Source organism: Hibiscus syriacus, unplaced genomic scaffold, assembly GCF_006381635.1.
Source record: "Hibiscus syriacus cultivar Baekdansim isolate YM2019G1 unplaced genomic scaffold, ASM638163v2 tig00001330_pilon, whole genome shotgun sequence".
Taxonomy (NCBI): domain Eukaryota; kingdom Viridiplantae; phylum Streptophyta; class Magnoliopsida; order Malvales; family Malvaceae; genus Hibiscus; species Hibiscus syriacus.
Window position 1 is genome coordinate 1 of NW_024061865.1, and position 59056 is coordinate 59056.

At 34.1% G+C, this 59056-nt stretch overlaps 7 protein-coding genes, 1 long non-coding RNA gene and 1 pseudogene across 11 annotated transcripts; 4 read left to right on the top strand and 5 right to left on the bottom strand.

Annotated features, from left to right (window-relative positions):
- The first annotated feature begins 4509 nt into the window (after window positions 1-4509).
- LOC120125043 lies at window positions 4510-6110 on the top strand (annotated as a pseudogene).
- Window positions 6111-8856: 2746 nt separating this feature from the next.
- On the bottom strand, window positions 8857-10988 carry LOC120125053 (probable serine/threonine-protein kinase At1g09600). The gene is made up of 6 exons (XM_039143559.1): window positions 10719-10988; window positions 10314-10598; window positions 9672-10217; window positions 9409-9562; window positions 9159-9355; window positions 8857-8991 (listed from the first exon to the last, which is right to left on the bottom strand). The coding sequence occupies exons 1-6, from the start codon at window positions 10986-10988 to the stop codon at window positions 8857-8859; spliced, it is 1587 nt and encodes a 528-aa protein (XP_038999490.1).
- Window positions 10989-12749: 1761 nt separating this feature from the next.
- LOC120125063 (ethylene-responsive transcription factor ERF020-like) lies at window positions 12750-13223 on the bottom strand. The gene has a single exon (XM_039143566.1). It carries the CDS (start codon window positions 13221-13223, stop codon window positions 12750-12752), a length of 474 nt encoding a protein of 157 aa, XP_038999497.1.
- Window positions 13224-15303: 2080 nt separating this feature from the next.
- LOC120125039 lies at window positions 15304-16004 on the top strand. Its single transcript, XR_005516326.1, has 3 exons — window positions 15304-15345; window positions 15752-15835; window positions 15941-16004. It is a non-coding gene; the product is annotated as an uncharacterized LOC120125039 (long non-coding RNA).
- A 4031-nt stretch (window positions 16005-20035) lies between these two features.
- On the bottom strand, window positions 20036-23682 carry LOC120125083. The gene is made up of 3 exons (XM_039143578.1): window positions 23342-23682; window positions 20774-21011; window positions 20036-20673 (listed from the first exon to the last, which is right to left on the bottom strand). The coding sequence occupies exons 1-3, from the start codon at window positions 23588-23590 to the stop codon at window positions 20264-20266; spliced, it is 897 nt and encodes a 298-aa protein (XP_038999509.1). The 5' UTR covers window positions 23591-23682; the 3' UTR covers window positions 20036-20263.
- Window positions 23683-30377: 6695 nt separating this feature from the next.
- LOC120125095 (protein ABHD11-like) lies at window positions 30378-37607 on the bottom strand. 2 transcript variants are annotated; one of them, XM_039143587.1, is made up of 13 exons: window positions 37364-37607; window positions 37095-37226; window positions 36800-36826; window positions 36099-36195; window positions 35668-35711; window positions 34974-35072; window positions 34211-34268; window positions 34047-34099; window positions 33382-33483; window positions 32674-32739; window positions 31757-31878; window positions 31337-31508; window positions 30378-30554 (listed from the first exon to the last, which is right to left on the bottom strand). In XM_039143587.1, exons 1-13 carry the CDS (start codon window positions 37478-37480, stop codon window positions 30486-30488), a joined length of 1158 nt encoding a protein of 385 aa, XP_038999518.1. In that variant the 5' UTR covers window positions 37481-37607; the 3' UTR covers window positions 30378-30485. The 2 variants fall into 2 exon arrangements, with proteins under 2 accessions (XP_038999518.1, XP_038999513.1); XM_039143582.1 differs by having other exon boundaries at window positions 37095-37229.
- An 11390-nt stretch (window positions 37608-48997) lies between these two features.
- LOC120125072 (uncharacterized protein DDB_G0271670-like) lies at window positions 48998-51847 on the top strand. The gene is made up of 7 exons (XM_039143572.1): window positions 48998-49156; window positions 49262-49498; window positions 49606-49630; window positions 49749-50714; window positions 50929-50987; window positions 51366-51414; window positions 51744-51847. Exons 1-7 carry the CDS (start codon window positions 48998-49000, stop codon window positions 51845-51847), a joined length of 1599 nt encoding a protein of 532 aa, XP_038999503.1.
- An 857-nt stretch (window positions 51848-52704) lies between these two features.
- LOC120125019 (cytochrome c-like) lies at window positions 52705-54390 on the top strand. 3 transcript variants are annotated; one of them, XM_039143543.1, is made up of 3 exons: window positions 52707-52900; window positions 53011-53144; window positions 54154-54390. In XM_039143543.1, exons 1-3 carry the CDS (start codon window positions 52789-52791, stop codon window positions 54244-54246), a joined length of 339 nt encoding a protein of 112 aa, XP_038999474.1. In that variant the 5' UTR covers window positions 52707-52788; the 3' UTR covers window positions 54247-54390. The 3 variants fall into 3 exon arrangements, with proteins under 3 accessions (XP_038999469.1, XP_038999474.1, XP_038999479.1); XM_039143548.1 differs by having other exon boundaries at window positions 52709-52900; window positions 53011-53188; window positions 54114-54235; XM_039143538.1 differs by lacking the exon at window positions 54154-54390 and having other exon boundaries at window positions 52705-52900; window positions 53011-53372.
- A 540-nt stretch (window positions 54391-54930) lies between these two features.
- On the bottom strand, window positions 54931-59056 carry LOC120125104 (non-lysosomal glucosylceramidase-like). The gene is made up of 10 exons (XM_039143600.1): window positions 58940-59056; window positions 58779-58817; window positions 58372-58516; window positions 58026-58201; window positions 57861-57928; window positions 57508-57580; window positions 57368-57429; window positions 56354-57281; window positions 55407-55697; window positions 54931-55241 (listed from the first exon to the last, which is right to left on the bottom strand). The coding sequence occupies exons 1-10, from the start codon at window positions 58942-58944 to the stop codon at window positions 54953-54955; spliced, it is 2076 nt and encodes a 691-aa protein (XP_038999531.1). The 5' UTR covers window positions 58945-59056; the 3' UTR covers window positions 54931-54952.

The following is a 59056-nucleotide window of genomic DNA, read 5'->3' on the forward strand; positions in this document are numbered from 1 at the left end:
AGAAATCCTCGATGAGGATGATTCGAACAATTTTTGATGGTATACTTCGATTTTTTTTCTGATTGGATACACCCTTTGTGTCAAAAGCTTTGCTCGGACAGTTGTAGTTAAATTGTTGAGGAGATGCATTGGTTTACAATACCTTACATACCCGTCTTTATGATTTGGAAACCATCTCAAGTTTTGACTGATGGACATAGCGTCATTTCCGTAACCGCTCCAACTATTTGAAAGTTCTTGCAGACTGTCTGGACGATATTTGGTAACTATTTAACCATTAAACTGTGGTCAGAGGATTTCTCTACGTCAGTCTTACCCTAGCAAAATCGCTAGGATCTGATTGCCAGGGTTGCCGGTCACGTTATACAAAAGAAGCTTGATCACTGGAATTGGTGAATTCATAGGACATGTATTCGAACTGACTATCAGATTGAGAATAAAAGACGAGGTCACTTCGCACGTATCGCTAGGATCCAATACGTTGAGTACGAATCTTTACCTATCATTTTTTCTGTGTGATCGTGTAAGCTTGCAATTAGGTTTTCCTATTGTCGATCAGCTAGGGAAATACTTGGGGGTGCTTGTTTTGCACCAACATACCGTGCCCCGGATTATGAGCTTGTCCTTGATAATCTACGGGGGAGAATTAATGGGTGTACGACCAAGACTCTATCACTAGATGGTTGAATCACTCTTGCCAAATCGGTGCTCATGGTGATTCTGTCCTACTTCATGCAATATGCAATCTGAAATTCAGCCTATTCAGATATGTTCCGAAATTGATAAAATTGATAGAAGATTCATTTGTCAGCCGATGCTCGTGGAGGCCTTGGTGTAAATGCTCTTTGACGGATGATGCTTGCGGTTCCACAAGAAACTATCTTACATGTGTTACGGGACTGTACTGATCTTTCGAGGAAGTTGTTGCCCTTACAATTGGTTGAGACTTTGTTTTCTCAAGATCTGGTGGAATGGAAGCGTAGTAATATTTCAGCAAACTCTTGTTGGCACTCGCTTACTCCCTTGATATTCGTTATTCTCTTCCATACTATGGCAGAGAAGGAATGACCAATAACTCATGCAAACACAGAAGCCCTCCATCGCTTAAGCGTGAACCGGGCGATTCATTTTATGGACCATGGTCTTTCGCGCGAGCTGATTAATCAGCTTCCCAATCGTTCTGCTAGAAGGACGAATCCCCCAACAGGTTGGTACTGCCTTAATGTTGATGGAGTTGTACATCTGAATACTGCTACAACAACAATAGGGGGCTTTACCGAGACAGTGAAGGTGAATGAATATTTGGCTTTTGTAAGAATATTGGAGTGACAAATATCTTGAGTGTAGAATTAACTGAACATTCAGCGAACCGTTCATGAACCGTGCGACGGGAAGTTCGTTTATGTGCGTTTATTTATTAAATGAACGAACATGAATAAGATTTTGTGTTCGTTTAATTAAATGAACGAACACGAACTTAGGTCTCATTCGTTCATTTACGTTCGTGAACGTTCGTTTATGTTCGTTCATTTATGTTTAATCCAATCTTCTTAAATCAATTTTGGTGACCAATTTGTAAGTATCTTAAAAATATTAATTAATCTGATATTCTAATGACCAACTCTATAATTAACCCAATTTTATTTGGAGATTAAATCCAATATGTTAACCCGTGAGGCACCTCGCACTTATATTCATTTTCCCCTTTTTTTCCCAGACCCTAGTGCTCACTGGAGAGTGGAGACGATCAGTGAAAGCTTCAAAACAAGTTATATTATAGTGCAATCTGAAGTTTTACAGGTCTCTTTTCATATCTTTCTCTGTTTTATTTGGCTTAATAGTTTATATATAAAGTTATTGTGAGTATCTTCATATCTAAACTCAAGAAAATATCAACTTCTTTCTAGAAATAATGGGAAAATAAAGGTAATAATCGGAAGTATATGAGCATCAGTAAAGAGAAAAATATATAGAATTTGCCAAAAAAGACAAAACAAAGGTTTCTATACAATTTCTGAAAAAGAGTGTAATAACAGAAGTAATGAGTTTTCCAGGAATAACTCATTAATAAGTATAAAACACTTTGACAATGAACTTTTGTTTTCATAGTTCTTGTGTGACCTTTAGTTGTGGAGTAGACTTTAAGTACGTTAAAATTTTGAATGGTGGTTTAGCAATAATATCAGTTAGATATGTAACATTGAAGGGATTTCGGATCTATGTTATTGTCTTGTAGTACAATTTGTACTGTTCAAAATCTTCATGTTGTTAAATTTTCTACCCTGCCAATGGAAAGGACTATTATTAACAAATCTTACTAAAGTCTGACATTGATGTCACAAAATTTTTAGCCAACGAATTTATTAGAATAACGTAGTGGAAAATGATTGTTTATATGTAATCATGGACCACTAAGATAAATGTTATAGTGTTAAATTAAAGTCGTGTGAATCATTTAATATCTTTAAAAGATCGATAGAAATATATGATATCTTCAAACATTTCATCACTGCTATTCAGCTCTTACGCTATTTATCACTGTAGATTTGATTGATTTGCATTGTCGACTATTTTTCATGAAAGAACAATGGAAGGTAGGGTCTCCAACGTTTATGTTCGTTTATGTTTGTGTTCATTTATGTTCGTGTTCTTTTATGTTCGTTTATTTATTAAATGAACAATATGAACAAGTTATATTCCTTAATGAACGAACATGAACAAGCTATATTCCTTAATGAACGAACATGAACACAAAAAAAATTGTTCGTTTATGTTCGTGTTCTTTTATTTATTAAATGAACGAACATGAACATACCTCCGTTTGTGTGCATTCGGTTCGTTTACAGGCTTAATGAAAGCCTCTCCTTGGCCTAAGATTTAGTATGCCGACTTCTGAAGATTCAATCAGATAATTCAACGTTAGTCAAGATAATTGATGATCCAAATGCCGATAACAATTCTCACTCTCTAGTACAAGCAATTGTCAAGATAATTGAATATTTTAATTTATAATTATCTTAATCAAATTAAAAGTAGTACATTTTTTTAAATTAGCTAAACTAAAATTATAATTGCTTTACAACTGAATCCATTAGAATAATTAGTTTATAGTTTTTGGGGTTTAGAATAGAACTGATACCATTATATCAAAAAGGAAATTCCCTTTGAGACTGACCAACTCACTCATGTTTATACATTTGTTCTCCGTCCCGGTGCTACATATAGCATTCTTATTGATAATATTGAGAAACAAAACGGTAGCTTGTACAATGATTGGAATCTTCTCCCACCCAGAGAATCAAGGATCCCAATGCCAACAAGGTAATTAGTCACAATTCATGTCCTTTTAGTTTTGTTCTGTTCTGTTAGTTGAATATTGGATACAAATAGGTACTTCGCTTGATGGCAGCCTGAAGATTGGGTGACAAGCAAGGATGGACGCATGATTTTATGTTAAGAGGGCGAACTTATAAAATTTTAAGTAGATAATAACTAATAATTTTTTTTTGAGAGGGGCAAAAACATGTTTTCAATAAAAATACAAAGAAAATATCTGAAATATATATGTTCATCCTGAGCCAGAGTTAAATAACCTTGATTTTTATTATACTACATGTATAGCCAAGGTAACCTCTAGTGTTTGATCTACCCTAGGGTTATGATGACATTCCAAAAGAGATTGTTGATCCTCATGCTAAGAAGGTAGTCATATAATTCCCCTGTAATGTCTCTATTATAAAATGGTACGCCTTGATTGTAATAAAGGTTAATGGTTAGAATTATTGACAGCAGCCTGAAAATTGCGATGATGAAGAAGATGGTGAACGGACACCACCAACAATGCCCAACCCAGAGTACAAGGGCCCATTGAAGCCTAAGGTTTGTGACATCCTTGTCTAATGTCTATTTCGCAGCATTTAATATGACTTTGTGCTACAATTCTTTTTCTCACTGCAGAAAATCAAGAACACAACTACAAGGCACGTGGGAGGTACCAATGATCAACAACCCAGGTTTATTTCTGTTTCTTGTATAGTGGTTATTTTTTTTCTTATGAACACCAAATTTTTTAAGTGATTTATTACTGTGTTTTACTCTGTAAACTATAAGCAAAGATTTAATTTTAAAGATATTAATTTTTATTTAAATATTCGAATTACGAATAAATTTAGAATATATTAATCAATGTGTTGAGTATAAAAGAAATTTAATCATTAACTATATATTAAAAACAATGTTAACAATGAATTAAAATATTAAATCTTTGTATATACACAGCTAGTTTGAGTAGAGGCATCGAAGAAATCAAAAATTAGGATCGTTGATGGGAATATTATATTAGGAAGATTTCCATTAAAAACCCGAGCCCAGATTCCAAACTTTGATGGAGTTTGAACTTGTTATCGTCCGTGAAAAACGGGGATCGGTTATCCCTTCGGCGACTGATTATGATGAGTATAAATATACATGGCCACCAAATGTCACATGCATATCCACTAACAGTTTGAAGAACATCATAGCAAGATGAAGGTTGCAGCCATGGGCGCCATTGATTTTTTGATGCCATACTTTCTCCACTTGGTAGTTCTATACGTCCGTCGTCATCATTATTTGCTTTACAAATACAAATCCAGCGCCACCCTCAATCTTCCTCCCGGTAGAAAGGGTCTTCCATACATCGGTGAGACTTTGGATTATGTGTTGGCGTCCAGATGGGGGACTCCCGAGAAGTTCATAACCGATAGAACTACCAAATATTCACCCGATGTGTTCCGCACATCTTTGCTCGGAGAAGACATGGCCATCTTTTGCGGCGCTGCCGGTAACAAGTTCCTTTTTTCCGGCCAAAATAAATATGTCACTTCATGGTGGCCCGATTCCATCAAGAAAGCTCTCATGGATCCGGCCAGTGTCGACAATTCTTCCAAGGAAGAATCCACCAAACTTCGAGCCTATTTGCCTCCTTTTCTCAAGCCCGAGTCTTTGCACACTATATACCAGTGATGGATACAATGGCTAAAGAGCACCTGAATCAACACTGGTTCCCCTATAATGAAGTCCAAGTTTTTTCAAGAAGTACACGTTTGCACTTGCCTGTCGTCTTTTCATGAGCGTCACGGATCCAGATGAGATCGAAAACTTCGCAAAGCCTTTTGCTCTGGCAACTGCGGGTCTCATATCGGTGCCCATTGATCTTCCGGGTACAACATTCAACCGAGCGGTGAAAGCCGGGAGGCAGATTCGGCAGCAGCTTAGCCCTCATTACGAAGAAGAAAAGGAGATATCAGAGAAACGAAAAAAACAGAGGCATCAGACTTGGTGGATAGCATGTTGATGGATGGAATGACGGAGGTTGAGATCGGCAACAAGATTGTTGGCTTCTTCATTGCCAGCCATGACACAACAAGCACTGCCATCACCTTCATTGTCAGCTATCTTTCGGATCATCCTGACGTATATAACAGGGTCCTTGAAGGTACCTACTTTTGATTTGGATTAATCATTAAGCAATGCAATCCTTGACACTACTTGTTGGGCAAGTGCAGAGCAAATGGAAGTGTTAAGAGGGAAAGAGGGAGGGGATGAGGCGTTGAGATGGGAAGATACAGATGAAGTATACGTGGTGCGTGGCATGCGAAGTAATGAGGCTGGCTCCACCTGCTAATGGTTCTTTTAGAGAGGCCATTACCGACTTCACTTATGCTGGTTGTACCATTCCCAAGGGATGGAAGGTAATTAACGCCCAATACGTGTCTGATGTATGGACTACTAAATAAAGATTATTATATACACGGTGTTATTAATGGTTTGGAAGTGGTTCAGGCGTTTTGGACGGTACATACAACGAACAAGAATCCGAAATACTTTCCGTATCCAGAAAGATTCGATCCATCGAGGTTTGAAGGGAATGGTCCAGCGCCCTACACATTTGTACCATTCGGGGGAGGGCCTAGAATGTGCCCAGGAAAAGAGTATGCTCGACTCGAAATCCTCACTTTCATTCACAACTCGTCACCTCTTACAAATGGCTCAAAAGCAATCCTAACGAGAAGATTTCTTACATTCCTTCACCCATTCCTGAGGAGGCCTTCCCGTCACGATCGAAATGATGCTAAATTAATTGTTCATCCTTCTAACTATTACCTAAATAAATGTGTAGACACATGCTGGAGTTTGAAGATCTGATTCCCACAATAATCATGTGATACTATTTGTTAAATTAGTGTATACGGCTTTATAAGCTTTGTTGTTTTGTGACACTATCAATAGAAATATGTATTTCTTTATAAAATTACACCTATCGAATTATTATTATTGAGGTGTCCTGAGTCATTTTCTACTGTAATATTGTTTTCCAAGAAAAAAAAAAGTGAATGAACTTTATTTCATCTTCTTTCAATTTATTTTCTGTAATGCATTCAACATAAATTTTTAATACCAAGTTCAGCTTCCGGTAAACATAGTTTTCATGGTGGAAATGGGATTCTCTAACTATCCATGGACGGATGCAAAAATTTATACGAGAGTATGAACTTAAGAAGTTATATTAAAAATTTAGAAAGTGCGAAATTAGATAATCAATAAAAAATACAAAGAAAAAATCTAAAACATAAAAATATTTAAAATTTTTAGGAATGTGGTTGCACCCTCCAACACCCATAGGTTAATCTCTGTCACTACCACTAAAATATAAACATAAATTTCTAGTTCGTCGTCATGAAGGTGCTACCAAAAGCTCTACCGATTCAAAATCTTTTTCTTGCCAATACATCTGTATCTCCAGATTATAAGATTGTCGTTCGATTAACTATTTTTGAACATTAACTCTAAAGTTTCGTCCACAGTCAATCGACACTTCACTTTCCCTTACCCATCAACCTACAATGACGGCTTCCTTTCCTCTTACAAGCAGTGGCGGATCCAAGTTCTATCGGATAGGCACACTCTTTAAATTTAATTTTTCTTATATTAATTTCTTATTTTATTGATTGTGTCTACTCAAAAATTTTAGTTAAACTCATCCAATTCAAAAATTTTATACCAATAACATATGTATGCGCACCTTCAAAAATATTTATAAATCCATCACTACTAACAATTACACCCTCAACCATCACACCATCGTATCTCATGCCTTCTCCACATCAAACCCAACCTATAACCCACTATTTCCTATCTCAAACTTTTAGTTTCCAAGCCCAACAACTTATACTAGAGCCTCAAGTTCACTGTCTTTAAGTACTTCAATATAAATATACTACATTTGTCCTATTATAATTATCGTTTATCGACTTTTCTGTGGTTAATTTTTTTTAATTTTAACTCTTTATTATTTAAAATTTATTATTGACAGAATTATGAAAAGATATATTTTTAAAAACCTTCATTCAAATAGTTTTGAAATATATTCTTTATAAAAAATTAATATTTAAAATAATTATGGTTAAAGTTTAGAAATATTAACTTTTGAAAAATAAATAAGGGATAGTTTTAATGGGACAAAGGGAGTATCTCTTTATCTTGTAGATTCATATTTTTTATTCTTATCATTTTAGATTGTAATCATATAAACTTTAAATTTAATTATATTTTATTTATAAATGTATATATTCTCAAAGTCTTAATATATTAAATTGGTAAATTATTGTGATTGATTTATGGTTTTTCCACTAAATAAGTTAATTTTTTATGCCTTTATTTTAAAAATATTTTTAAAATTTTTCTTATGTATTTAAAAAGGAAAAGTTTTTGAAGACAAATAATCTCTTCACTTTTTGAATAGGGTATTACAAGGTAGAACCTAATCAAGATCTTTCTTAGCTATAGACGACGCGCACATACCTACAAACACAACTACTTAAATCCAAAATATCTAAAAATAATAAAATTCTCTTTAACAACTTAATTCATTTGATGAATTCTACAAATAAACTCTTTTCATCCCTTTATTTATGAGAGTATGACATTGAGAATAGGGTCAGCTAATTTTTAAAGACTAATTCTAAATCCACTTAAAAAACATCCTAGTGCTCATAAAAAGAATAATGAATTAATAAGCAACAATTCAAATTAATCTAACCTTGTAGGTAGAAATGTAAAATCCAAGTGGATCAGCTAACTTTTAGCCACGTGCTCCAACATCTTCTCATTGGTCTGTTACTTTGACAAAATTGTACTTTACAAAATATTAGCACCACAAATATTATAAAGATCACAAGATTCAGAAGTTTTGTATACACCGATAACAAAAATTATATTATACAACTAACACATGTAAAATCTCTCTTTCTTTCTCACTTTATAAATAGTATTTATTAATAAATAAATAAATATTATATTAAATCACATAAAATCTTTATGTCACTTTTAAAATGAATTGTTTCCTTTTTTGTACTATGCAGTGCATGGACTTGTAGGTTGCATGATCAAAGTTTCAGAGTATAATATCATTTCACTTTTGGAGGACCTGTGTTGGACAACTCATGTTTACATTGAAGATTACAGGAAAGTGTTGAGCAGGAGTTATCATCATTTCCTGCCTACACCACCATGAAAGGCGCCTATCAGACGATTTATATCTGTTATAGCCTCTATTATGTTTCTAAATTGTTAGGCTTATAAAGAAGGTTTTCTCACAATTGTACTGCAGTATACTGCAAAGTTTTGTTGTGGCTATGTACAAGTAGTTTTTTTCACCACCCTAATTCTATATAGCATTACAATCTCAGTGTATTTTGTTTTGACTATCTACAAGTAGGTTTACCAGGGTTCGGACTTGCATTTTTCCAGTGAAAACAGTCTGACCGATCTTCTTGCATTTTCTGGAAATCATTGTCCATTATGATGCAGCTGTACTCACTTCTCATTACGCGCTTTTCGTACGGCCTGCTGGATACGCCTCTCATGTTCTTTCAGCATATCCTCGATGTTTCCTCCAGCAGTCATCACTGGTCCTGAGTATTGGATCTTCTTGCCCCTTGGTGCATAACCCTGCCAACCATGACAACTTATATAATCTGATAATCAGCAATTTCATGGTCTCAGCTATTGTAAAAACATGCAAGATTATCGTAGGAAATGATGGTAAGTCACTTGAATGTGCCAAAAATATGAAGACGATAATAGTTAGAATTAAGCAGAAACAGTTGGTTATTTACCGATGCATAACCTTTGCTCGATGCTCTGTCACCTTGCTTAAGGGAACCGGTGGCTGTCTGAAGCATTTGCCTTGATAACTCGCCGCTGTTTCCTGTAGAATCTTCCTCACCATTCGACTGTCCCTCGCCAAGGAATTCTGGTGTAGTCACTGCCTTAAAATCTCTTGAACCTCTTCTAACAGATGCAGGTCCTCGCCCTTTTATAGTCTCTGTTCTTTCTGGAAGTTACATGAGAGAACATAACATGAACACGCAAGTCTAGTTTTCATGGAGGTGACAACGAATGGGACTGAAAAAAAGTACCTTCTTGCTTCATGATCACGATGTTTGATATCTAGTTCTTTGCTGGGAGGATACTTTGCCAAGCTTGATGGATCACAAGGTAAAGGCTCTGTCTTAAAGAACTGAAAAGGAAAAACAAAGTAAATGTAAGTGAATTCACATGTGAAGAAGTGGAGAACAATAGTAAACAAGCATGATAAGTTTTATATATGTAGAAGGGTATGCAAATACCTGTGATTTAAGTGCTGAAGCAACGGTCCCTCGATTTTTTGGTTCCATCGAAAGGAGTTTTTCGACAAGAGACAAGGCAGAAGGAGGGAAGTTTCTGAAAGTCTCCGCGATCCGGCATTTGTAAGGTTTCTGCGGCTTGAAACTTGTTGCATGTGGAAGCTTTGTTTTCTGCCAGTACTCCTCTGAGGGTGAACCACACAGCTTAAATATCTTATGCATTTGTTCCACCTCTGTTCTTCCAGGCATGATCGGCTTCCCAGCAAATAACTCGGCAACTATGCAACCGAGACTCCACAAATCTACACCAACTCCGTAATCGGTGGCACCGAGCAAAAGCTCAGGTGCCCTGTACCAAAGAGTTACGACACGGTTCGTTAACTGCTGTTTCAAATTGGCCTCAACGATTGTAGCCAAACCGAAATCTGCAATCTTAAGAACTCCGTTGTCGTCGATCAGAAGATTCGAGCCCTTGATGTCTCTGTGCAGGACGCCATGGCTATGGCAGTGTTCGACGCCACGAAACAGTTGTTGAGTGTAACATTTAATCTACAGCAACAATCACTTTCTTATAAGACCGACAGCAGATATACATAACACTCGAGGTTAAATATAAAAACAATTGAACACTAAACTTTATTATACCTGTGGTTCAGTGAAGTTCATGCCAGGAGTTGCTGCAAGCCCTGCAAGGTCATGCTCCATGTACTCGAAAACAAGATACAAGTTGCGCGAAGTCTTCGAAGCCACAATCCCTTCGAGCTTCATAACATTCGGATGATCAAGCTTCCGTAAAATAATGATTTCCCTGGCCATGAAACGAACACTCTCTGGGTCCATATTAACGAACCGAACCTTCTTCATGGCAACTATTTTACCTGTTTCTAGATCATGAGCCTTATATACACTGCTATAAGTTCCTTCACCAATCTGCACATGGGACTTGTTATGCCAACAGGGACAACTAAAATCATGTAAAGCTAACATACAAGTAATGTTAAAAGCCTTCGAAATAATGTTACTCGACTTCGGGTGCAAACGTTAAATTACCTTTCCTAACTTCTCGAAAGATTCGGACCGCCGAGGCTTCCATCCCTTAACAGCCTCTCCGGCAACCGAAGCTAGCCATGATGGCCATTCAGGTGCATCTAGTTGACCGCCGTTTCCAAGCTTTTCATCTCCGTCGAAATTATCGTCGTCTTGTGAGGGTAAAGGAGCAACGAATTGCATTGACGATGCCTTATCTTTGCATTTGATCTTCTTCCGGAGTTTGTCCTTAATTTTGACATCTTTGGCTCCTTTTGAGTAAATGCAGCCCATAATATTGTTTTTCGTACAGGATACCTTGTTCTTGAATAGGTGTTTAAATACATGCATTCCCCAAATATGTATAAAAGCCAACCTAGTTTTCACCATTCAAGGGAAAGCCTGAACTCAACACTCTTTCCGGAGAATCGATCTGTATATCTATAATTATTTTTTCAGTTTTTCAATGTGAAAAATGATTATCTACAGTGAAGCAATCAAAATCTGAGGAACTGCAGAATGATCAGAATGAAAAAAACAGTATTTTATTTATTTATTTATTTTACAAATTTCTAGTGTTAGAAGAGCAATATTGAGAAAATGGGTGGTGGAGAAAAACTAGTACGAAATCCAAAAAATGAAAACCCAGATAAGAAAATCTAGGGAATGAACACAAATATTAAAGTTATATGTTTCCAGAACAACAAAATCCTATGTTTTTTGTTTATCCTGGAACATGAAAGTAGAGAAAAAAAGGAAATAGACGACAATACTGTAAAATAATGAAAGTGAAAGTAAAAAAGAAAACAAGAAAGAAAGTGGGTGGGAAACGAAATCGTGAGAGTAGCTCCTAACATTGCGACAAGCCAAAGATTTTTGAGAAGCTGAATGTTTCTGTTTCATTTTCGTTTCTAACTACTTTTTCTGTTTCAGATGACTTTAAGTTGGTGAGATTTTAATCATCTTATTCCAAAGATATAAATAAAAACTATACATCCATTTCATCCGATGATCATATATTATACAAAAATCAAATTTTATCATAGTCATTATAGGAATCAACATAAAATATTGTACGTTAAAAATATACTTATAAAACTATTTTAATAAATGATTAGTGAGATGGTGTAAAAGAATTCTGTCAATTTATTTGTTTTGAGTCCTGCTATCAACCAAAAAATATTATTATAATAATATTAATTATTATATATATATATATTAATAATTTATTGATTTAGTTGATTTGTGGTACACGTACTATATGAGTGAAAGAAAATATTTTATATGAATAATAATTATAAAATTTATTCAATGATCATATATAAAATTTTAAAAAATATGTGTATAAATGTTTGTTAACACAAATAATAAAGTATTAGTTGTTCCAATTTAAATAATTTCTCATAAATATATTTTGAATATAATCTTTTTGAGGATATAAATTATATTTATAATTATGATATGATAAAATAGAGATTGCTAGTATTAAATTATATTTTAATGATAATGACACCAAAGAGATGAATAACATTTTAATTGATGATAATATAATTAATATTATTACATTACATTTATTTAGTATATTATGATATAATATTATTTTTTAGTAGTAAAGCTTAAGAGTATCTTTCAAAAATTATTGTATTAATTAATAAGCAATACGTCGGCCGAAATGCCAAGTCCATTAAAATTTGTCAAATTTACTGAATGTCAACTCTTAAATTGGATTTGAATTCAAAAGTTTTTTTCTTCTTCTTCTTCTTCTTCTTTTACAAATAGTTCCAAAGGATTCATACTGCATATGGCAGTCGTAAAATTAGAACTAATTCAATTACATGACGTATAGAGTTGGTAGATTGCAAAAGTTGAGGCGTAAGGAGACAACTTCTAAATTAAGAAAATAAGCTGTTGCTTGCTCATTGATAAATTATTAAGGGATTTAGTGCCTTCATAGCAATACACGAAATTGCAGTACAATTCCCTAATCAGAGTTTGTATATACAAATTTATCTGCATGTAAGCTAATGGCAGATGGATAAAGATGTAATCGTCGTATTAAACATCGAGATAATCATCAACAGAAATGCTCAAAGCCTCACCTCCTTCTTCCCATGATTCAGTCACAATGCCCATGGTTACACTCCCACCGTTTCCGTTTCCGTTACCGTTGTAGGTCTCATTGCCGACGGGACTGATCTCCATCCCCCGGACGGCATCTACCGCCATGCCGGCATCCGATGCCGCTCTCTGGATAGACTTGGGGGACATGTTGGCATTGACATTGGGAGACAACATGGTTGGAAAGTTGAGACAATTCAAGGAAGACGGCCGTCGCAGACAATAGAAAGCAACGTCGTGGGCGATCGCAGCACCTTCCGGTGTCGAATATGAGCCTAACCAAAGACGTTCTTGACTGCCCGGGACTCGGATTTCGGACACCCATTTCCCCCATCTCCGACGACGGACTCCTTTGTACTTCCTTTCGCCGTTGCCGTCGCTGAAGCTCTCGTCTACTTTAAAACCACTCATGTCTTTAGGACAAATTAATATTAAGGATTGAAGTTGAAAGCAGGTAATAAAATGAGATACACAATAGTGAATCGAAAGAACGGCTTATATAGGTTGAGAAAATAAAATTTAAAAAAGTCAAAACGCAACTTTTTAAATATATTTAATGCAATCACATATGAAAAAATATATATATATTTGGACTGATGCATGAAGATTTAAGGGAAAGGTCAAATATTAAAGAAGGTCAAAGTGGACGGTGCCTTCGAAAATATTCATCTAGTAGGGAGAGGATAATAATTACAAATCCTTCGCGTTCATATTTCTATTTATTGGATTTAATTAATATTTAAATTTTAAAGTAATAATTTAATTATATATTTTATTTTATTATTATTTATAGTTGACCTCTTTTAAATTTTAATCTCTAATTTTATTATTGTAATTAGTGACAGATTCACACATATTTAAAATAAGTATGTGTCTATATTAAAATTTAAAATTTTATTATTATTTATTTATTTCATTAATTATATTAACTTTAAAATTTTATTATCATTTATTTATTTCATTAATTATATTAACTTTAAAATTTTATTTATGTTTATCTTATATAAAATATTATACTATATATATATATTACCCTGTAAAAATATTTCTACATTAAAAATAATTCTCTATTATAATCTAATTAGTCGGTGACTGCTTCAGAAAATGAAATAACATTGGAAACCACATTACGGAAAAGAGATTGAGTTGTGAGAGTCAAGTCGTGGTTTGAAGTCCAGAGACAAAAACGTGTCCAACATTTTCATTGTAATTGAAATAGAAGCCGCGCATCAGGAATGAGCGAGCGGGAGAGGAGTGAGAACTGGGGATGTAAATGAGACGAGACAGATCGCGAGTTATTCGAGATCGACTCGATCAATGCTCGATAAATACTCGGATCGAATGGACTCGACTCGATTTCTTAGCGGGCCGAAACGAGCTAATCGATATTCGACTCGAAAAGCTCGTGAGCGACTCGAAAAAAATGTTATATTATAATTTTAGATTTTTTAAAATTACATTATTAAAAATACATTATTGATAATTATAAAATTTTAAAAATATATTAAAAATTCTATAATACAACTAAGACATCTCATCCCTTATAATTATGTGATAGGGTTTATGATTTAGGTTTTAGGGTTTATGGTTTAGGAGTTAGGGTTTATACTTTAGGATTCATGGTTTAGGATTCATGGTTTAGGGTTTAGGGTTTATGGTTTAGGGTTTATGGTTTAATTTATACACAACTACTTAAAGAAGACAATCATAAACACGGACTAAATTATTACCTAAACTAAAGTGTGCTTACAGGATACATGCATGCATACGAATGAAATGCAAATGCACATACATTAAGATGAAACAATATAAAATTAAACCTACTATTAATAACTTAAACTCATATTTTAAAAATGCCATGAAGGACCAAAACAATATAAAACTGAAAATTAGCATACAAAGTAGAAATTACTCATTAAATTAAACAAGCCAACTAAGGGATTACAATGTCAAATAATTAAAATTACAAGACACAATTAAAAACAAGCACAAATTGAAGGAACACTAAAGCAAGATATCTAGGGTAAAAACTCTTACCCTAATTCATTTCCCCCTCAAAACATTCATGGGCTAAAACTTCCCCCCTCGTCGTTCTCCTCTCAAACCTCGTCCACTCGCACAGCCTTAGCAGAAACCCACAACCACCGTGGCCTAAACGCTCCCCCAAGACTCCGGGCGACAAAGGCTAGCTCCTATAGACGAGAAGGTAAGGTTTTACTTACTGTTCTCTGGCCACTGCTAGTTTTTCTTTCTTTTTCTCGCAACCAATGAATACTTATAAAGAGCATGGTAGTACCGTTGAACGGCGAGGCTCATCCCAAGTTCTATCAGTGTCGTATCTCTCTCCTTTGTGGTCCATTTTGAAGCATAACCGTTCATAGTTTCAATCCCTCCAATAATGTATGCTTGTCTAAGTCATAAAACTATGATTACCAATAAAAAAAAATAAACATTATTTGATCCTTTGTCTATATTATGATTGGTTTTTATTTTTTTTTCTTTTCTTTTTGCAGCTAATGCAATATTCTACAAGGTACTATTATGTTTTCTTGATCTTCTACATTTCAACCAAAAAGCAGTGGTTGCTTACCCCTTATGAAAAAGAATTGATTTGCTACTGGAAGTCATCTCCTGTAGCCATGTGTTAATATAATGTATAATAACCTATTTCAGTAGTACTGCAAATAGGTGAATAGAGTGCTCTTACCATTTACATGTATTAGTAATAGTAAGCACGTGGATGGAGAAATAAAGGGGTATGGATTAAACAGTGTTAAATATAATATCATTCTCGATTGGTGATTTGTGGTTCAGAGAGAACACCGATGGTCTCATAGTTAGTCTTCATAGGTTAGGGTTAATCCTTGGATAAAAATCTGATATAGTTTCTAGTTTTAACTGGCTTATTTGTGCACCTTCCAGGCTTCCACCCTATGAAGGTGCCTTTTGAAGAAGTTCCAGAACTTGTAGCTGGTCGCCGGGTGTTTATACATAAAGGGCATGCCTATGTTGCAATGAATCAGGTAAAAAATTTCTATTAATCGTTTAATCTTATCTAAAAAATCGAATATTATGAACACAAATCGGTATTCATACTTGATATCCCCTTTTCCATCTGATTTTTTCAGGTGGTTTCTCTTGTTGTCACACAATTTTGAAGTTATCTATCAAAGGCACTCGTTTTAACAAACATGTTTCTTATTTGTCCATTCAGGTCTCATGAAAGTTGCCTTATATTCATTGTTCTTCTCAAGCATTGAATATGTCTGCTGTAATTTAGAACTTGTGTGTCAACTTGATTTGCATAATCTCTTGCACATATCCCAGATTTTTCTGGCTGAATTGCATATCACGGCACATGTAGTTTGGACAACAAGCTTTTACTGCAATGTCAACGAGTTGCACAAACAAATATCATTGCACGTGTTCTTATTTTTCGGTAATATGTTTTCATGAGTATGACTAGAAACATGTTTATTAAAATTTCTTGGAACATAATATATGCTCTGCTATCATGATCTCCACATTCACCAGAAGAATAATTAGTATTCTAGCCATTGTCGTCATTCTGATAGGCAATTGTGATTTTCCGATATTATAGTTTCAAGCAGAATTACAGAGATAAAGAAAGTATATCAGCTATTATTTATTTTTAATACGACGATGACAATTACATCTCAATTCGACTGCTCTGTTGCCTCCTCTTTCTAACATATTGTACAATGAACATATCCAATATGTTTCATTCCAAAGTAAAATAAAACAATCAGGATGTTTGACTATAATTTTTTTTTGCTACGACTTGAATTTGTGGAGACTGCGGTTGTTTTGAATCACCAATTCTTCATCAATTTTTTATTATTATTTTTTGTTGTTTTAATGTTACCCGATTTCTATGGTAATTTGAAGATAAGGCCAGAGTTGATATGTTCAATTTAAACTTGTAAATTGTTGTATGTTTTCTGCTCGACAACTCTGTTTGCCTTTTTATTTTGAGTTTTGAAACACTACTTTTATGGCAAGAGTTGTTGTTTTGCTTTGGGGAGGGTTGTAAATGGTTATCTATTGTGGGCGCATGTTTGATCTTATGTGTTTAGAACATGTTCTACAACCATAACTACTCTTGTATGCATCCTATAATGTTTTTGAAATTAGTTCATATTATCATAAAAAAATGTATTGGTTATAGTTGATTAAAGGGAAAATTATGTATATATTTTAAATGTAATATAAGATTTTTGTAGTTTCAAATTCGAGTTAGAGTTTGACCTTGAATCGAGCTTGAACCGAGCTCAAATTCGAGTTTGAGTTCGAGCTTGAATCGAGCTCAAAATTGAGCTTCAATCGAGCTCAAAATTGAGCTTCAATCGAGCTCGAGTCTCGAGTTTCAATCGAGCTTTTGATTTTTTTTATTTCGAGCATTTTTGAGTTCGAGTCGAGTTTCAATATTTTCTTTCGAGTTCGAGTCGAGTTTGAAAATTTTAGACTCACGAGTTTTCAAATCAAGTCGAGTTTACATTTAAAGTTTTCAAATTCGAGTCGAGCTCGACTCGGCTCGTTTACACCTCTAGTGAGAACCGCGAAGGCCAAGCTTGCCACACCCTCAATCATACGTGGCTGCCACCATATATATCTCCACCTTGCATAATGCATGACATCATCATTTTTAACACTGCTATCCTATGTGGCTCCGACCATGTCTCAACTGGATATTCTCACCGCACGTATTAATAACTTTAAATATTCACTCAATCAATACTTTAATTAGATTCAATTATTATGTTTTTAATTATCCAAAAAAGAGTTTTTTTTTTTGTTTTTGCTCATAAAAAATTAGATTATTTAATTATAATATAATTTTATTTATTCAATGTTATATTTTATATTAAATAATATATATTTCAAAGTTATAAATATAATTATAAATTGATAATTTGTCAACTAATTCAAAAGATTTCGACTAAAAAAAAAGACATTATCTCTCTCATTATCAATGATTCTCCGCACGCACTAAAAAAGATGAACCTCTCATTATCAATAAAATTTTCTTATTTTTTTTTATCATTTAAACCACCGTAAATCATTATTATACCTGTTATTCCTCAACAAAATACAAACATAATTAAAACTATATTGTTGACTAAACAATATGATAATTAATACAAGTTTAGGTTCAACATGCAAGACTGGATTGAAGGGGACTAGTGAGATAGTCGCCTCCTGAAATTTTAAAATTATCATTTATTTTATAATGTTTATGTATTTTTTTTCTTAAAAATATGTTTTTTTCCTAAAATTTTATAAGTTTGTTCACTCTTAAAATTTTAGAAATTTACTCATAACATAAGATTTCGATCTACAATCACTAATATAAATTTGTTTGTTTCTTATGCGGTTAACCCAGTTTTTTTCTTTATTGAACTAATTTTTAATCGGTTGGTAAGAATTGTTGGACCGAATAGGTCATAGATTGACTTCATCTAATTACGTGTGTCGATTTTCTTAAACAATTATGTTAGGCCGACATGAGGCAATGAGTTAGCCATCACATAAAATAGTAACCCAAACCTTTTATTGGGTAAAATTGCATCAATTTTTTCACAGGACTAATTAGCATAAAAATTAATTAATTAATTAATTAATTAAATAGTATTTATATAACATTTTTATATTTAACTATAAATTTATAAGAGAATTGGTATAAAAATATCAATTTGAAAATGTTGCATTGTATTTACATTCTCTATCATATTCCAAAATAGCAATTACAATTTAAATGCTATATATTAAAATCCAATTAATAATCTATTTTTTATTAAATTATTTTTAATACAAATATATTTAATTTTACATTGTATTTTTGAAATAAATATATATAATTTCAGTTTAAATTATTTTAAATCAGAGATTAACCGAGTCATTTTAGGTAGGGTGTATTCAGAATTCATGTCACTACGAATTTGACCTAAATAAATTTAAATTAAATTAAATTTAAAGTCAACATATTATATTTTTAAAATTTATGTCAGACTTAAAAACAGAAGTGAGAAATCAATGCTGACAAGGGACGACATTAATATCAAAGCTAGCAATTTGGCTTTTGCAGAATCAAAATGGGGGTTTCGACTTTTTCAACTAAGAATGAGTCGGAAGTAATTAGGTTGACCACGCCACAAAAAGTTGATAGAGCACAAGGTTCTTAACTTTGAGGTCGTGGGATCGAGTCTTACGGAGGACATTTCATAATTTGGAGGTCTTCTACGGAAGCTGCTCTCAACCTGATGTTGAGGGCAGCCTACTATCTTACCTCCCCTTACCCCATTACATATGGGAACAAAGGACAACCATTTTATAAGTAGTGATGTCCTCGATAATATTTATTTTTATATTAATTATCTATTTTATTGATAGTATTTATCTCAAAATTTTATTCATTTTCGTCTCATATAAAAATTGTATTTTTTAATATATATATATATATATATATATATATATATATCCTGGAAAAATATTTCTACAGACGACGACGATTATCCCAACTCAGTTTATTTCATTCACAAACGTAAATGTTTAAACTTCTAATCTTGTTTAAAGAACTCAATACCTCATCCTACTAAACCGATGATTATTGGTCATACTATATTTAAATTAGTAATTGCCATTCTAACAGTTAGGATACAAATTTAATTATAAAATTTGAGTTATGAATAAAATATCAACATTATAATATATTTAGTTCCTAATATTTACATATTATTATAATTTAATCATGTTTTTTAAAAAAAACAACATTGATATCTTAATATCTTATTAATTTAATCACTAAAATCTCAAACTTCATCCTCTTCCATTCTAAAATCCCCACCTTATTATTCCATCCCAATTGTTATCGCCGACGTCATCCCCAGTGAAGTCATCCTCTTCTTCTTTAAACCTTTCCCAAAATTTTAATTTTTTTATAGGTTAAAAGAATTTTCACTTTTTTCGATAACAATGGTTGTCTTTAATTTTGTTAGAAATGAATGCAAGAATAAACTAATCTAACGAGCGCCAACTGAGTTATGAAGCATCGATATATTTAACGAGTATTGCCGACAGCATTTTTTTCAGAACTTTGCTGTGAATCAAAATGTTTACTTACGCCGGTGCAATTATCCAGTTCCAACACTCACGGCTATATGACCCAATTTCCGTACTCTATTGTCTCTCAAGATACAAAGTTGTTGCCGCAATTTAGCAGCATGGGCTTGGACTTTTGCTTTCCTTGACAAAATTTCTACTATATGATCTAATGAGTACAAAACTCGTTCAATAATTCATACACCAATCATCATGTTGCCGTTTCATATATATATAGTATCATATAATAGTATTCATTATGTTGGCCACTATGATCATCATTTAATCATACCCAAAAACGCATCTGCCCCTTGCCAGTAGCAGCATCTTTATCAGCAAGAAGTGTCGATGTTTCGTTTGGTAACGATTCCGGCAGCAGTGGTTTTCGAAGATTTTGAGCAAAATTGATGCAGCATTTGCCTGGAGGGTTCCTCGATTAGGGATCGTCGCTCGGAAGAGTTAGACCATTTCATCTGCACGAAGCTTCGCTTCCTCCAGGGACCCATATGGAGTTTCTGTTCCTCCATCGACCTCTTGGCGGCATCGCACATCACTCCCACGATGGGGTTGAGGTAATCGGATTTGCCCACGTAACACTCTGGTAATTTGTCTACCAGTTTGATGTACTCGTCACATGCTTTCGCAATCTCGAATTGGTCTCTGAACTCCAATTCAATCACGAATGGGATTTGCTTCTTCCGCCCTAGCGTGCTTGCAATCACTTCGACGTATTCATGCGTCCCTGCAGGTAAATACATTGAACCGAACTATTATTTCGGTTTTAACGTTATTAATTACATGTTAACACGAAAATAACATCAACACAATATGAAATAAAGAACCTGCAGGATGGTTCTTGGTGTGTTTCCACTTAGAAACACAGAGAGTGGCATTAAGTCCTCTGCGACAAAGCAGATGAATAACTGTCTTGCGCAAGCAGTTGATGCAACCAACATCAGGCCTTAGGTTTTGCTTTTGGTTTTTGCAGCTGCAAAACACTGTCTCTCTCGCTTCCTTTATAATTCCATTTACTACTTGCCGTAACTTGGAACCTACCAATGCGTAACGCTCTAGGATTTCCTGCACAAATAACCCCAATCCATATTACACAATAAACCCGAGATTCCCTTTCCAACATTTGTTCTAAATGAATCGAACGTTGATTAAACCCTTCGGCAGAGAGTTCGTTTATTCATTAAACGAACAAACATAAATAATATCTTTTGTTCGTTTAATTAAATGAACGAAAATGATCAAATGACTTATTCGTTCATTTACGTTCGTGAACATTTAATAATGCATTCGTTTATGTTCGGTAATGCATTCCTTTTATGTTCGTTTATTTAATTAAATTTATATTTATCTTCGTTTATTTATATTCTCTTAAAAAATTTACTTGATTTAAAATAAAGTTACATTTTATGTTAGTTTGTTTAATTAAATTTATATTTATATTCGTTTATTTTTATTCTTTTAAGAATTTTTACTTGATTTAAAATAAAGTTGCATTTTATGTTCGTTTGTTTATGTTTGTTTACGTTCGTTTATGTTCATTTATCATTTTTAACGAATAAACACAAGCAAACTACATTCTTCAATGAACAAACATAAACAAAAAAGTATGCTCGTTTAGTTGTTCACGTTTATCTGTTTGTTCAGTTAAAGTTAAACAAACAAACATAAACATACCCTCACATTTATTCATTTACATGCCTACTTGTTCTATTTAACACAACATTTCGTTTGATTTGTTAGTGCAGTTATTTTTAAATTATGAAATCTAATAAATTTAATATTTATAATTTAATATATTTTTTATGAGAGATGACCAGTCAAAATTCTGAAATAATTAGTCTTATGTTTTAAGGTGTTTATGTGTGGTTTTAGTCATAACATTTTATCTTCCAAACCTTTAGAAGATGTAGGAAAAGACTTAAAGATGGTTCACACGAATTATGAGACTTAATAGAAAGCCATATGATGTCAACAAACGAAATTAAATAGTCAAGTGGTGTCATATTTGTCCGTTATTACCTATTAAGGACACTGATTTGAAACTCAACAACAATGAATTTTGTGATTCTTCCAACGGCTTCTTAAATCATATAGCCTCTTCTGAGGTATCTCTAATACCCTATTAAAGGTAAAGAGAAAAAATCTCGAAAATTGATATTTTAAAAATATAATTTTAATTGAATTACTTGACGAAAACCCTTTGGGCAAATTATTTTAATGGTCACTTTTATTCATCAAATTTCAAAATAATAACATTTTGGTTTTTTACATTATTGATTTCTAATGTTTTAGTTAATGTTTTGGTCACTTGGACGCTAAGTACATATGACATACTATTAAAAGGGGTTAATTTTAAATTTGAACTATAAATCTTAGATCAAATATTAATTTAACACCTAAATTTTAGATAAAATATCAATTCGACTCTTGAATTTTGAATAAAATATCAATTTAACCACAAATCCTATTAAACTCCCTCGCCACCGATTACCGATTACCATTGTCTATAATCACTGTTGGTTTCCATTGCCGGTGATCATTAGATCCTAAAATTTCTAATCTACTTTTTTTCCATTGTCGGATTTTACATTAGGCAAAAAAAAAACTTTGGTAAACAATCATATAATCAAGCTAATTGATATATATATATATATATATATATATATATATATATATATATATATTGAGCAGAAACTTGTTTATTGTTAAGGTTTATTTTATATAAATTTGATTTCTGTCATGGTTAACATAATCATGTTAGTTTGAAGAGCAACAATTGTAACTCATGCCTAGCATCTTCTAAATTGGAGTTTAGTTTATAGTAGTTATTCGAGAGATTATACATCCTGATTGTCTTTAAGCTATAGGTTTTCGTCATCAAACTACAGATATGTAATATCTCAGTGACTGAAGTATTATAAATCAATAACATGTGATCAAAACATTATAGGTTATTATAAATTAATAGCGTAAGTAATCAAAATATTAGTTTTTTTTTATCAATAATCATAAAATCAAAGTGACCATTTCAATACTTTACCCAAATATTTTCATAAAACCATGCATTCAATGAAAGGTACGGTAGTCCTCTGTTTGCTATTTCAGATCTTTTTTTATTGTGGACTAAAATATTGCTTGAAATCGTCACCAGAAAAAATATCATGATATCTTCATGTACGAACCCCACACAAACAAAAATAATTTATTAAAAAAGTCTTAATTATTTTAATTTGTAATCCAATTTTTTTTTTCAAATAAATAATATTTAATAATGATGAAAAATATCTAGAAAAGATGTAAATCGCAAATTCATCAGTTTCATGATTAATTTTCTTGAAGTTGAAGAGAAAGGTATGATTTAAATAAATGATAAAAGAGAAGTAATATATAAATACCTGAAGCAAAGCTTCCTGGGATTCCCAGTAAAGATCGTGTTGGAGAGAATCATTGGATTCATTCTCGTCCGATCTATAGCCATCGGCTGCATCAGAATCTGCGTAATCGTTATTCAAAAACTCTGAAACTTTCTCTTCCAGGCTGTTATAACGATTAAGTCCCAGCCGATGATGATCATCATTATTATGATCATGATGATGTGCATAAAAAGTTTGATCAAGAGCCTTCTCTTCTATAAACTTACCCATATTTCCTTTTCTTATCCACACATTCGAGAAAATGGAGAAGAAAGAAAAGGAAAGACAGAGAGAGAGAGAAAGAAAAGGCTCTTGCACAACAACAAAAATTTTACACGAGGTATGTATGTGTGTGTATATATATATATATATGCATGTATGTAGACCTATCATTTATGCTACATTTTAATCAAAGACTCAAAGGTTCATTTTTAATATTGGCTAATATTGAATTTATAAAAAATAATTATAACTAGAAATTATTTTTTAAATTAAACAAAAATAATAGATTAACTGATTTTTCTAGAAAGATGATTAAAAAAATATTAGTTCATATTACCTATGAATACCGTCTTTTATTTTGAGGGTGAACTAATTTAAAAGTAACTGAATTTTGATATAGTTTTAATATAAGCATTATAAACTGTTTATTTATCTACATTAAGGTGATGTGAAGTTAAAAAAAAATTTGCATTCATCTCTTTATCGTTCCTTAAGGGTAGAGCTTTTATTCATTTTTATTCTTCATCTAAAATCATCATTCTTTTACGATCATTTTAGACAATAATGACCTCATATCATTATCACTTATCACTACGTTTCCTAAAACTCTGATACCACTAAATGTAACCCCCCAGACCGATGCAGGTAGCCAGATCCGATACAGGGTGTCACATTTGGGCCACCGGAGCGACCCATTGTAAAAATAGCGGAAAATTTAAAACTTTTATTGAAACGTGTAACTTATAAAATCAGTTTTGACTATTTAAAAATAAAACAGATTTTCAGACTCATATATATAAATCAAAATACAATTACATGCCCCCTAATCACATGTACCATACTCTGCAACATCACCGGAAGAACTCCCTTACTGAAGTCGATAGATGCACTGGTACAATTCTTTTAACCTGAAAAGGTGAGTAATAGAGTGAGCTTCGAAAAGCTCAGTAATACAGAACTACCAGATGATGCTGAAAAACGTGCAGGTACAGATAAACATATTTTCCTTATTGGTTCAGATATTTACAGATTTTTATACTGAGCAGGGATCCTACTGATATTTCAGGTGCTAACGGACAATGAGCTTTCAGTTCAGATAAATAATTCGGATGATTGAGTTCAGGAGTTCAGAATAGGTTTTCTAGTGTGTTCCCAAAAATTCAGTAAAAGATACAGATCTTTTAAAACATATATATATATATATACCCCCATCCGTTCACATCATAAATGTGTAGGTTCCCCAGAACCATACACCCAACCGCACATGCCATTTAGACCCTGAGCACAAAGCCGAGGAGTCTGCAGATAATCTTCCTCCAACAATAAACCCCCAGATAAACATTTCTCCGTCGGTAAACGGAGATATCAGAAATCAAAATATAATTCAGATCAGATATCATAACAGAATCCAGGTTAGGAATCAGAACAGATTTCAGATCAGATGTCAAAACATAATTCAAATCAGAAATCAGATAAAATATTCATATAAGTAAGGGACACACTAGAGTTTCCAAATATTATTTAGAGATACAGGATAATCTTATCGGGCATAGAAACACAAATCTTTAGTTTACCGATAGAATGTTGAAATTTAGAATCACTATTGGAAGAGTTCATTAACTGACAGAATCATCAGTTATTCATAATGTGAATTATCAGGATCATATCTTATTCGGACAGTTTTCAGAAGTTGTACGTAATCAGAAGGGTATTCAGAATCCTTTGTATCCATGTCAATTGATCGGATAATCGAACAACTTGATAACGAAGATTCAGAACCTTAACAATTTATATCCACTGGTCAATTCATTTCCCTTCCAGGGTAGTTACTTTTTAATACCACAAATTCTTGTTCATAGATCACCTTCAGAATCATCGCTGAATAGATCTTCCAATGATCTTTATTTCATTTCCAAGCTTCCACGATATCATGAAATACTAACGTGCTTGATTTGTAGTTCATGTTCCATAAGGACAGTACATCTTATAAACTCATCAGAATTTCCAGACTTATCCAATTCACTTACTTAATCCTCGATCATTGAGGTTACTTAGCTTATTTAGCAATCAAATCCATTCCAGTTACTTCGGGGTTTTTCAGAGTAATTTAGACGTTACTGAATTTTAGATACATGTTGTACTTCAATTCCATTCGATTTGGTCTTCATGGTTGATTTGACTAACAAACGTCCAATTCATAGTACTGAATGCGATCTAGAGTTGAGTTGAGTTGAATACTTCCAAATTATCATCGAGCCAAACTTAAGAAGACGAACACGCATTCCAGTAATATCTATATCATTCAGGTATTGACATAGATTTAGGGTTGATCTACTCACTTAAATTGTTTTCCATTACCTTTAAAGGTAGTCCAATACTTTCTTACTTGGATTCCTTAATTAATCCAAGACATTTACTTAATTTATGCCATAAGGGTATTTTGGTAATTTTGATGTTCAGTTTTATTCCATTCATTTCAGAGCTCGAGGATATTCAATCATTCCTGAGCTTGGTGATATTCTTGGGTCATTTCTATTACAGGGGTATTTTGGTCATTTTACAGATTCACGGTATTTCAATCTTTTCCTTCCATCCGATCTTATTATTTAATTCAATCTTATCATTTACTTCAGTCCTTTCGAACAATTCTGACAGCAGAATACCCCCGATAATTACTCTTCCAGTATTTACTCATTATTCGAATATTTTCAGGTCAAGTGTCTTCTCAGACTTTACAAACGGAATATCATAAATTTTCCTGCACTAAGTCGGGATCTTAACAATTAAATCCGTACTTAATCGAGTTAAGTACGAATCCTCTAAGTATTTTCTCATTCAGAGTCATCTTAGACTATTCTACCTCTTAAGGCATTTCCGTAATTTCTTAACCAGATAAGTTCGATATTAGCTCTTAACGAAAATAATATAATTTAGAGATCCTATGATTAATTGCTTTCTTGAACAATCTCTGATCTTGAAATAATTCCCTTAACACACTTCTAGTATCTTGTATAAACCCTCTTGGGATTAAAAACCGGTTATCCATAATGTCTACGTATAACTATCATTTCTTATGCACATCAATATTTTTATCAGATCATATGTCTGTAAAATCCTCTTATCTAACTTCCATATTCCAATCTTGTCTTTTTATAACACAAGGGTATTTTCGTAATTTTACCCTACCGGAGTATTTTCATAAATTCACATCCAAATGCCTTTAACATTTAACCTTTTATAAAATAAATTATAAGTTACAGATCCAGGTTGATTTCTTTACCACTAAGCACATAACTTGTAATTTAATTCTAGCAATCCCTTAATTTCTTATAAAAGTCATCTGAACCATAATCAATTACTGAACCTTTTTACCTATTCAGATCGAGTGTATAACTTCATTAATTACACATATGAGACCAAACATTTCCATTCATGCATTTACCAATACCAACATGTTCTATAAAGCATAAAGAGGTAGTAAAGTATTACCTCGATTTCCGTGCAATACTCATCGACCATAAAAATTCCATTCGAACGCCTTTGATCTTCAATTCAACTTCCAATAATTCCTCAGATACATATCAACATAAATTATATCAGAAACGGAGCTTAATTACGATAAACGGATCGAATCGGGTGATAAATCAGTGAAAGACGGCTTACCGAGTTCGAATTTGGCGAAACGGACTTCGGATTCGGATTCAGGACGTCGAAAGCATAAAATATGACTTTTCGGAAATTTGGAATTTTTGGTCAAAATCAAAGTCAACGGGTTTGACTGACAATTTCGAGGCCTTAGGGTTCGAATTTCGAAAAACGGACAGCGGAATCGGATTTGGAACGTCGAAAAATGTCAGGATAGGTATACTCGGTTGAAGTCAAAGGTCGTTTAATGCCCGATCAAAGCCAGTCAAAGTTTTGGTCAACAGTGGTCAACTCCGGTCAACGGTCAACGGGTCAACGGTCAACGGGTCGGGTCAACGGGTCGGGTCGGGTCAACGGGTCGGGTCAACGGGTCGGTTCGGGTAAACGGGTCGGGTCGGGTTGTGACCGGTCAAACCGGTCAAAACAGTTCCAAAACCGGTCAAACCGGTCACTTTTCCCTTCCCCACGCGCAGTGTCGGCGCGTGGGGGCGCGTTAACAGTGATAAAATCCCGGAAAAATTTCTAAAAATTATTTTGAGCGATTTCGAGATACTTACAAAGCTCGGTTCACAATTTTGAACGGTGGAGAGCTCGATTTCAACAAATCGAGAAGTTTGACCGGTTCACCTCCCAACGCGCCGCCGCCGCCGGAGAAAAAGGAGAACACCGGTGGACTCGGAACGGCACAAGGAACACGATGGTGCGGGAGGTGTCGTAAACAGATGACCCGATCGTTGTGAATCGATGAAAAACCAACTAAAACCGAGTTATTACCGACGATACTTCCGACTGAAATTCACGACGAACGGCGATGATTCACGACGAAAGGTTTGAGGGGTTTTGTTCCTCGGTTGACAACGAACACGATGGTTGTTTCGGCTCGTCGTTTGGAGGTCGGACGGCGAGTAGATCGGAGTTGGAAGTTGGGTTGCTGGAGAAGGGAAATCTGGAAAATTTCTGCTGCCTGCTCACGAGAATCAGATTTATAATTCAACATATTAAAAAAATGGTTAAATCATGGGTTTAGCCACTGAACTTTCTGCACTTCTGAAAACGGTCTGCCAACTTTAGAACTTTACAATTTAATCCCCTGTTTCTTTCAAAATACCAAATTAAATCCACCAATTTATATTTTCTTAAATTTAGCCCCTAAATTGGGGTGTTACATTTTAGACAATAATGACCTCATATCATTATCACTTATCACTACGTTTCCTAAAACTCTTTTGAAACCACAGAATTAAATACAACAAAATCCATTATATTTTAGGATTTGGGGGCTTTCTGGAATTTAAGAGATTTATGATGTTTGTTCAAAAAATTCAAACAATGTGAATTGAGAAGAACAATCGTACCTCGGAAAAATTTTCACTGGACGAACTTAAGAGAATATCGTAGTATTAGAACCCAAACTTTTAAAAGGATTTTTTTTGATTTTGAGTTACGTGGAAAATCTATTCGAGGAGAAGAAATTAGAGTAAAATACGAATATTTTGGTATTAATTTAATGTGAATGACTACTGATGATGGGTGACGATTGTAAATAATAGTGGCCGAAGGAGTTGATAATTATTCCTATAGATCAAATGGTATGTAAACTGAAGTTCAATGCCTAAAATCGAAATGTTTTAAAATTTAGTGATAAAATCATTTTAGAAACTAAAACTTGAGAAAGTAACTTTTCTTTTTGATTAATCTATAGTGATTACAATGTAGTATCTATTATAAAGATTCTCAACTAATTAAAAATGAAAACTCAATTCCCATTACAAGGTGCTCAAACTTGAAATATCTAAGAATAACAACCATTCTGAAGTAGCATGATTTGTGTTGTATAATTATAACTTCAACCGGCTAGTATAAAACATAGATAAATTAATAATCAGAATATGGTTAGATCTAAACCATAATGATTTTAGATATAGTTTATACATAATGAAATTTAACCCCAAACTAATTTATATTTAAAATTTACATAAAATATTTACCTAATCAAGACAACAAAAGTTTCACAACTCAATCTTACCAAACCAATGCCTAATTGAGGCAAATGTTTCTTAAATTGGTTGCTTTTGGCAGAAATACGCCCTCCTACATTTCACTAAACACCCTTCCTACATAGCCTTTGCATGGGCAGGAATAGTATTTAGAAAGTACAATAAAATATTTACTTGTTGAAGTACAAAGATCTTTCATATTACTATCGCATATATAAATGAAGCCACGCAAAAATGGTGGCCCAAACTGTTTTTTTTTTATCCTCAAATTTGTAGTATACAGACAAAAATCGTGTTTCATCTAATGGATAAAGAGTTTTTTTTTAATACGAATATTATAATTATTAATCAAACGTCATAAGACAATATACTCCTCTACAATATCACAAATTTATTTTAGATAATACATATTTTAAAAAAAATTAAAATGTAATATTAAAACATTTATGAATATTTATTAACATATTATTTTCCCATTCCAAATTATGTTTTACTTTGTATAGTAAATAAATGATTTTGTTCGACACAAATTATAAGAAACTTGATAAAATGAAGAAAGAACAAATAAACAAATCGAGTTGATTCATACGTGGCATGATATGACTCACGCCACACCATGCATTTGGTACCACATATTATGGTTTGGTCTCATAGTTTTATTGTCAACGAAATAATAATATCTTTATAGAAGAAAAACAAATTGAAACTAGAATCAAAATTTACCAAACTAATCGCCACATTTATTAACATAAAATAATACAAAATAGGATTATAGTTTTTTCATTATCATTACATTTTTTCACAAAGTGCATTATAAGAGAAGTAAAATGCTAAATGCTGTTATAATTACTAGATTTTTTTATTAAAAATTATGAAAATGATAATACAAATACATAATTTGAAATAAATCCCCAAAATAGAAATCGAATATTTCGTTAGGGGAGGTTAATATGGGCTATTCAAATATCCAAAGACATTGGAATATCCCGGGGATCTTAATAAGAGGGATTTGGATATCCCTCAAAGGATATTCCTTTGTTCATACAAAATCTAAATGTAATTTCTCAATTACTATGGTACAGCAACGATTAAAAAACTCGAAATATGTTAATTATTCGAAATATGTTAATTACAATACTGAGCTAAGCTAAATGAATAGTGTTAAATATGTGTCGAACATAGGTGCCAAACACGTAGAGGGTAGCAAAAAATGAAAAGTCTGGGTAATACCGATATCGAATTTTGACTAGCATACAACACCTTTAAACTTTAACTCCCTTGAAAGAAAATGAAAGAATCCTGAAGAGTCCATCTGGGTTATCTGCATGTACCTATTAAGAAATTAAACTGAAAATGAGTACCACTTTGACAGAAAGCAAGATAAACAAATACTATTAAAAACCCTCTCACACTCGTGAAATTAGCTCGCATCAAACCTAAAATTACGAATGGCACGGCTACAAAGAAAACTATTCAGCAAATACACTAGTAAATCAGGCCCATGGTCACATTTTAAGCCTATGTTGCTCCAATTCTTCATTTTACTTTAGTTATCTTTGTCCGGCATTTCTGATTAGGAGTATAGGGATTTGACCCTCCAAATCCATGAGAAAAGATAAACCCACACTGGATATCTACGCATATCCGACACTTGTACCACGTGTTCTGGCTATGTGAAAATGCAGTTGACCAGACTTTCAAATGTTCAAAGTTCTAACAGAAAATTTGGAGGGAGAGCAGGAAGGTTGCACATTTTTTCCTTTTATTTTCACAAGTTAGACAAGCTTTTCCTATATAGGTTGCTTCACTTCCAGCAGCCTAGAAGTAAGCTTTTATCTCTGGAAGAGAGTAATTTTAGAACCATGTCAACCTCAGTCTCAGACATCAGTTGGATAGCATAACCAATTTCTTGACAAGCTGTGACATTTATCGGGTTATACACACTTTATCGAGTATAAAGCTCGGTAGTACTTCTTACATCTTATGTTATACATCAATGTCATTCAAACACTAAAATGCAACGCGATAAGTAGCAGGAGTAAATGCAGGGAAATGATATGAGCATAGGAGAAAACATAAGTAAATTAAAGCATGAGCAGAGCAATAGGAGTACCCAATGCCCGGCATCTTCAAGGACATGCATCTCAACCCCTCCTCCCTCGTCAGCAGCAGTCTCTTCAGCAGCATGAATTCGTTGAAGATCTTCAAGGGCCCATCGATGCAAACTCCTTTCTGCTTTCAAAAAATTAACATGCACGCCACGAGGTAGAGCTTCCACCACTTTCCTGCAATTATGCAGCCAAAAGAAAAACATTAGAAAGAAAACAAAAAAGTAGCAAGTTTTATAGGTTATGAATAATAAAATAAAAGCTCTTTTCAAAATGGGAACAAATTTCACTAATTACTTTTATGTTTGTCTTTCAAAATATATAACATATAGAAGTCACATAACAGACAACAGCATTCAGGCTGATTATGGACAAGTAAAATAAAACACAAATCACACCCTATAGCTTAATCCAGGTAAGATTACCATAAATTTGTTTCTTCATAGGACTGGTACATTTCGGAAATTCCTTCAAGGTCAAACACCCACGAGAAACTTGACGATGATGAACCAGCAGGAGCAGTTGGTCTAAGATTCGTGACAACCCACTGAAAGAATAAAAACCAGTAAATTCAAAGAAATATGATTTAATCTGAGAAACATGAAAAATAAAGGCAAAATCAAAGATGAAGATGCCATTCTTTTACTCTCTATTATTTTCTTTTATAATCATCACAAAAGTATATACAACAGTATCTAAAAGAATTGAGAGTCAAAGACTTTACACATAGCCAATTGAAAGTGACAACTCAAAGGCTTCATTACCACATCATTGCAAGCGATACAATGACAAAAGTAAAATATGGAAAATTAATCGTGGCTTGAAAAATAGTGAAAAATAAAAGAAACACAGATACTATACGAATACACAAATGTGTAAAAATATATGTGAAACAAATATTGAGAAGTAGAAAGTTTGGGATTAACCTCTCTCTTACTAATAAAGGTACAATTAATGAAAATATGTATAGTTAAAAATTAAAGAGAATTTCAATCAGACGGGTATTTTTGCACATTATCACCTTATAAAAATGCACGCCTAAATGCACCAAGTGTACACCTGATCAAACGTGCCTTTCCTGAGGCACTTTAGTTGTCCAACACTAAGGCGCAACACATTAACAACACTGGCTGAGACAATATATTACATTGAACACATGTTTATTAAACAACGGATCGTGCAAATAAAACTATTTTGCCAATAAATAATAAATATCACCTGTGACAAGACATCAAACATAAATCATAGGCACAGTACATATAAAATCTAAACAGGGTTAAAATGAGTATGAAATTAAGTAACAAACCAAAGGAGCCCATCCTTGGAGGTTGAGGAAAAATACCTGTGCAACATCCTTTGAAAACCCTTCTTGAATGAGAGCATTCACAATATCCCGCTTTGAGGAGACCTGCTTTAAATAAAATTGTAGCAAGTTTAGAGCCACATACAAAAGAATATTTATCCTTTTCTGAAGATTGATTGCAGGAAATGCAAAACCAAAAAATAAAAAATACAACAAGAAAATTATACATTGATAGTTTAACTATGGCATAAAAAGATGATGACTAGCAGAAAAGGATGTTAACTAACTCCAGGTATGAGTGAACTGGTAAATAATAATTAAAAAGAAACAAACATACAAGAAAACACCCAAATACATAATTCTAATCGGTCCGAAGATTTTGAAAACAATATCTGCATAATGAGGTCATACATGGACGCCTAGCTTCAATAAAGGGAAATAATTAAGAGAAAACCATCATAGAGGCTCAAATTGATGTAAACTGAAGTCTGGACAAGATTACAGTTTAGGTTGTCCAACCTCTTAGCAAATAGTATTCACCTATATAGCTGCCCACTGCATCTAGAAGACTATGTATACTATGGTTGCAGTAGCTTGTATTCCTAACCCTTGGATACACATAAATCTTATTTAAGATATTTAAAGATCACATACCACTCACATGACTTCTTCAACATAAATAAATACAGTAAAGATCTAAGGAAACATCATCTCCACCATAATTGACAAAATGACACAATAACTCACCTCTTTAGGCAATTTCTTTAAGAAAGATATTAGCTTCCCTGGATGGTCCTCACCATCTCCACCAGCTCGAACTTTTCCAGGTGTGGCATCCAGAACCCAAACCTATAGAAATTTATGAAGCGGACCATAAAAGACAAGTTATAAGGAATTAGAAGTGAGGAAAAGAAAATGAAGAAACCATCATTATATATATATTAGGTATAATGGTCTGTGTGCAAAATTGATTATATAACCACATAATCTTTTTCCCATATATGTATGAACAAGTTCCAAATACATGGCTTTTATATAAAATTGGGTTCCTTAATCCCTCCAAATTAAATATTGTAGGTTATGTAAAGTTGTAGGAATTATAGAAATGAGCCGTTCAATTCCTTAAATTAAGAGATTCTGTAATTATGCTTTGTTTTTTCAATCCCTTGTTTCAAGGGATTGCATCTCCTAGGATAAGTATATTTCCTAACTTAGAGTTTCCTAGTTTAGAGGCATTATTTGTATATAAATATGTAATATACTCTACTGAATGAAATAAGAAAACATAACAGACTATTCTGTTTTCTACAGTCTGTTTTCTACAAATATACCCACCTTAAGAAGTGATTCTCAACTAGTGCGTCTAAAGACTAAAAACCTACTTGAAAATATCGAAGGGAAAGAGAACTTACTCTAACTGGCCGTGGAAGTGGCTTCGCAGCTTGTTCCACCATGCTCAGGACAACTGAGAAACAAATAGAAAGCATATTACAACTATTATCCCTTCAAATAATTATATTTATATCATATATCACTAGAATTAAGTTTATTAACCAACCTAAAGACTAAAAAGTACCTTTTCCTCCAAAGCTATGGCCAATTAGAACGTGGGGTGTTATTCTAAGTTGCGCAATCTATTCCAGCAAAAACAAAGAAAAATATTATTGAGAAGAAGAAAAGAAGCCTTAATGTATATTTTTCACCTCAAATTTCCTGTTCTTTTCAGATATAAAGAAGTGGAAAACCAGTTTTAAATGAAAGACTTGAATGTTAAGGACCTAGTATTCTAGCTTAAAGCAGATACTGAATTAAGATTGAGAGATTGAATGGATAGGAGGTCCTCTATAATACACAACCATCAAATCGAAGAACAAGGATTATTTCAATTTCTCAACTAATAAAATTCCTCATACTTTAAGTGTTTGTTTTAAGAATTTAAGTGATATAAGAACAGTTCAAACTTTTCTAGGAAGCTCCAACTCTAGAAAAATAATAATTTCAAAAGTACTATAATCAATGGTGTATTGATTGAAATCAATTAATTACCAGAGGGGACAAAGAATGGAGTAAGTCTGTTTCAGATATCCTAAAATATGGTTACAAGGAAGCAAATTCAAATAACTTCAGAATGAGATGGAAGGTACTGAAACATTGACATCATTATATCTTGGTAAATTAATATGTTAATGCATTGTCAATATCTCTTGGTTAAATTAATCAGAATTAACATATTAATTGTGCCTCATTATGGTCCTCTCACCAGAACACTGTCAACAAAACCACAATTATAGGATCAAATTGAAGTATAAAACTGAAAATGAGGCTTAAGAACCACGCACTAGTTTTAGCACGTCTAAAGCGGTTGAAGAAACAGTATGTGGGCCTCTCTTCTTGAGTGATGCTGAATCACCATGGCACCGCAAGTCCACCAAAACAAACTGCATTGAGCAAAATAAAAGAACATGTGAGATTCTTGGATGCATAATAAATTAAACTTTCTAGTGATCCATCTAGCTGCAAGATAAGTAAATAAGGGAGGGGAGAGGGAAGAAAAGAATGAATATCCCAGTGGCAGCACAATTACATTGGAAATGTTATCTTCAAAAATCAATCAAAAGATTCGAAGGTCGGTAACTTTTAACAATTTAAGCATCTTAATCAATTAGTTACATCATTTTCTGTATTTCTAGTGTCCAAGAAAAGCTTGCCACAACATGTGGGCATTAATACTTGTTAACATAATTATTTTCAAGTGTCAAGATACCACGTAAACCACTTAAGCAGTTAAGCTGATCAAAGATATCCATCACAAAGATGTCATAATGACATCATAATGTTCAAGAAAATGCACAATGATTATCAATATTTCTCTAAGGCGTCAAATTTTGGTAATACCACCTATAAAATTATTCCCTTGAAATGGGAGGCGCAAAGGGACTTAGTAATGATATAAAATTACCAGATTAATAGAAAATTATCACTACAAAAAGGTAGCAGGGCTGCAGCCAGAACTAGGAAGTTACTAAAAATTACCTGCCATGATGGAAATTCTTGTGCCAGCCGCCGAACAAAAGTTCCTGCAACACATAGTACAGATATACTTTACAGTCCTCTCACTTCCACATCAAAATGCAAAAAAAAATGAAAATTCTCCAAGATAAATACAAACAGCAGAGAAGTGGCACATCAGAAAATGCTCAAGAAGTTTACTAAATCAGAAAACTAAATGTAACCTCATGAAAGAGCTGGAAACAAAAAAAGATTTTAGGATAACTCGGCCTCTCATTAAAATGAAAATGTAAAATGAACAAATGAGACATATAACCACAGAGAAAAAGATCAGTTAAATTCCTAAAAGAAGATGCAAAACCATACCCCAATCCAAGCTATGCCAGTAAACGGAAAGCATAAAACCATGACACACATATACAAAGGGATTCACCAATTTTATATTTGGTGCTTACCCCAGTTCTTTCTACTCCCAAGAATGCCATGCAAGAGAACAGCTGTAGGTGGCTCTGGTATTGACCTATTCAATACAACCATTGAGCTCCAGTTTACCTGTATTGATGTTTTTATGCATAAGTATCTGAAATTCAAGCAGAAACATTATTTAACTTTAAACATTAAGAAACAATTGAATCATATTGATTCTAGTAAATGGAGAAAAAAAGGAGGCCTTTTACAATAATTTCTCACATTTACCATAAAGTAAATATTATGATCACCATTATTATTATTATTATTATTATTATAGAAAGCGAATAAAGCCTCCATTATCACATCAGAATTAGAAAATTTTGAAAAGCATAACCATAATTGTTTTTCCCTAATTAGTAATCTAGGTGATTCTAGTATCTCCCTGTATAAATAAACATCTCATAAATGGTTTTGCAACAAACATGTGGTCAAGCAATTGTAGCATCCAATAACCATATAGGAAAGAGCTTCGGAGTCCAGACAAGCTGAAAAGCATGAAGAGGTTTTAATATTGAATCCACTGAAAACAAATGATTCTGGGCTAATAATTCACCACATCCAACCAATGAACAAAATCACCTACTGCATTACAAAAACTAATATCGGGGACCTATTTTTCATTCCATTTATCTATTTCAAAGCTATAAGAATACAGAATACCATACATTAGAAGAAGAAAACGTACATGTTTTCCTTGAACTAGTTCATATGCCTGCAAAAAGAAACATAAAAAATAGCCAGTTAAGAACGTCATACTCAAAATCAGTGTTTGAACTATATAAAGAGATATTATTCTAACACGCTTGAAGAAACAAGGAAGTATAAAAAATATATCAATCAATAAAATACTTAGTCCTCTAAATTTTCGAAAAGTTATGATTTAAACCCTAATAAGATTAAGACCAAATAAAAATTATTAAAATGCTAAAAATGGAATTTACTAAACATCGCTCAAAATTGTTCCCAAAAGTTCCATTTACCAGTATGGAAGACGGGTCAGCTACATCTCGATCACGCCCAAGTCTCTCATTTATCAATGTCATGCATACGCTTCGTTTTCTACCGCATCTACTCGACCTACCAATACCTATCCGGGAGACCCCAAATGCGACCTTCTACAGAAAAATAAGGGGAGATAAAAAAAATACAATTCGCATTATTGCAGCTATAAAATGGATAAACGAAATCAAAATGATAAAAGAATTGATATTTCGATCATTACTACGTTAGTAATGCGAGTCGAATTTACCTGAAACGGTGGGGCAATCCTAATACTGGGTCTAGAACTGATGGGAGCAAGCGGATGTAACTTCAATTGGGCGTATGGTGAATTAAACGACGTGGTGATGTTCGAAAGGAAGGGCATTGATCGTGGAACATGAATGGCGATATGACCAAGAAGGAAAGAGGCTGGACAAATCAGCCCAGCCGGCAGAAAAGAACAGACGACTGACAATTTATTATACTTTAAAGTAGTTTACATCCAGTTGATTGATACTTCGATTTGCACTCTCAAGTTGTTTAAGTTTATTTTCCGTTAAAATATTTGTTTTAAGGAAGATCTAGAATTTTACAAGGCTTAACTAAAAAAAATGTTCAAATTAAAATTTTCATTCATTTTAGGTATTTAATTTTTTTTTCTCGAACCAAGTCTCTCTTAGTAGTAAATAATAGTTATTATTACTTAAGAATTCGGATCCGAGCACCATAAACATCAAAGGCACGAATATTTTATCTTATACTTACTCTATATTAATAAAAAAAAGTATTTTTTGTCAATATACAATTTTTAATATTTTGAATGTTATTATTTTAAGATCAATTTTATGATGTATGTTTTTTAATAACCACTGGTATATGAATCTTGTTTATTTAATTTATAAACTTCGGGATTTAAACTTTTAATATTGTTTAAGAATTTAATGTCTCGTTTCACTAGATCAAATGATTGTTGATATTTTATTATCCATGTTAAAAAGTCTATCAACCACTTAAAACATGATAGTATTGCATTTTGTAATTTTTTTGAAAATTATTTAAAAATTATTTTTTAATTCAATTTTTCTCTAAAATCTAAATAAAATCCTAAAATTCCAAGTTTTAAAGTATAATCATTGTCGTTGAATGGTTATTCACCCGTTGTCAATCACTCACTAACTGACCATCCGTTGTTATCTTTTCAAACCCCCCAAATTACTTAAATCACTAAATTCTCAATACTTGAATCTTTAATCATTAATCTCTTTCCTTCTAATTGCCTCATTCCAGTCATAGCCGACAAGCAATCACTACCCTTCATTGGTCGTCTTTACAGTAATATCGATACCAAAATATATGTATGTCGCAACCGTCTTTCGGTTTGGGCCCCGGAATTGAGCTTTGACTTGAAAATGTGGATTGGAGTCGCCACCGACCACTTTAAAACGAATTTAGGTGGGTCGGACACCATCTTACCCGATCTGCGTTGTACTAGAAATGTGTCGGGTTCGGGAGTCGGTTACAGCCAAGGAAGGATTAGCACCCTTGTACTGCCCTTTCGGTACCAATTAATTTATCGGTTGTCTTTAATTGTGAAAATTAAGAGTTTAAATTAAAATTTTAAAATCCGATTCAAATTGCTTATCTTTGATTGGTTGAAGTTCTTCTAAAAGAGTAGAAAATGTTAAATAAAATAAAAAAAATATTAAAAAATATTAAATACATAAATGAAAAAAATAGAAAATAAAATAAAATAATAAATCGAATGGAAAAAGTAAAAATAATAAAAATAAACAAATCAAAGGAAAAAAACAAACTGAAACTTAACTATTATGGTACTTGTATGATATATATGTACTAGTAAAAAAAAACATTATATGCGTTAACCAATCTCCACTTGCACAAATTTGAAACTTGGATGGTTGATGTGTGATTGTGAAGTGGGGCAAGTGTCATGGTGGTTCGGTCCACAGGTGTAAATGGCGTGATTTGTGAGGCCATAATAATAAACAATGATAAGGGTCATGTGATGGTGCAGAAATAGGACCAAAATAAAATCATTCAAAACTAGAATGGTTTAATGTAGAAATAACCCATGCGTTAAGAAATGCAGTACATATTTAAAATACAAAGAGAAATTAAAAGAGAGCCCACCCTTTTTCTTTTACCAGATTAACACGAGAAGGAGAGAAAGCTTTGCCACCCTCTCGCCGGGAAGGGATAACCGCTTGTCGCCAATCTCCGATGGCCGTTCAACACCAAACTTCAAGGGAAGGTTCGTCTCGATGCTAGGAATTCGGATTCGGCCTTCGTTTTTCCTACTGTTCGTCTCTTTCTCTACCGTGTTTTTTCTTGTCGTGTTTCTTGTATAATTTCCTTGTGCGTTTTGTGTGTCCTCCCAATTTTCATCCCCTCGTACAAGATATTAAAGAAGTGAAAATGGCAACTTATCGAGTAACAGCCAATGAATGAGTGCGGCGAGGAAGCAATTGATCGTTTGGAAGCCACATGAAAGTAACAAAACACGACAAAGGGGTTTTGCACTTTAAAAAAGAGATGGAATGAAAATCAAAATGAAAACCAAAGGTCCCCCCATTTTTGATGAAATTCCCCGCCTCTGTTCCTCTGTTCCTCTGTTCCTTGCATGCGTATTTATAGCTTTAGAACTCTATTTTTAGCTCGATTTTTCGAGAGATTTGCGTTTTCTATTTTTAATTTGGTGGTACGACGGAAAGCTCGGAAGATGGTTGCCGTTGGCGTGAAGCGCGAAGACTCTCCAAGAGTTCTCCATCTGGCTTGTTGCGGCAGTGAATGGCAGAATGAGAGAAACCCTAACTCACCTAGGGTTACACATGTGTTGGGCTTTGCTTGTAACGGGCTTTGGGTTTGAGCCTGATACAAAACCAAGCAACATTACTATATGTAAATTTCATATGTAAAAAAAATGTATATATAATGTATACAGGTGCATGCACTTAAGTAACTTCATAAATATGCAATGCGTATTCACCATATAATATATGTATATAATATACTATAAATAAGTCATATAATAAATATGGATAAATTATGTAATGTCGGGCGAAAATTAGTGTCTACAGCTGCCCCTCTTTGTCTTTTTTCGTGTAACGAAAAATAAGACAAAGACAAAAAGACTCAAATTTTCGTTTAGTGGAGTTGAAAAATTGACTCTGAAATGATAACTCCCTGTCGAATTGAGTTGTGGATGGCCCTTCCGTCGCGAGGTTGAGTCCATCTCGAAATAATAGAGTTAAAGCCGTAGTTCGGGATTGGAATGTGGCTTCTCGTTTGTAGTCCGCATTAGAAAATATTCGACTGGAAAGTAGTTCTTTCACTCCACCATGTGGTTGACAGGCCCTCGAGCTGAATGAAATCGAACTCGACAATTTTATTGATAGATAGCCCTTCTTGCCTTGGGCTATGCTGTAAATGATATGCCCTCGAAGCTGAGTGTAATCGAACTCGGGGGTCTTTGGCAGATAGCCCTTCTCGACTTGGATATCCTTCGTCGTGAAGTTGAAATCCAATCTAAAGATGAATGTTGCTGGTGAGCACGATTCCCTTCGTCGTGAAGTTGAAACTGTGGATTGCCCCTTCGTCGTTAAGCTGAGCCTGGAATTGGATATCCTTCCTCGTGAAGTTGAAATCCAAGTAAGTTGTATTGTTCCAAGTCCAATATCCTCCGTCGTGAAGTTGAAATTGGCTCTGGGTTTGGGAAATTGTTTATTGACAACCAGCAGTCCCTTCGTCGTGAAGTTGAACTTGCGTTGTCTGGAGTCCAATATCCTTCGCAGTGAAGTTGAAATTGGCTCTGAGTTTGGGAAATTGTTTATTGACAACCAGCGGTCCCTTCGTCGTGAAGTTGAACTTGCGTTGTCTGGAGTCCAATATCCTTCGTTGTGAAGTTGAAATTGGCTCTGAAATTGGGAAATTGTTTATTGACAACCAGCGGTCCCTTCGTCGTGAAGTTGAACTTGCGTTGTCTGGAGTCCAATATCCTTCGTTGTGAAGTTGAAATTTGACTCTAAAAGCTGCAAAAAATTATGTATGTGGAAAATTATAAATATGATGCTCTAAAATATATGCAACATGAATGAATTATGCTTTATCTCTTGGACTGGAGTCCTGTGTTTTGCCTGCCAATCTGGTTCATGGAATTGACCGTGCCCCATTTGCTTCTCGAGCTTTGGCTTTACAGACCTTTCATATTTGAGACTGTCATGTTTAAAAATGTTTTTCTCCTTTTTCTTGTTTTAGGAGGGAAAATGATAAAAAATTCTGTAAAATATTGTTTGCAATTGAATCAAATTATAAACATGAGTTCAGAGTATATCAAAGGAATCAATAGCTCTTTTAATGCTTTCAGAGTTACAGCTCTTTGACAAGTGTTCAAATGGATGAGTTGGCTTTAGGTTGGTCTCCTTTCTAAGGTTTCGGTAACCCAAAATGTCATTTTTTGAAACATCGCAACATGCTTTGGCATTTTAATTGGATGCGGACAAAATGACGCAACTAGCATAATCAATTACTAGACCTTCTATTTCGGTCCTCCGAAATCTTCCATTTGTTCAAGTTTTGTAAGCTCCTCTAACAAAGGTAGTGCAGAAATATCGGTCTAAAAATGAAATTCTTGAGTGCTCGTGTGAAATTGACTATAACAGGTGTTCCTTGACTCCCTTAGTCCATCATTACTGAAAATTTATTGCTTAGATAAATTTGATTTAATTTGCCGTTATCTGGCTAGCTGAATCCATAAAGCCAGGGCGTTTAACCAATTGCTTTAGAGGGACAACTTAATATTATAATTACTTTTATCAAGTTAACTGAAGGGTTCATCTCATCACAAAGTCTTCAGCCTGACAAAAGCAGTGGAGCAAACACCGAATTGCCAAGTGTCCGAACAATGTCATTGTTTGAATGTAATCTATTCATAAAGCCAGGGCTTTCGAGTTTCCTCTGTAACCAATTGCCTTAGTGGAATAGCTCAGTTTTACGGATTTAATTTCTTAAGATTGTCAAGAAGAACCTGTTATAGTCTAGGTGTTTGTTGAAAGTAAAAAATTTCATCTTTAGAGTTTAATTTTCAAGCAACTGACCTAAACTAGATTCACTTACTCGACTATTCCATCTGTGAAGATCATTATCATCACTGAACGTCTTAAATAAAAAGTATAATAATGTCATATGCAAAAGGATGCCCCATGTTGTCCGCACCTTATGAAAGGAAAATGTTATATTGGTTAATTACAAGAGCAGGGTACGGTGTTTGAGTGTATATTCTGGGTAAAGTCAAATTCCTTGTTTTAAATCATGTTACTTCGTCAAAGATATGTAACTTTGAATCATTTCAGAGTTTCTTAATTCAGATGATATTCAAAGAATTGCAAGTTTGCAAAAGTGATTCATTGTTTAACATCTTTAAAGTAACATAAATTTATTTAAAAGTCCTTACAAAAACTTGAGAAAAAAATGAAAAAATAAATTCAAACAAAATGTCTCAAATGATGAAATGGTATTCCTCACTTGGATGCCCCCAAGTTGTTGAAGTCGATTCGATTCTTGTTACGTATTTTATGTATGATTCTCTTGATTGTGGGGTAATTCTCGATAGTGCGCCCTGGGACTCCGCTATGATTTTCGCAATGAGCGTTTTCATCATACTACCTGGGGTATGGGGCTTCATGGATTTCTCTGGATATGGTGACACCACGTGTGCGTCAAACAACTATTGGTAAAGCTCCTTATATGTCATAGGATCAAATTGTTCTCATTTTTGATGAGACATGTGAATGTAAAAAAAGGAAAACTAATGTGAATGTAAAGAAAAATAACAAAATGCACAATATGTCCTGAATGCATGATGCATGAAATGTTCGAGGCATTGATCCAAAAAATGTATCTGTTATTATAAATAATCCTTATTGGGGCAAAAGTGTTACGTCTTAAGAGACAAAAATATTTTGAAGGCATAGACCCCGAACAGCTTCTGATAGGTTGACTAGTCTTCTGCCTTCGTTTGTCACCGGTTGAATACCCTGTCAAACCGTTCCGGCTCCTTTGGCTAAAATGTGCAAATAACGAGCTGCTTGCCCCCAAAAGGTCTCGAAGGACTGCATCGCCGGCTTTCACTCTATGTCGAGCTTGTTCCAAACAAAAGTGCCATCGGAGCCCTCCACCCAAAGTTTATCGACTTGTTTCTAGAATTTATCAATAATGATCTCCAGCTTAGCTAGGGTTTCGCCATCTTGATCTCGCAGTTTTTGAAAGGACTCTCCGGGTCAGTAACATTTTCCTCGTCTTGCCCCTGCACCCTTTGCCTCCGAGTATTCTTTGACCACGGCTGGGCTTCTGAGCTTTTTATCTCTTTGTATTATAATCCCTTTGTCCATTAATGCAGATTATTCATGTTTAACAAACACATTTTTGGTGGATCAACACCTCGTTTTAAATTATGCGAATGATGAAAACAAAATGAAATAGAACAAAAATAAAAGGGGTTAGTGAGGTAAATCAAAATAAAAAAAATAAAAAATCTTACCCCACATGATAATCTACCCGAACATGCTTAATATTCCTACACATACATGATTTCTATCCCGCATGCTAATTTCAAACAAATCCTAGCCGCATATTTGTCTAGTTCGCATGCTTTGAACAGAAAATAAAGCAGGAAACAAAGTATCCTAGGGTTTGGAATGAGGTCTTGGGGTGAGCTCTAATTCCCTGCACTCTCCCGGTTTAGGTTCTAAAAAGGTACTCGAGTTCTCCTTGCCGGTGCCCCCTTGGGCTTGCCAGACCCTTAGTCCTAAGCCTATTACAAGCTTGTGTGGACTAAGTTAAACTCGAGAGGACACATTCCCTTATGCCCACACGGTGAATAAATTCACACGAAGACATAAGTTATATGAATCCCGAAGGCTACTTGCTAGGCATATGCGGTGAATAAATTCACACGAATGCGTCGCTTTCACCCCCACTTAAAACGGGTTCGGAGCTCGGGTTTAGAGCTTAGAGATGACAATTTTGAAAAAATCTGAAATAATTAACAACGTCAGTACAACTATTTATTTGAAAAATAATCAAAGATAAATAATTGGAATCGAATAAATAAATTAAAATTTAAATTTACCGTTTTCGCATAAAAGACAACCGAAAATTAATTTCGGCCTGACTTACTTACCTATCCCCAGCGGAGTCGCCAAGCTGTCGCAACTGTCTTTCGGTTTGGGCCCCGGAATTGAGCTTTGACTTGAAAATGTGGATTGGAGTCGCCACCGACCACTTTAAAACGAATTTAGGTGGGTCGGACACCATCTTACCCGATCTGCGTTGTACTAGAAATGTGTCGGGTTCGGGAGTCGGTTACAGCCAAGGAAGGATTAGCACCCTTGTACTGCCCTTTCGGTACCAATTAATTTATCGGTTGTCTTTAATTGTGAAAATTAAGAGTTTAAATTAAAATTTTAAAATCCGATTCAAATTGCTTATCTTTGATTGGTTGAAGTTCTTCTAAAAGAGTAGAAAATGTTAAATAAAATAAAAAAAATATTAAAAAATATTAAATACATAAAAATGAAAAAAAATAGAAAATAAAAATAAAATAATAAATCGAATGGAAAAAGTAAAAATAATAAAAATAAACAAATCAAAGGGAAAAAAACAAACTGAAACTTAACTATTATGGTACTTGTATGATATATATGTACTAGTAAAAAAAACATTATATGCGTTAACCAATCTCCACTTGCACAAATTTGAAACTTGGATGGTTGATGTGTGATTGTGAAGTGGGGCAAGTGTCATGGTGGTTCGGTCCACAGGTGTAAATGGCGTGATTTGTGAGGCCATAATAATAAACAATGATAAGGGTCATGTGATGGTGCAGAAATAGGACCAAAATAAAATCATTCAAAACTAGAATGGTTTAATGTAGAAACAACCCATGCGTTAAGAAATGCAGTACATATTTAAAATACAAAGAGAAATTAAAAGAGAGCCCACCCTTTTTCTTTTACCAGATTAACACGAGAAGGAGAGAAAGCTTTGCCACCCTCTCGCCGGGAAGGGATAACCGCTTGTCGCCAATCTCCGATGGCCGTTCAACACCAAACTTCAAGGGAAGGTTCGTCTCGATGCTAGGAATTCGGATTCGGCCTTCGTTTTTCCTATTGTTCGTCTCTTTCTCTACCGTGTTTTTTCTTGTCGTGTTTCTTGTATAATTTCCTTGTGCGTTTTGTGTGTCCTCCCAATTTTCATCCCCTCGTACAAGATATTAAAGAAGTGAAAATGGCAACTTATCGAGTAACAGCCAATGAATGAGTGCGGCGAGGAAGCAATTGATCGTTTGGAAGCCACATGAAAGTAACAAAACACGACAAAGGGGTTTTGCACTTTAAAAAAGAGATGGAATGAAAATCAAAATGAAAACCAAAGGTCCCCCCATTTTTGATGAAATTCCCCGCCTCTGTTCCTTGCATGCGTATTTATAGCTTTAGAACTCTATTTTTAGCTCGATTTTTCGAGAGATTTGCGTTTTCTATTTTTAATTTGGTGGTACGACGGAAAGCTCGGAAGATGGTTGCCGTTGGCGTGAAGCGCGAAGACTCTCCAAGAGTTCTCCATCTGGCTTGTTGCGGCAGTGAATGGCAGAATGAGAGAAACCCTAACTCACCTAGGGTTACACATGTGTTGGGCTTTGCTTGTAACGGGCTTTGGGTTTGAGCCTGATACAAAACCAAGCAACATTACTATATGTAAATTCATATGTAAAAAAAATGTATATATAATGTATACAGGTGCATGCACTTAAGTAACTTCATAAATATGCAATGCGTATTCACCATATAATATATGTATATAATATACTATAAATAAGTCATATAATAAATATGGATAAATTATGTAATGTGGGCGAAAATTAGTGTCTACAATGTATTTTACTCATATTTCTCTCATATGAGTGACTTTTCACGAAACACATTCAAAATCAACGAAATTAAACAAAAAAATCTATCATTTTTAAGGGTTTGAGTATAGGTGCTTATCGAGTGAGTCGATTGCAAGTTTGCAATACTCGACTCATGCTTATTAAAAAATCTTATTGCTCAACTCGATTTGTTGTTTATTGCTTGATTTGACTCGTTGCTTATTAAGCTCACCCGAATTTTTATATTGTTTTTTTAATCATAGGTAAAATATACTAATACTATATAAAACTTAATATAAACATAAATTAAAAAATTTAACCAAAAAATTATAAAAGAATGTATGAAACAATTTCAAATTATAAACTCCAAAGTAACAATCCACAAATACACCAAACTAAAATTAATAGATTAGTAAAATAGTAGTTAATTATTAATTAGTAATTTATCATATTTTTTATTATTTATTAAAGAATTAATAATTATTATTTAGACTTTCTCTTTTTGAAATGAATAATTTTTTAAGGTAATTGCTAAAAAATTATAAAAAAAATTAATGAACTGCTCACGAACTTATCAAGTCGAGTTGGACCTTACTCGACTCAACTCGTTAAGGTTTCAAGTCAAGTTCAAGTTTGAGTCGAGTCAACTAGAATCGAGCATTGATCGAGTCGAATTCGAGCAACTCACGAGCTGCATAACTCATTAAGCAACCCTAGATTTGAGGACTTTCTTAGATTTAAGCGAACGATAAGAAGCATTATTTCGAGAACACGAATATATACTCCAAAATTAACCTCATCTAACTATCATCGAAAAAGATCCAAATATGGGCACCTCAAATTTTTAAATGGATTTTTATCGATTTCAATATAATTATTATCATTTGATTTACTATAAAATAACTTCGTGCAATATATTACTAATTTCATTTCGCCTTTTAAGATTTAATTTTGATAAAATAATTATTCAATTATAAGAACGACATAATAATTTCGCATATGATTAAATTTGACATTTTTTTTATAAATTATAATAATACTAATATAATTGAATGCAAGAAATAAAAGAAAAAAAGAACGTTCAAAAAGTTGAGCGGTAATAGAACTGTTTAAGAGGAAATTACTTTTGCAATCAATTTAAAATGTTCACCAGAAATTAAAAAGAGTTTGAAATATATATATATATATATTATATGGAATTTTAACGATTTTAGAATATTTTTTAACATCTCAAAAGGATCAAATAATATTATTTTTTTTAAAAATCGAAGATTAATTTTCTTTTAAGTTTTGGGCATGGAGTCCCGCCAATATTTCATGTGTCTCAACTGAATATATACATTGACCGAATTGTTAACAGCTCTCTATTAGTTTTTTTTTACCGAATTGTTAACAGCTCTCTATTAGTTAAATGCTAAAAATGGGTCATAAGAATTCCTCCAACATTTCTCGCAACAAAAATTCTTCAGTTTAATACTTGAGGATAAGAATTGTCTCGTCAAATTCAATGGTGTTGAATGTTGACACAACCAGCTCGTCAATGGTGGTATTGTTGCTAATTTTAGTTATGTATTTAGTCCGATATCTTGGGAATATGCAACCTTGCAACTGTTTAAAATAAAAACCTGAATCTTATAAAGAAAAATCTGAAATGAAAAAAAATAGATGCGTGAATGATATGATGCATGCAGGTGAGAAATAGCCATAACGTTCTCCTGCTTTTGATTCTCTTTCTCTGCTCCATTTCTACCGTGATTCTGTTTCCGGAGCCTCCTTTTTTCTTCAGTTTCATTGCGTTGTAAGAAGAAAAGGCAAGAAATGATTTGCTTTGCAAGAGCAATTAGGAGGGTTTTTGTTGAATTTCCTAGATACGATTATGGGGTTTTGATATTGTTAATTTGATGATTCAATTTGTTGACAGGGTTGAGAACCAAGGTGAAATAAACGATCCAAAATGGCTGCCGCCGACACTGAAATTCACAGCTTCTTAAGCAACACCATTTATTCTTCATTGCCTCTTCTCGTCGAGGTTTGATTTTATAATGATTTGACAGTTCCCTCTTTCATCAACATTCTTGCTTTTCTCGTTGGATGAATTCCTTTTGGCGTTTTCTTCAAACAATGGAAGGCATAACGTTTCATCATTTTATCGATAATTACATGTTGTAGAAAGTTTTGGATGGTAGGCCATGAATCCCGTTTCTACAAATATTAAATGTTTTGCAGCAATCAGTAGAAACATTTTCTGTCAAATTGTCTTTGTGAGCCGTAATTGCATGCAAGAGCTTTAGGAAGTCAAAGAAGTTTGATTTTCTTTTAGAAACTGTTCATCATGGAGTGGCTGAATATCGACGCTCAATACTCATATGAAAAATAGGAAGTTAATACACACACATACACACACACACATATATATATGTCCCCCATACACGTTAAATTTCTTGGTTTGCACTTTGGTTGCTCAGTTTCCATCTGATACGTCTTGGTTTACATTTTGATTCTCGTCCCTGTGAACAGGAAATGTCTGTTATTATGCGTCATGGTTCGTTTTCTTTCGGAAGATATGCCGATGACTCGATTTCATGGGAGAAAAGGACAGTTTTTAGTTACGATAGACGTCAAGAGGAACTAGAGAAGCTCAAGGCCTTAGGAATAGTTGCTCAAAAGAAGGCCTATTTTGATGAATTCTTCAAGAATGTTGGACTCGTGAAAGCATCACCAGCCAATCAGCAACAAACCAACCAATCTGGTCCTAGTCAAGATACAAAAGATGGTGCCAAAGAAGAAGGAAATGACACTGATGCTGCTGTTGTAGAAAAGGAAAGAAAACTGAGCAATGCTAATCAAATTCAGATCCCAGACAGCCTGGGAATTTTGAACAATAGGGAACCATCTTGCCAGGAAGCAAAATATTGCTCTGCTGAAAATAATGATGCTACCATAAAAGAAGGAACGAATATGGTTCCACTGGAAAATTCTTTTGAAGAAGCTTCCGTTTCTCATCCTCCATTGCCCGAGGGAAATCTAAGATGTGTCGAGCAGAAATGCATTGCCTCCGGCAAAGTGAAGCAAACTACTAACAGAACGACACAGCATGGCACTGTTTTAAAGGATAAGGTAAATAAGTTCGATATCTTTTATAACTAAATGCTTATATATATATACATGTATATATAAAAGCTGATGTTCTTAATTTCGGTTTTTGTTTTACGTCTTGATCAGGGGAATACTGTTTCTGCTATTAAAAACAAAGCAAAGGTGCAACACATTACTAAAGATGTTGGTATAAAATCGAAGCCAAATCCATCTCTTTGCCGGGAAGCTAGTGTCAAGGTTAATAAAAGTGTCATTTTAGGCAAAGAAAATACCCCAAATGCTGTAAGAAGTATTAGTAGACAAATTACTGGATCACGCTCTAGCTTACCTAGATTGTATGGACCATCAAAACGTGGTGGCCTGGTGTCTTCTTCTTCTTCTGGACCATCAAAACGTGGTAGCCTTGTGTCTTCTTCTTCTTCTTCTAGCACTGGCATTAGAAGAACTGAAGCAAAGCCTTTTTCAAATAGAACCAAACAAGAAACAGAGTTGCCGGTGCAAATTCCTAGTGCTAAAGTATCAAGGCTGGTGTCATTTTCTTCTATCTGTAGCATTATAAAAACTGAAGCTAAGCCAAATTTAAAAAGAACCACACAAGAAAAAGGGTTACCAGTGCAAATTCCCAGCGCTCAAGTAACAAGGCTAGTGTCATCTTCTTCTAGCTCTAGCATTAGAAAAACACAAGCCAAGGCAAGTTTAAAAGGAACCAGACAAGAAAAAGAGTTGCCAGTGAAAATTTCCAGAACTCGAGTAACAAGACTGGTGTCATCTTCTTCTAGCTCCAGCTCTAGCACTAGCAATACTGAAGTCAAGCCATCTTCAAAAAGAACCAATCATAGAACAGAGCTGCCAGTGCAAATTCCCAGTGCTCAAGTAACAAGATCGGTGTCATCTTCTTCTAGCTCTAGAACTAGTAAAACAGAAGCCAAGCCATCTTCAAAAAGAACCAATCAAGAAAAAGAGCTTCCAGAGCAAATTTCCAGCGCTCAAGTAAGAAGACTAGCGTTATCTTCTGCTAGCTCAAGCATTAAAAAAACAGAAGTCAAACCAAGTTTAAAAAGAACCAAACAAGAAACCGAGCTTCCAGAGAAAATTTGCAACGCTCAAGTAACAAGGTTAGTTTCATCTTCTTCTAGCTCTAGCATTAAAAAAACTGAGGTCAAGCCATCTTCAAAAGGAACCAATAAAGAAACAGAGTTTCCTGTGCAAATTCCCAACGCTCAAGTAACAAGCCTGGTGTCATCTTCTTCTAGCTCTAGCTCTAGCATTATCAATACTGAAGACAAATCATATTTAAAAAGAACCAATCAAGAAACAAAGTTGCCAGTGCAAATTCCCAGCGATCAAGAAACAAGGTTGGTGTCATCTTCTAGCTCCTGTATTAGAAAAACAGAAGCCACGACATGTTCAGACAGAACCAATCTGCGAATTCTCTGCACTCAAGTAACGCGGGTGGTATCATCTTCTTCCAAGTCTATCATTACTAACACTGAAGCAAAGTCAGGTACAAAAAGAACCGATCAAGAAACAGAGTTGCCAGTGCAAATTCCGAGCGCTCAAGTAACAATGCCGGTATCATCTGCTATTAGCTCTAGCATCAGAAAAGCTAAAGCCAACCCAAGTTCAAATTCAGGACGTTCAAGAACTAAACCAAAAACAAGTGCACTACTTTCCAAATCTTCTAAGGTGAAGCAATTTGCAATTTCTTTTTCTTTCTTTTTTATTTATTTGTCCATTCTCCTGACGAGCACATAACATACATTTGTAGAGCGTTTCCAAAAACATTGCTCAGACTGATGGAATTGGAGTTGAACAGATCCAAACTTGTAACAAAAAGCAAAAAGTGGAACAGGTATGCTTTAACCTGATATAAACATAATTTATTGTTATTGTAAAATTAAATTACTTCGATTAATTAATTCATAATAAATTATATGTGTGCAGCGAAAGGACAAGGCTCTACAAGTTGGACTTATAAGAGATGCAAAACAAACCTCAACTCGCTTGTCTTGTTCTGACAAGTCTTCAGTGCAAAAACTTGTTAACAAGGTCGCTCATGGCTTACTCTAATCCTTAATATCTTCACAAATTTACAGTATATGCATTGGTTTCCATTGCTTGAAACTTTTGAGCTGGTTTTATTTTGTATTACCTGGAAACAATTTTGTGATATTACATTTATCAAGAAAAATATACCTCAAACAATTGATTTGTCTTATTTTGTGTTTAGATTGAATCTTTGGAGTATGCAAAATTGAAGTTTGATCAAACAACCAAAAGGTATGTCAGCTTTGCTTGTCTTTCCCCACTACATGTTACGACTTACTGTGTTTGGGATTGATGGCTTAGCTAATCAAATGGGAACTAATACCTTTCAGCTCATTAAATGAAAACCGAAATCTTAGGACTCGTTCGAGAGAGACTCAGACCTCTCGTTAAGGTGTTTCATAAAAGCATAATCTAAGCCTTAAGTAAAGAACCAAAATTAAGCGTCTTTCCTAGCACAGATCGGACCCTAACACTGTCTTATCTGCAGTTCCTTAAAACCTTTTCCACAATTTGTTTCAGGGTGATCTGTTTTTGCATTTATATATAACTTATATCAATCATTTTAGACTAACCACATATTACACAGGCAAAAGAAGCCATGCTAGCGGTGAAAGCGGAAACGGGTTTGGATCAGTTAGTGTTTCTTGCAGCAGAAGGAATTAGTTATCAGCTGAAACAACCTTGGTAGCAAGAGGATGAAATGAGTACATCTAAACATTGCTGATAGTTTTGAATACAAATTTGTTAGCCTGTAAATATTTAGAAATATAGAATATTCCAGGTGTAGATATGCCTTTGGAATTAATATGAGATTTGACATTCATGCCGTTGATGTATTATTTCAACTTCAAGAGTTAGGAAATGATTTGTTTCAATTTAATCAAATTTGTGACATTCCGTTTCATTTCTATCTACTGTATAATTACGATTAATACATCTAAAACGAATTAATAAAAATAATTCATGCATTATGAGACTATAAAAACCTCAAATTTATCAATACCTCAACAACAACAACAAAACCCTATTTTCATATGCAATGGGATAAGAGGTTATCTTTAAACTGAGATTTAATTGTCTTCTTTAATTTATTTGCCTCACTAAATTCAAAGCTTATATCAATTCTTTTATACAACATATACAGATAAGTTGGTCTTTCAGTTTATCCATGTAAGTTAAAAAAAGGACATGAGAAGTTGAAAAAAGAAGAATAAAATATTAGAACTTTTTAATTACTTATTAGCCAAAAACAAATCGATATATTTAATTATTTTTGTTTCATTTTCCATCTTTAATTTTTTTATATGTTTTGTTTTCTTAAATTTGTATGATATTTTAATTATTATTAATTTATGATTTTAATTTTTTAAAATGATTCGTTTTTTTCCCCTCAACAAACGCATTTCACTGATGCTAAAATCGTAGCAGAAGAGCAGAAGTACTCGCGGGAATAAAGGGAAGAACGGTTGCTCTAAAGGGACGTCTACTAATGCGCCACGTAGAAGCTTGGAGTTGTTAACGCCACGGTCCTTCCTTCTCAAAAATCACCCTTCTCACCGTTGCAGAAACAAACAAACAACGAAAAAGAAGAAGAAGAAACGAAGATGGCGTCGTTCGATCAAGCGCCGCACGGTGACTCAAAGCCCGGTGAGAAGATTTTCAAGACCAAGTGTGCTCAGTGCCACACCGTCGAAAAAGGCGCCAGTCACAAGCAAGGTTGCCAATGCTTTCATTTTTATTTTTGTTTTGGAATTAATATAATCTGATTTGCGTTACGATGCGGTCGAAATTTTATTTGGATTCCATTACTTGAATATATGTGGCAGGACCGAATCTTAACGGTCTGTTTGGAAGGCAATCGGGAACGGCTTCAGGTTATTCGTACTCCGCCGCTAATAAGAGCATGGGTGTGATTTGGGAGGAGACAACTTTGTACGATTACCTGCTCAACCCTAAGAAGGCAATTCACTTTCTTTCAAAAACTCATTTTCTTCCTTATTTTCGAATGATCTGCCTAATCTTTTTTATTGGTAATATACATTTCTCATGCTCTTTGTTTCTCAATCTTATGGTTGGACGATTGTGATTCGATTCTTGCTCTGAGCTTTCCCGGTATTGACAATAGAAAGAAGATCAATAATCATTTGCTGGATTTTCCCCATTTTCTTATGGTTTAGTGAAGTAATAGCCTAGTTTGATATGTGCTGAGTGCATACATTCAGGACCTTTGTATGGATGAATATTTGTATACTCGATCTTTTGAAAGTTCGTTCATATATTTAGAGAATCATGTTCCATACTTAGAAAGTAACCTAATCTTCTACGTTATATGTGTTATTTTTCAAATCTTGATTCTGTTTAATGTGTTATGTTTTTCGTGTAAACCACGGCATGTTAATAATTCATATTATATAGATTCAACACATTCGTATATTATTATCATCATCATGTTTGAATTATCTTCTTGTGTCTTGTCGGAAATCACCTGCTATGACTATTACTTTTTTTTATAGGAATGGAATGTCTCGTTAAAAACCCCCTTCTTAATTAATGGAACTTTATATTAAGCTCTTAATGGAAGGAGGAAAAGAGTGCCTTAAATTTTATTAATAATAAAAAGCTACATAAGATTTAACCATTACACCAAATTACAGTACAAAAAACTTCAAAACTCCTCCTGCCATAAAAACCTTCACACTGGACCATAAAAACCACAGTTGAAACCTAACAATTAACCTATCCCTTTCTTAGCTAAATTGTCTGTCTCCTCATTGCACGCCCTTGGAATCAACCTCACTGAATGTAACTTACCATTGATGAGAGACAAAATCTGATAAACTAGAGGCGAGAAAAAAACAGGAGCCAAAACCGGGGCCTGAATCCATTCCACTGCAGACTTACAATCATTCTCAACAATCAACTTACCATTGCTATGACTATTACTCAGATGCATAAAATATTGTGTGCAGTACATCCCGGGAACAAAAATGGTTTTCCCTGGATTGAAGAAGCCACAGGAACGTGCTGATCTCATTGCATATTTGAAGGAATCTACGGCCTAGATGGGTTTTCCAACACTTTTGCTTTTAGCTGTTCAATTTTGCAGTCATCAGAGATTGTTTCTCAGAACGAGGATATAATTAAGTAGACCTTCAAGGTCAGCCGTACTCTGCAGAAAGAGCATTCATTCATTCATTCCTTGCAATTGTTTTTATTTTTTCGAGAATAGTTCGCCATTGCTGGCTAATGTAAGGCTTTTTTTTCAATTACATTGTTTTTCATTGTTTTTTGAACTTTTAAATAGATTATTTGCTTCTCCGATTGTGTTCTATAGGGTGAAATGTTTGAATTTAGCTATGCTTTTTATGAATCTGAAACCTACTTGTCTATACGAGGCGGTTTATGTGTCCTCGGTGTCTGTCGTGTCTTACATCCCGTGAACCTAATGCCCCCCTAAGGGGTATATTTTTCTAGAGGAAGATGTTTAGAAAAGTTCGTTTAAGTTCAAATAGATCTGTCGATACTAGTTGGAACGTGAGAACATGATCTAGCCCAACATGATTCCATCTGATATGAAATTGGAATTGACTCGGGACTTGAAATAACTTGTATCAAAAAGTGATTGTGATTCAAATTTGAAACGACTTGAAAATTTTAAAACCCAAATTAATAGATCAACTCGGCTCTGTAATTGACAGATCGAACGACAATTTATTAGAAGTAAAATGATAACTAAGAATGTAGTTTTATTAATAGTGCGTTGAGAAATCAAATGGGCACTCTTCTGCAAATGAAGTGAACAAGGGATTGTAGGAAGCTTTTAGAAGTTTCCTCCTTATTAGGCAGCTTTAAGAGGTGAGCCACTTTTGAAAATCCTAGATGTTGCTTACGGTACACGGAGTCATCAATCTCACCATATGAATGTTTCATCTCCTCTGAGAAGAGTTTTGGCTTTGTCAGTGCCCATTGCATTGCCCATATTGCTAAAGGTCTCATGTAACATAAGGATCGGTATTCGTCGTCAGTATTCCACCCTTCTGGAGTCTGGAAGGAGTATCTATAAAACAAAGGCACAACAGAAATAAATAAGTCAAACTTCCAATGGCAGAGAAACTCGTCTATCCTAGTAATGGAAGTTCGGATAACCATTTTCAACATCTTTGACCATTTTTTTTCTATTGGTTTCTTTCTATAAATATGTGTAGCTCAAATAGAAACTTACCCGAGACCTTGCTGTGACCAAGCGGCTTCATAAGCACCAGCTGCCGTTTTAAATGCCGTTTCAACCATCCCCACCTGAATCATGGTTGCTGCAAGAGCATATGTAACTCCAGCCCAAATTTCCCTTGATTGCATACCTGTCAAATCAACACTTCCGTCCGGAAGCATCCCATTTACTGCACCACGTGTGCCTCCTTTCACCTTCAAGACGTTGAAATCATAAATCTTTTGGAGTGCAGTTCTTACTTTGTCATCATCAGCAATTGGCATGAGACCACTTGCTCCAGCATACCTACATCATCATCCAATTGAGTCCACATTTGCATGCCATAAACAGATAAAGAGTCTTTATGTAAAATAGGAAGCATGGCGATACCTATAGTTCAAATAATAATGTTCTTATTGTATCAGTAAGGACATTAGAATCTGAATTTGCCTCAAATTTGAAAGGAAGATTGCATAAGGACATTAGAATCTGAATTTGGCTTACTATAACAGATTAGAGTAATAGGAGTATACAACTTCCATCAGTTTTCAGAACATAAAAGGAATATACAAATTCAACTAAGGGTAAATTTTACACAGAAAAGATGATATGTTCTATAGTAAAGCTGTGCTACGTGTAAATCTATTCTGTTTATAGTTTCCGTGTTGAAGGAAGCATGGGCACCAGAGCTGCACGGCAGGTTTTCAAGGAATAGTCTAGGCTAAACTACAAAACCATCTACATGTAGTGCAAGCTAAAATCTTTTTCGTATGTGATTTATAAGTTATGAAAGTACTCCTATGAGGGCATAAAAGGTTAACATGATCAACTAAAGAAGTGGGAAGTACTGGAAATGCGAGATAAAGATATAAATAGACCGATGGCTATGGTATGTCATTTATTTTCAGTATATGCAGAGCATTTTAATGCAAATTGGAGGGGTGGAGTAGCTGTATGCTAACCATTGTCCAGCCAATTGATCAGCTAGAATACTCTTGCTGGAACTACTTGCCGTGTTGTCATAGTTGAAGTAGGATCCATTCCACAATGTGCCATATACGGATTTTGCATTTTGATACTTTGTATGAAAATAGGCGGCAGATGCGTTATCACCCACTAGATGAGCAATAGATGAAGCTGCTTGGAGGGCTGCCACCCATAGCCCCCCACTATATGCACTCACACCATCAACAGGCCATACATCGTATGTTTGATCAGGGAACCCTTCATTCTCAATCATCCCATCTCCATCTTTATCAAATTGATCCATAAAAGCCATTGCAGCATAAACTGAAGGCCAAACAGCCTGTGCAAAACTCTTGTCTCCTGTAGCAACGATATCCCTATGTACTTGGAGAACAAACTTGGGATTCAAATCTTTCCAGTTATCTGTATTAAATAGATTATAAGAATTTACTTCAAACCAAGGGTCATTAAGCCCAATATCATGTGGAACGGCACCGAGAATCTTTCTCGGAACCCACTTCCCGTCACTCATAATTTCCATCTTGCTTGGATCATGCATCATAACTGCTGCTGCAAAGTCTCTCTGGATGCTCAGTTCAAGTTTTGGGAATAGCATGAGCAGTGCAAAAGATGAGTAGAAATGAACATCATAAGTGTTGAACATGAGGTACTCACTCCCTTCAAAATAAAGGAACTGACCAATGTTTTCTTCTCCATCTTTTAGTAATTGGGTTCCAAAAGCAGCATTTGATGTCAGAGGAATATCTGCCTTCTCAAGTGTCGATGCCATCCTTTCTAGGATTTCAATAGCTATATTTTTATGATTTTCGGTGTTAATTACTTTATCGAGATGTGATCCCGACTTTCCAAGGCAAAACTTTCTATCTCTCAGGGATGCTAAACTTCTTGTTGGAGGTAATCCATCTGAAGGAAGTAAAAGTTAGTTTTCTATAATCAGGTTGAACTAAACTGAAGCTATAATATATATATATATTAAGCTCCATAAATACCTGTCCATATTGTCCCCCCTGCATTAAGGTAGTAGAGTTCATTGAAGAGTGTGACAGGGTACCTGGGAATTTTTGTCATGCTTTTAATACTTGTTCAACAAGCTGGAATATTCTCAAGCAGAAAATTCATTTAACCTTACCAGTCAGGAAATCTTTTGTCTTCAAGAATTGGTCTCTGCCATAATTCTATCTGGGATTCCCAGGTGGAATGTTCTAGATTCAAAATAATCAGGACACAAACATTCACCAAATGAGCATTTTTGTTATTTCACCCAATGGGATGTTCCAAAGAAAAATAATTCCATAGTTATTTATCACAAGAAATTCTTTACCCATTAGATTTTGACTGTTTCAGTGCTAAGCTAAATTAAAAATAATATTAGTAAAATTGCAGCCATTGAAAGATGGTAAGTAAATATAATTCATTAAGTAGTGTGATAAAGTGAACTTCATCCTGCGAAACTTTTAGCCGTGACAGACAGTGTAAACATACCTAAAATAGCATCATTTGCAATCTTTGCAGCTGCTTCACCTAAAGTGCCATAATATCTTGAATAGCGCCTGTTATTGGAGAAATATTTGATTAGTTCACAGTAGTATAACTGTCGCGAATTAGATTTACGAAGTTCCGAAAAAGGGGGAAAACCAATGAACTAACTTGTAGTATGTCTTGTCACCAAATCTGACTTCTGGACTGTCCCATGCAAGGGAGAATGTGACTCTACGGACAGAACCAGGAGGAACACTCAAGGAGGCTGCTACAGCTGCTCCTATGGATGATCCTGGTTTTGAAGGCGAACAATCTTCATAACCAAGGTTGTCAAACGATCCATTCTGTATGTGATTAGATCAACCAAAACTTTATTTCTATAAATTGAATAAAGTGAAAAAAGAAATACTGAGTATGAAAAAGTCAGAAGTGTTTATGAATGTACTAAATTGAATTATTTGAAATGTGAAAACTATATATAAGAAAAAAGTTGGTAGAGAAGAATATCACCAACCTTTTTAATTTCATGCCACATATCTTTCGCACTGATTCCTCCAGAATTGCCAGATATAATGAAACAAGGACATTCAGAGACATGTACTTCATTAGTTTCTTTTGCAGCAATGGCAAACGTAAGTGGAGATTGTCCTTTGGTTGTTCTGTGAAAAATATACTTCCTATTAATGGCATGAGGTGTAACTTTTTCTTCAAATTAGGTATTCTTTAGTACGCTTTCAGAATAATTTTTCATTCAATTTAACAGGATGGTATCAGAGTTCTAGCGTTCGAATCTGAACAACTATTTTCCCTTTAATATATCATCACCCAGTATCTTATTATCCACAGATTTTTGTTATAATCTTATCGCCCAGTGAAAACAAGAATCTATTACAAATTACTCAAACTAAGGAAAGGACTTACTTATGATGTAAAAGTACTCCACGAACTCCATCTTCTATTCTGTTTGTAATATAACATTGTGAATGGAATAAAATTATTTATACCAATGAATTACTGAATTAATACAAGAAGAATAGTATAAAACAAAAAATTAGATTAAAGACCACTTATTATAATCTTACTTCATCTTTGAGTTGAAGTGACCACCAGATATTCCAGAGAACCCACCCACTGAGTTCTGAAAAAAAAGTCATAGAAACATGCTCCAAATCTGTTGATTACAAAAAAAAAATGAACAA

Excerpts from the sequence above, each read along its gene's own strand:
- LOC120125053 (XM_039143559.1), bottom strand. The coding sequence starts at position 10,988 with ATGGGCTGCATTTACTCAAAAGGAGCCAAAGATGTCAAAATTAAGGAC. Across the intron at positions 9,563-9,671 it reads CTTCAGCACTTAAATCACAG|TTCTTTAAGACAGAGCCTTT; the intron begins GTATTTGCATAC and ends TTTCCTTTTCAG. Across the intron at positions 8,992-9,158 it reads CGAGCAAAGGTTATGCATCG|GGTTATGCACCAAGGGGCAA; the intron begins GTAAATAACCAA and ends CATGGTTGGCAG.
- LOC120125063 (XM_039143566.1), bottom strand. The coding sequence starts at position 13,223 with ATGAGTGGTTTTAAAGTAGACGAGAGCTTCAGCGACGGCAACGGCGAA.
- LOC120125083 (XM_039143578.1), bottom strand. The coding sequence starts at position 23,590 with ATGGGTAAGTTTATAGAAGAGAAGGCTCTTGATCAAACTTTTTATGCA. Across the intron at positions 21,012-23,341 it reads CCCAGGAAGCTTTGCTTCAG|GAAATCCTAGAGCGTTACGC; the intron begins GTATTTATATAT and ends TTATTTGTGCAG. Across the intron at positions 20,674-20,773 it reads CACCAAGAACCATCCTGCAG|GGACGCATGAATACGTCGAA; the intron begins GTTCTTTATTTC and ends ATTTACCTGCAG.
- LOC120125095 (XM_039143582.1), bottom strand. The coding sequence starts at position 37,480 with ATGCCCTTCCTTTCGAACATCACCACGTCGTTTAATTCACCATACGCC. Across the intron at positions 36,827-37,094 it reads CTGACCCGTCTTCCATACTG|GCATATGAACTAGTTCAAGG; the intron begins GTAAATGGAACT and ends TTCTTTTTGCAG. Across the intron at positions 30,555-31,336 it reads TTGAAGATGCCGGGCATTGG|GTACATGCAGATAACCCAGA; the intron begins GTACTCCTATTG and ends ATTTCTTAATAG.
- LOC120125072 (XM_039143572.1), top strand. The coding sequence starts at position 48,998 with ATGGTTCCACTGGAAAATTCTTTTGAAGAAGCTTCCGTTTCTCATCCT. Across the intron at positions 49,499-49,605 it reads CATCAAAACGTGGTGGCCTG|AACCAAACAAGAAACAGAGT; the intron begins GTGTCTTCTTCT and ends TTTTTCAAATAG. Across the intron at positions 50,715-50,928 it reads AGTAACAATGCCGGTATCAT|CTGATGGAATTGGAGTTGAA; the intron begins CTGCTATTAGCT and ends ACATTGCTCAGA.
- LOC120125019 (XM_039143538.1), top strand. The coding sequence starts at position 52,789 with ATGGCGTCGTTCGATCAAGCGCCGCACGGTGACTCAAAGCCCGGTGAG. Across the intron at positions 52,901-53,010 it reads AGGCGCCAGTCACAAGCAAG|GACCGAATCTTAACGGTCTG; the intron begins GTTGCCAATGCT and ends TATATGTGGCAG.
- LOC120125104 (XM_039143600.1), bottom strand. Across the intron at positions 58,202-58,371 it reads TGTGGCATGAAATTAAAAAG|AATGGATCGTTTGACAACCT; the intron begins GTTGGTGATATT and ends AATCACATACAG. Across the intron at positions 57,929-58,025 it reads GGTGACAAGACATACTACAA|GCGCTATTCAAGATATTATG; the intron begins GTTAGTTCATTG and ends CTCCAATAACAG.